This window comes from Carcharodon carcharias, chromosome 15, assembly GCF_017639515.1.
Source record: "Carcharodon carcharias isolate sCarCar2 chromosome 15, sCarCar2.pri, whole genome shotgun sequence".
Classification (NCBI taxonomy): Eukaryota; Metazoa; Chordata; class Chondrichthyes; order Lamniformes; family Lamnidae; genus Carcharodon; species Carcharodon carcharias.
This window is the reverse complement of record NC_054481.1, coordinates 130,226,982-130,296,372: the sequence shown is the minus strand read 5'-3', so window position 1 is coordinate 130,296,372 and position 69,391 is coordinate 130,226,982. Positions and strand designations below refer to the sequence as shown.

At 43.6% G+C, this 69,391-nt stretch overlaps 2 protein-coding genes across 2 annotated transcripts; one reads left to right on the top strand and one right to left on the bottom strand.

Annotated features, from left to right (window-relative positions):
* The first annotated feature begins 27,535 nt into the window (after positions 1–27,535).
* LOC121287830 (transmembrane protein 52-like) lies at positions 27,536–34,103 on the top strand. The gene is made up of 5 exons (XM_041205787.1): positions 27,536–27,693; positions 27,825–27,871; positions 29,115–29,150; positions 31,278–31,444; positions 32,934–34,103. Exons 1-5 carry the CDS (start codon positions 27,616–27,618, stop codon positions 33,185–33,187), a joined length of 582 nt encoding a protein of 193 aa, XP_041061721.1. The 5' UTR covers positions 27,536–27,615; the 3' UTR covers positions 33,188–34,103.
* A 5,884-nt stretch (positions 34,104–39,987) lies between these two features.
* On the bottom strand, positions 39,988–55,184 carry LOC121288478 (calglandulin-like). The gene is made up of 6 exons (XM_041207019.1): positions 55,074–55,184; positions 53,400–53,507; positions 50,485–50,653; positions 45,047–45,191; positions 40,190–40,290; positions 39,988–40,078 (listed from the first exon to the last, which is right to left on the bottom strand). Exons 1-6 carry the CDS (start codon positions 55,182–55,184, stop codon positions 40,032–40,034), a joined length of 681 nt encoding a protein of 226 aa, XP_041062953.1. The 3' UTR covers positions 39,988–40,031.
* Positions 55,185–69,391: the final 14,207 nt, after the last annotated feature.

Here is a 69,391-nt window from a genome sequence, read left to right as displayed (position 1 = left end):
TGCTGCCGGTAATGCACCCACCCAAGGCCCAGGGTTATGGAGGGACCCAGGCTACAGAACAAAGAAAAGTACAGCACAGGAACAGGCCCTTCGGCCCTCCAAGCCTGCGCCGATCATATTGCCCGTCAACTAAAACATTTTGCACTTCCAGAGTCCGTATCCCTCCATTCCCATCCTATTCATGTATTTGTCAAGCTGCCACTATCGTACCTGCTTCCACCACCTCCTCTGGCAGCAAATTCCAGACACTCGCTACCCTCTGAGTGAAAAAATTGCCCCGCACATCTCCTCTATAGTTTTCTCCTCTCACCTTAAATCCATGACCCCTAGTAATTGACTCTTCCACCCTGGGAAAAAGCTTCTGACTATCTGCTCTGTCCATGCCACTCATAATTTTGTAAACTTCTATCAAGTCGCCCCTCAATCTCCAGGTGAGTGATGGTGGGGGAAAGTGCGGGTCACTGGGGAGTAGGGAGCGGGGTCAGCAGCAAGGGAAGGGACCTGCTCTCGGTGGACCTGCCTTCCAGCTTCAGGGTCCCTTGATCAGGCACTGAGTGCCTGACAATGAGGGATTCTCCCTGGCAGCCTGCAACACAAAAGAGTTTGCCTTTTGGGCTCTTTGCATTAATTGCCCACTTGAGGGCCTCAATCAGCAGCAGGACAAGAAGGCCATCGAGCCTTCCAGCCTCGGACTTAACTGGGGCAGAGCAGGAAGCTGGCCGTGTCCACAGCTGCCCCCCTCCCACATGATTAAATGCCCCACCACCACCAAGTCCACCTTGGCAGGGCATTAAATTCCACCCAATGTTTGTAACAGCTCAAGTTAAATGCTTCTTTACACCATGCATCAAAAAATTGGATGACTATACTTATTCTAGGCCCCTTATATACAGTAGTAATTTAGAAAAAGAATGTCCTCTTTCATATTTACACCCTTGTGTGACTGTTGCTTGTAGCATTAAGTCTGAGACCAACTGTCCCTCCTGTTCCAGGAAGAACCATATTTGGAAGTTCCTGGTACCGTCCATTGTGTGGAAAATTGCATTGATGCATGACTGCCTTGGTGGAGTAGAACACACAAGAAGCAAAGCAGGAGAGATTGTCTATCAGATCTAATATAGAGGAAGTATAATGATACCCTTATGTAAGTTAAAAACCACAAAGGTGGTTTTATTTTAGGTAAATGAACTGGAGCAAATCAGGCAGAGTGAAAGCATATAGGGGCACATATCAAGGAATGAGCTGGACCAGCAACAGACCACAGGTGAATGAAGCTGCGATGGATAAACTGCCTTGGGGCAGAGCTAAACAGATAAAACTTATTTATGCAGGTTCTCTGTTCAACATTCTCTTCAACTGAGACAATGGTCAAAACTGTCCTTTGATTAAAACTGCAGCAACTGTAGTGAGTGTCCCAATGGGCATTGCCAACTGTGGAGATAATAATTGAAAATTACTGGGGGACTGTTGATATTTTTTGTTTTAGCTCCAGGAAGCTGGGAGCAATAAAGTGCTCAGTGCATCCCATCACCGGGAAGCCGGGAACAGCAACACCCCTCAGGTGGAATGGATGGAGCAGTCCAAAACTGGGGGTCAATGTCAAGGACGATCTCCAAGGGGTGAAAAGCCAGCAAGCCTCGCTCTTTGCCTCCAGGACCTCCAGGATCACCTTCTGGTCCAGAGTCCGCTCCGTGGAGCAGGAGGAGACGTGCTCACATTTCTCCTTCCAAAAGGTACACAGAGAGAGCTCTGTGATCAGCAGCCTGAAGGAAGAAGATGGCTCAGTAAGGTCATCGCTGTCCGACATTTTGAGGATCGGCAAATCCTTTTATGCGTGATTGTATGAAGTGAAGCCCACAGACAGCACGGCCTCCCAGTCCTTCCTCTATCACGGAGGTTCCAGATAACAGTACCCCCAACCCTAATTGTCCTTGAGAAGGTGGTGGTGGTGAGTCCCCTTCTTGAACTGCAGCACTCCATGAGGTACTGAAGGAAATGGCCACAGCTGATGCCCTGTTCATTGACAGTTAACATGTAACGTGGATCCTATACAAGTGTTTGGGATCTGATTTGTATATCTTTGTAAGTTCCCCATTTTATAACACATTAGGACCTCACATTGCAGCTCTCAGTCAGTCACTCCTGAATATTAATCTGGTGCCCATCACTTCCAATCCTGGCAAGTCATGTCTGGTGTAAGTAAGGCACTGTTGAATGCAACTGCTAAAGTAGAAGGTAATTACCAATAATTCAGAGGCTCAGCGACCTTCAGAGGACTACATCAAAATTACAATACAGACCGGGCTTTTCAGGCCAATGAGGTGGGGTTGGTGTTCATCTTTCACATGAGTTTAGTCCTAATCCTCTTTCTCTATTCTCATTCCTTGTCTGTTTCTTATGTTGCCCTTTCCATATTTTAAAAAGCAAAACAAACTGTAATCTCCTCTGTTGTAATTACAGCCGCAATTATTTCAGGATTTCTTCATCTTTGTGTTGCATCACACCTGACAAACTCAGGGCCCACGCTATTGATGCAATATCCTTCCTGTTGTGTGCTGTGTAAATCCTATGCAGAATTCCAACAATGGTCTTAACAAAGTTTTAGATTAGTGGGGCACTTTAACTTCCTCCATCCAGCAGAAACCAGGGAGTATGGCAATTAAAGTCAAATTGCTGGTTTTCCCCTGCTCTCACAAGTAGATGTAAAAGACGTTTTGGCACTTTTCCACAAAGAGCAGGGAGCTCTCTCCGATGCCTGGGCCAATATTTCTTCCTCAACCAAAATCACTAACATTTTCTCAGTGTCGCAGTGGAACAACAGCCTAAATTTCGTGCTGCAGTCCAGGAAAAGGAATCTATTGCCGCTTGATCCGTGGGAGAAACTTAACTGACATCCTGAATTCTGGAACTCTCATTCAGAGAGACCACAAGAAGGAATGAAGTGGAAAAAGGAAGTGTTACATTGGATTAGAAGAAGCTGCTCTTCAAAGGAGTTACTGAGACATAGTAAAGAGTGTTTTACCCTGTACTCTATCCAGAATATAACTGACTTGGGACTGGTACAAGCTGTTGAAAAAAGCAGTGTCACATTCTTCAACACTTGGCAGATCTCACATTGAAGATAAAACACAAGTTTAAAGGTTAAAATTGGATACAAAGATAGTACTAGTTTGTCTACACTGCACCACCCAATAGGAATGTATTCATAGTATTTCAATGATCCGGCATTAGTCTAGAATGTTCTTAGTTTAGGCATCAGTGAATTTTCAATTTGGCCATTAAAAACCAGTTTAATTACTTCGAAACCAATACAAATGACAATATAATTCCTTTGTGCTACACTTGTGATATTATCTCTCTTGATTCTCTTCCTGTATGTTCATATCCTTAAAAGTATAAACTACTTCATTCTCAGTTACGTAACATTTCCAATGTGTAAGATATACAGTATTATCAAAATGCATGGTGATTTATTTTTTATTCAGTCACAGGATGTGGGCTTCGCTGGCTGGGCCAGCATTTATAGCCCATCCCTAATTGCCCTTGAGAAGGTGGTGGTGAGCTGCCTTCTTGAACCGCTGCAATCCATGTGGTGTAGATCTACCTAGAGTGCTGTTAGGGAGGGAGTTCCAGAATTTTGACCCAGTGACAGTGAAGGAACGGTGATATATTTCCAAGTCAGGATGGTGAGTGACTTGGAGGAGAACTTCCAGGTGGTGGTGTTCCCATCTATCTGCTGCCCTTGTCCTTTGAGGCAGTAGAGGTTGTGGGTTTGCAAGGTGCTGTCACATTAGCCTTGGTGAATTGCTGTGCATCTTGTAGATGGTGCACACTGCTGCCACTGTGTGCCGATGATGGAGGAAGTGAATGTTTAATGTGCTGGATGGGGTGTCAATCATGCGGGCTGCTTTGTCCTGGATGGTGTCGAGTTTCTTAAGTGTTGTTGGAGCTGTACTCATCCAGGCAAGTGGAGAGTCTTCCATCACACTCCTGATTTGTGACTTGTAGATGGTGGACAGGCTTTGAGGAGCCAGGAAGTGATTGAGGCTCTAGGACTGATCCTTGTGGCACTCCACTAGACCCATTAATCTCAACTGTCTGTCTTCTGTGTGTTAACCAACGCTCTATCCATGCTAACACATTACCCCCAATACTGTGAGCTTCTATCTTGTGCAATAACCTTTTATGTGGTGCCTTAGCGAATGCCTTCCAAAAATTCAAATACACTGCATCTACCGGTTCCCCTTTATCAACTCTGCTTGTAATATCCTGAAAGAACTCTAGCAAATTTGTCAAACATAATTTTCCTTTCACAAAACTATGTTGACTCTGTTTGATTGCATTAAGCTTATCTAAATGTCCTGCTATTTCTTCCTTAATAATGGACTCTAGCATTTTCCCAACAACAGATGTTAGGCTGACTGGCCTATAGTTTCCTGCTTTTTGTCTCCCTCCCTCCTTGAACAGGGGTGTCACATTAATGGTTTTCCAATCCACTGTCCCACTCCTAGAATCCAGTGAGTTCTAGAATATTTTGACCAATGCCTCCACTATCTCTGCAGCCACTTCCTTTAAAACCCTGGAGGCCAGCAATGTGCTCCAGTGTACAAGGGTTGAATGGAAAAGTGGCTGCACTGGTAGAAAGGTGGAGAGTAGAATTTGCAATGAGAGTGCAGCACAGTTAGACATGGTTAGAATTGACCTCCAGCCTAACAACAATCTTCAGTTAAAGTTGTATAACAAATATAAAAATCCTTCAGCTGAGAACAAGATTGTTCAGAGGCAGATGAGAAATAGAGACAGAGATGCTCTCACTGACGTGATGCCCTGGCAGAAAATAGGAACATAGGAGCAGGAGAAGGCCATTCAGCCTGTCGAACCTGCTCCACCATTCAATGTGATCATGGCTGATCGAACACTTCAATGCCTTTTACCCTCACTATCTTCATAATCCTTTACGTTATTGTTATCAGAAATCTATCAATCTCTACCTTAAACATACTCAATGATTGATACCACAGCCCCCTGGGGTAGAGAATTCTAAAGATTCAAAACCCACTGAGTAAAGAACTTTCTCCTCATCTCGGCCCTAAGCGGCTTCCCCCTTATTTTGAAATTGTGTCTCCTGGTTCTAGGCTCCCCAACCAGGGGAAACATCTTACCTGCATCTATCCTGTCTATTCCTTTAAGTATTTTGTGGGCTTCGATGAGATCACCTCTCATTCTTCGAAACTCTAGAGAATACAGGCCCAGTTTCCCCAATCTCACTTCATAAGACATCCATCCTTAGAACAAGCCTGGTGAACCTTCGTTGCACTCCCTCTATGGCAATAATATCCTTTCTGAGGTAAGGGGACCAAAACTGCACACAGTACTCCAGGTGCGATCTAACCAAGCTTCTATACAATTGAAGCAAGACTTCACTACCCCTGTACTCAAATCCTCTTGCGATAAAGGCTAACATTCTATTAGCCTTCCTAATAGCCTGCCACACCTGCATGTTAGCTTTCAGTGACTTATGGACAAGGACACCCAGGTCCCTTTGTACATCTATACTTTCCAATCTCTTACCCGTTAGGAAATACTCTGCACATTTGTTCCTTCTACCATAGTGGATAACCTCACATTTTTCCACATTATATTCCATCTGCCATGTTCTTGCCCACTCACTAAGTCTGTCCAAGTCCTTCTGTAGCTGCTTTACATCTTCCTTACAACACACATTCCTGCCTAGCTTTGTATCATCTGCAAACATGGAAATATTACATTTGGTGCCCACATCTAAATCATTGATGTATATTGAGAACAGCTGGGGCCCAAGTACTGATCTCTGTGGTACCCCACTAGTCACAGCCTGCCAATGTGAGAATGACCCATTTATTCCTACGCTCTGTTTTCTGCCAGTTAGCCAATCCTTAATCTATGTCAGTATATTATCTCCTATCCCATGTGCTTTTATTTTGCTAAACAACCTCCTGTGGGGGACTTTATCAAAAGCCTTCTGAAAATCCAAGTATACTACATCCCTTTTATTAATTTTGTTAGGAACATCCTCATAAACCTCCAACAAGTTTGTCAAACATGATTTCTCATTCGCAAATCCATCCTGACTATGCCCAATCAGATCATAATTATCCAAGAATCCATTTATCACATCCTTTATAATATATTCCAGCAATTTCCCTGCTACTGATGTCAGGCTGACAGGTCTGTAGTTCCGCGTTTTCTGTCTCCCTCCCTTCTTAAATAGTGGGGTGACATTTGCTACCTTCTAATCTTCAGGGACCATTCCAGATTCTATAGAATTCTGGAAAATGATCACCAATTCATCCACTATCTCTATAGCAACCTCTTTCAATGCTCTGGGATGCAGAATATCAGGTCCCGGGGACTTATCAACTTTCAGTCCCATTAATTTCTCCAATACAACCTTCTTACTTATACTAATTTCCTTCAACTCCTCATTCTCCCGAGTCCCTTGGATCTCTAAGTATGGGAGATTTCCCATATCTTCCTCAATGAAAACAGACACAAAGTAATCATGTAGCTTCACTGCAATTTCTCTATTCCCCATTATGAATTCTCCTGACTCTGCCTGTAATGGACCCACATTTGTCTTATCCAAACGCTTCCTTTTTACATACCTATAGAAGCTTTTACAGTCTGTTTTTATGTTTTTGCTAGATTGCATTTATATTCTATTCTCTCTTTCTTTACCAGTTTCTTGGTCTTTCTTTGCTGTTTCTAAAAACCTCCCAATCCTCAGGTTTGCTACTATTACTGACAACTTTATAATCATTTTCTTTCAATCTTATACAATCGTTAACTTCCTTTGTCAGCCACAATTGACTGAATTTTTGGGTTTTTGCACCTTGAAGGAATGTAGAGGTGCTGTAAGCTATGTAATAATTATTTGAAGACTATCCATTGCCTATGTACAGTCATACCTTTTAATGTATTTCCCAATCCACCTCAGCCAATTTGTCCCTCATGTCTTCATGATTTCCTTTATTCAACTTTAACACCCTGGCTTCAGAGTGAATTACCTCACTTTCAAACAATATGTAAAATTCTATTATATTGTGGTCACTCATCCCTAAAGGTTCTTCTACAACAAGATTATTAATTAGCTCCTTTTCCTTACATAATAATAGATCTAAAATAGCCTGCCGTCTAGTCAGCTCCTCAACATTCTGCTCTAGAAAACCATCCCCAACACACTCCAGAAACTTGTCTTCCACATCATTAGTGCTCGTTTGGTTTACCCAGTCTATATGCAGATTGAAGTTGCCCATGATTACTGTATTGCCCATGATACATGCTTCTCTCATCTCCTGATTAATAACATGATCCCATCCCTTATTAACAGAGTGACTCCACCTCCATTCCCTTCTTGCCTGTCCTTCCTAAACGTCTAAACTAACAGCTGGAGGAAGCGGTGTTAGACTGGCGGAGCCGGGGAACAGTGATGGGAAGCAGCTGAAGAGGAAGCCAATCTGTAACATGTCACAAAATGTTCCCTGAGACCAGCAGCCGGGACTGACACATGAGGATCCACTAAAGGTTGAAACCATATGTGTGCTAGCTCTGTACGGAGGCTTTCACCAGCTAAATATACACATCAGGACCCATATAGGTAACTAAATATAGCAAACAAATGTGATTTTAGTATATTATCTAGCATCAAACTGGAAAACTGGTTAGCGAGCAGGATAGACTCAGAACTCGTCCACTAGCTGCCTGATTCGCCTAGGTTTTCTGGTAGTCACCCACGACCTCTCTGCCCGCATGCTCCTAACCTGTGTTGTGACCACCATGCCAAACTTGCTATCCACGTAGTCCTCAACATTGAGGATGCGCCACAGTGACTCCAGCCATCGATCAAGCTCTAAAACCCGGAGCCCCCCCCAAGTTCCTGCAACCGGTGACACTTCCTGGACATAGGCTTATCCGGGCCATGTGAAGTGTCCACCACCCACCATGTGCCACAGGATGGGCATTACCGTGTGGCTGAGCTGCCCAGCCATACTGAGGTGTGTGTGTGCCTTAAACCAGCTTATATTTCAGCTCTTTCCTGGACTCGAACTCAAGTTCTGTCGAAGGGTCATGAGGACTCGAAACGTCAACTCTTTTCTTCTCCGCCGATGCTGCCAGACCTGCTGAGTTTTTCCAGGTAATTCTGTTTTTGTTTTACTCACCAAACAGCTCCTTCTCCTTTGCCTATAGGTTAGATTCTCAAGGGTTATATAAAACTTTTACATTTTTTCTATAGTCCACTAATTAATTACTTTTTCAATTAATTAATTTAAATTAATAAATCCTACTACTCCCAATAAGCTTTACTACTGCTCCAACAAATACCTGACCACGGATAAAACCTTCCAGTTACCAATAATTTGTACCAGCTCTTAAAAATAAACAAGCAGCATGAGCAAAATACTCACCAACCAATCACTTACCTGGTTCCCTGTGATGTCACACTTGATTTTCTCTGAATCTGGTCAATCCACAGAATGAGACCCACCACCTTCACTGCCATTGCCACCACCGTCACCACCATCACCACTACCATCACCATCACCGTCACCACCATCATCACCACCATCACCATCGCCACCGTCACCAACATCACCACCAACCTCACCACCATCACCACCATCACCACCACCATCACCACCACCATCACCATCACCGTCACCACCATCAACATCACCACCATCTCCACCATCATCACCATCACCTTCACCACCATCATTACCTTCACCACCATCACCACCATCATCGTCATCACCACCCTCACCACCATCACCATCACCACCATGACCACCGTCACCACCATCACCACCGTCACCACCATCATCACCACCATCACCCTCATCACCACCATCACCATCACCACCATCATCACCACCATCACCCTCACCACCATAACCATCACCATCACCATCACCACCATGACCACCGGCACCACCATGACCACCATCACCCTCACCACCATCACCATCACCACCACCATCACCATCACCACCATGACCACCGTCAACACCATCATCACCACCATCACCATCACCACCATCATCACCATCAACATCACCACCATCTCCACCATCATCACCATCACCTTCACCACCATCATCACCATCACCACCACCGTCACCACCATCACCACCACCATCACCATCAACATCACCACCATCTCCACCATCATCACCATCACCTTCACCACCATCATCACCACCATCACCATCACCACCACCATCGCCACCGTCACCAACATCACCACCACCCTCACCACCATCACCACCACCATCACCACCACCATCACCACCACTGTCACCACCACTGTCACCACCACTGTCACCACCATCATCACCACCATCATCACCACAACCACCCTCACCACCATCACCATCATCACCATCACCACCTTCATCATCATCACCATCATCACCATCACCATCATCACCACCATCATCACCACCATCACCATCATCACCATCACCACCATCACCATCACCACCATTATCATCATCACCATTATCATCATCACCACCATCATCATCATCACCACCATCATCATCACCACCATCATCATCACCACCATCATCACCATCACCACCGTCACCACCATCACCACCATCACCATCATCACCATCACCACCATTATCATCATCACCACCATCATCATCATCACCACCATCATCATCATCACCACCATCATCATCACCACCATCATCATCATCACCACCATCATCACCATTAGCACCCTCACCACCCTCACCATCATCACCATCACCATCATCATCATCACCACCATCAACATCAGCATCATCATCACCATCACCTTCACCACCATCATCACCACCATCACAACCACCAGCAGCACCACCACCACCGCCACCATCACCATCATCACCAACCCCACCACCATTACCACCAGCAGCAGCAGCACCACCATCACCATCACCATCACCATCACCACCACCACCAGCAGCTAGCCTCTGGGTCCGCTGGAAGTCTTGTCCCCTCTCGTGCTTTTTGAAGCCTCTGGGCCCCATTAGTTTTTCTTGTACTTTTTCTCTAGCAAGTGAGTCATTTTAAGTTCCTCCCTCCCTTTTGCCTCTCATTTTTCTACAATTCTTGGGATGCTTTGTGTCTTAAGTACAGCAAGTGATTAGGAAGGCAAATAGAATGTTGGCATTTATTGCAAGAAGAATGGAATCAAAAGTGGGAAGGTTTTACTGCTCTGTACAGGGCCTTAATGAGACCACATCTAGAATTATGTGTACAATTTTGGTCTGCTTATTTGAAAAAAAATTACTTTAGAGGCAGTTCAGAGGTGGTTCACCCGACACATTGACAGGATGAGGAGTTTATCTTATAAAGAAAAGTTGAACAGGTTGGGCATATACCCATTGGAATTTAGAAGAATGAGAGGAGATCTTATTGAAATGTATAAGATCCTGAGGGGACTGGATTGGGTGGACACCCGGAAGATGTTTCCACTTGTGGGGGAGACTTGAACTTGGGGACATAGTTTAAGAATAAGAGGTCTCCCTTTTAAGAGAGATGAGGAGAATTTTTTTTCTCTCAGTGGGTCATTAGAGTGTGGAATTCTCTTCCCCAGAAGGTAGTGGAGGCTGGCTCTTTAAATTTATTCAAGGCTCAGTTAGACATTTTTGTTACACAGGGAAGTCAAGGGTCATGGGGTTGGGTGGGGGGAGCAGTGTAGAAAGTGGAGTTGAGACCACAACCAGATCAGGAGGTATGATCAGTAAGTTCACAGATGACACAAAAATTGGTGGTGTGGTAAATAGCAATGAGGAAAACCTTAGACTACAGGATGATATAGATGGGCTGGTCAGATGGGCATAACAGTGGCAAATGGAATTTAACCCGGAAAAGTGTAAGCTGATGCATTTTGAGAGGATTAACAAGGCAAGGAATGCACAATGAATGGTAGGACTCTAGGAAGTACAGAGGATCAGAGGGACCTTGGTGTGCATGTCCATAGATCCTTGAAGACCTCAGGACAGGTAGATAAGGTGGTTAAGAAGGCATTGAATACAAGAGCAGGGAGGTTTTGATGGAGCTGTATAAAACATTAGTTAGGCCACCTCTGGAATACTGTGTTCAGTTCTGGTCGCCACACTATAGGAAGGATGTGATTGCACTGGAGAGGGTGCAGAGGAGATTCACCAGGATGTTGCCTGGGTTGGAATATTTCAACTATGAAGAGAAACTAGATAGGCTGGGGTTGTTTTCCTTAGGGCAGAGAAGACTGAGGGGGGACCTGATAGAGATATACAAAATTATGAAGGGCATAGATAGGAAGAAACTTTTCCCCTTAGTGGAGGGGTCAATAACCAGGGGCATATATTTAAGGTTGGGGGCAGGAGGTTTAGAGGGGATTTGAGGAAAATGTTTTCAACCAGAGGGTGGTTGGAATGTGGAACTCATTGCCTGAACGGGTGGTAGAGGCAGGAACCCTCACAACATTTAAGAAGTATAAAGATGAGCACTTGAAACACCATAGCATACAAGGGTACAGGCCAAGTGCCAGAGAATGGAATTAGTGTAGATAGGGGCTTGATGACCGGCGTGGACACGATGGGCTGAAGGGCCTCTTTCTGTACTGTAAAACTCTATGACTCCATATCAGCCATGACCTTATTGAATAGCAAAGCAGGCTCGAAGGGCCATATGTCCTCCTCCTGCTCCTAAGTCCTATGTTACTATGTTCCTATGTTAAGGACAGGATTCTAGAAGTTAGTTAAGCTGAAGGAGAACAAAGTGTGGGGACCTATTGGGATATATCCAAGAATCCCAAGGAAAATATGAAAAGAAGTGGGTAAGTCTCTATTAAGATTAGATATGAGGTGGAATTTGGAGAGTGGTCGATGTAACATTTATTTGCAAATGGGAAGATGGAGCTAACTTGAGTATTTACAGCCCAGTTATATTAATAGTTGTGTTAGGGAAAACTTTAGCATGTTTAACTTTAGATGGCATTACTAGCTTTCTGGATAGAGAGAAAAATAATTAGAAGCAGCCACTACAGATTTCAGAATCAAAAATGATGCTTGACAAATCTGATTGAGTTCTATAAGGAGGTGACTACATAGTGAATGTGCAAGAAAAAGCCTCCGGAATTATCACAAGACACCCCAAATCATTGCACGGTCAATAAAGTATTTCTGACATGTAGCCATTGTTGTAATATAGAAAACATAATAGCCAATTTGCACACAGCAAGATCGCACAGGCAGCAACAATATAATAACCAGGTCACCTGTTTTTAGTGATGTTGGGTAAGGGATAAGTATTGGCCAGGACACCAGGGAGAACTCCCCTGCTCGTTTTCTAATAGTGCTACACGATCATGAGGGCACATGGAGCCTCAGTTTAACATCTCAATAAAAGACAGTTACCCCCTGCCAGTGCAACACTCCTTCATTACTTCACTGACTCTCAGCATTAAGAGTGGGGCTTGAATCCATAATCTACTGACTCAGATAAGCATGCTTGGACTGGACCATGAGCGACTCATAATAATATTTAATTCAGCATTACAGTGTGAGCTGAAGGCTTATAAAACTGGTTAGCCCTGAAAGTCAAGTAAGTCTGATGGTAGCTTAAGACTTGAGGCATATTTCCAAAAGGTTAAAACAGCTCACCAACCATCCAACAACTCACCAAATCTGACTTTGGATTATAGCCGTGACAGATATGACACCACCACTTTAAATCTGAACTAGTGTACTTTCCACTTATCCGAAAGGTATTTCTTACCCACAATGACTAAGTATATTAGTGATCCAGATTCAATGAGATAAGCAGCCAAAGATTGGAAGGCTGCTCTATTACAAAATTAATGCCAAGGACATGACTCAGCACTGCCTGCAAGGGCTGATGCAGTAGGATTGGAAATGAAAATACCAGTAAAAGTTAAAAGCTCACTCGTGAAATTAAGCATTCGTATTGAACCATCGCCTCCCATTGTCTGGCCAGCTGATAAACCATGAAGGGTGATGGAAAGAATCCACACTGTCATGAGCTTGTTTTGTGTATCGTGCTCCACCCACTGACTATCCCAATGTTGATGCTGATTGTAGTCTTTGCCACATCACAGGAATCTTTGCTTCAGCTAACAGTCGGAATCGAGAGTCTGCAATTACACAAAGGATGCTTCTAATGTGGAGGTTCTGAGGGAGATCAGGTTGGGGGGGGGGGGGTGGTAGGGTGGAGTAGGAGTGAGTCCCCTGGGGGTTTGAGGGTGTGGTGGGTGATTGGTGTGGATTTGTGCAATGGTTATCCAGAAGTTACAAGAGGTTTTAATTCTTCTAACTTTTTCTGAGTAACTAGTGGTGTAACCCAGTCAAAACCATCCAAAGTTTGTGACATAGACCACATTTTCAGATATTTCCCAGTGCAGGACAATTGTCCAGAGGCAGTTTGCACTTCTGGTCAATTGCCGCGCAAACTTTATCTGGGAACTTCTAAAGGAGATTGGCCAGCACATATTGGGGCACACCCTCAACCCCCACACCCACCCCAATACAACATTGGGGAGCTCGGAAGTTTTGGCTCCATATATAAGCACAGAGGGTTTGAACCAGCACAGAGAAAGGGGTGCACAGACAGGAGACCATCTCATAGTGAGACGTAGATCGAGTGGGGAGCTGGGAATTTGGTTCAGATGGGAACTTGGTGCAGAGGGCCAAAGAAGTGCTCCTTCTTCTACTTTTTTTCAGCCTCCTGTAGTTGGTGAGTTTTCTTCCTTGTCTCCAAACTAGGTGAGAGTAACTTCCTAATACTTCATCTGTGTAAATTATTAACTAAGTGGTTAATTAAATAAATAAGGTTGGACTGAAACGACAGGGCTGGTGACGTGTCATGACTGCAGCATGTGGGAATCTGTGGAATGCACTGTAATCCCAGACAACCATATCTGCAGCAAGAGTCTGCAGCTTAGGCAACTTTGGCTCCAAGTTGCGGAGCTGGAGTCTGAGTTGCCGACATTGTAGGGCATGTGGGAGGGGGAGGGTTAACTGGAAACTTTGTTTCAGAAGGAAGTCACTCCCCCTAGGTTAGGCAGAGCTTTAGAGTTGGTCAGTGGTCAGGGACAGGAGGGTGTGACTGTGAATCAGGCAGGGAAGGGGAGTCGGCAGATAGTGAAGAGGGAGCCTCAGACCCTGGCTTTGTTCAACAGGCACAGGCGATTGTTACATGTGTGGATGAGGAGAAAAACTGCAAGGAGGATGAGTGGACTAGCCATGGTACCATGGTGAAGGGAGCAAAGAAGAATGTGGTAGTGATAGGAGACAGTATAGTCAGGGGGATAGATACTGTTCTCTTCAGCTGTGACAGGAAGGTCTGAAGGTTGTGTTGCCTGCCCAGCACCAGGATTAAGGACATCTGCTCACAGCTGGAGAGGAACTTGGAGTAGGAGGGGGAGGATCCAGTTGTCATTTTCTACGTGGGTTCCAACGACATAGGTAGAATCAGGAATGATGTTCTGCTAAGAGAATTTGAGGAGTTAGGGTCCAAGTTAACATGCAGAACATCAAAGGTAATCATCCCTGGACTGTTATTTGAGCCAGGTGTATATTGACACAGGGTCAAGTAGATTAAAGAATTAAACGTGTGGCTCAAGGAATGGTGTGGGAAGAAGGGGATTCATGGGTCACAGGCATCAATACTTGGGGAAGAGTGAGCTATTCCACTGGGATGAGTTCCACTTGAACTGAATGGGACAAGTATCCTGGCCAATCGTATAACTAGGGCTGTGGATAGGGCTTTAAACTAACAGAGTAGGAGTGCTGGGGGTGCGAAGGGAGACTTAGAAATCCAAAGAGAAAGGCCGAGGCATCAGAACAGTATAGTGACATGGGTGAAGACGGGCAGAGTGGGTCAAGAAGAGACAGAGAATTTAACAAAAATTGTACATCAGCGAATAAGGATCTTGCAGGGAAAAGTCAAACATTGAAATTAAATGTTTTTATCTGAATGCATGAAGCATCCACAATAAGATAGATAAATTAATTGCACAAATAGAGATAAATGATTTAGGCCAGAATTTTACATCCCTATTGTGGCAGTGATGGGGCCATAAAATGCGGCGAGCCACTCTAAACACCATTGACTTCAATAGCAATGTAAAATCCCACTGCCATAAAATTACACCCCTAGATCTAACCACCATTACAGAAACATGGTTACAAGGTGATCAGGGGTTGGGAAATAAATATTCCAGGGTACACAATATTTCAAAAAGACAAACAGAATGGCAAAGGAGGAGGGGTGGATCTGATAGTAAATGATGACATAAGGACATTAATGAGGAAGGATTTGGCTTCAGAAAATCATGAAGTAGAATTAGTACGGGTGGAAATTAGGAATAGCAAGAGTTATACCGTTGGGCAGAGCATTAAACAGGAAATTATTGCAGCTTGCGACAAAGGCAATGTAATAATTGCAGTTGGCTTTAATCTTTATACAGACTGGGACAATCAAATTGGCAAGAGTGATTTAGAAGATGAGTTTGTAGAATGTTTTTCTGACAGTTTGTTGGAGCAATATATTGTGGAACTGACTAAAAATAAAACTACCTTAGATCTAATATTGTGCAATGAAGCAGGGTTAATTAGTAATGTCGTAGTAAAAGATCCTCTAGGAAATAGTGATCATAATACTATCGAATTCCATGTTAAGTTTGAAAGTGACATAGTCCAACTATAAACAAGAATCTTAAACAAAGCCAATTACATAGGTATGAGGGAAGAACTGGCTAAGGTAAATTGGGTAAATAGACTTAAAGGTATGGCAGCAAATGAACAGTGGGAAACATTTAAAAAAACAATTCAAAATCTTCAACAAAAAATACATTCCATTGAAAAACAAAAACTCAGCAATAAAATCCCATCTGTGGCTCGATCAAGAAGTTAAGGATAGTATTAAAAGAAGAGGCTAATAAGGTTGCAAATCAGTAGAAGGTCTGAGGATTGGGAGTGTTTTAGAAACCAGCAAACGGCTGCCAAAAAGACCATAAAAAGGGAAAAATAGAATATGAGAGCAAAGTAACCAGAAATATGAAAACAGATTGTAAGCAATTTTATAAGTATATAAAGAGGACGAGGGTAGCTAAAGTTAACTTTGGCCCCTTAGAAACCGAGACAGGAGAAAATATCATGGGGAATCAGGAAATGGCAGAGGCATTAAAGAAATATTCACATCTGACTTCACAGTAGAAGACACAAGTTTAATCCAGAAGTAGGTGATAATCTAGACACTAAAAAGAGTGAGGGAATTAAAGAAATTGACATCAGCAGAGAAAAGGCAGTGGCCGAAACTGGAGGGATGTCTGGAAGATATAATAATTTTCATAATGTTATTGGAATTTATTGTATAGTAGGGTAATAGTGGGGTCTGTGTGTGTGTGTGACTTAATTGAATTAAAGGCAGCTGGTCCAAAGGCTTTGATGTAACAGAAGGTAAACTAGGTTTGAAATGTAAGGTAGGTAAACATAAGTGTAAAGGAAACATTTGCATTTTAAGATAAACCAGACTAGACTGATTTAAAAGGTGTGGTGAAATGTTTCACCTATCCAGAAGAAACAGTATGTTTATTTTTCACAAAGATTACTGGTAAAATTGGCAGTATTAGAGATTTTTATTATTAGAGAGGTAAAGTCCAAAGACATAGTGAAACAATGGGAACTTGCATTCAAAGGGGAAAATGTGGTTAAAGGAGAGAAGGCTGTGTGCAAGGGAACGCATTCTAAGATCTAAGAAGTGTGAAAAATCCTCCAGTATCTAAGCTCAAGCTGCAATCTACAAAGAACTGGAGTTAATTTGAATTCGACTGTTTCTTTGTTACTTTGCCTCGGTCTTTAAAAATCTATGGGCAGAATTTTCTGACTCAATCCCCGGCGTGCGGGGAGCCGATCCCCACCAGAGAAGCGGGCCCCGCCACTATTTTAAGTGGCCCACCCAGCATGACGTCCGCCGGGGAGTGCTATGCGCTTCCTGTGCGAGTGGTGGGGGGGGGATTCCCCAAATGCGAGAGCGCGCTCTTTCATGCATGCGAATGACAGAGTGCACATCTCCCTGAGGCTAAGTGCTGCCTCAGGGAGATCACTGAAAGTTTTTCAAACTTTAAAAATAGAAAAATTAAAAAATCAATAATATGTCCCCCTCATGTGACAGTGTCACACGAGATGGGATATGTTAATAAATTTCACTCAAACTTTTTTAAACCCTACTTGAAACCACATCCCGCCAGTGGATGAGGTTTTATGTTTTCTCTATTTGCCGCTGGGACTCCTGGCTGACCCGCTAACCTTAAGGTTGGACGGGCGGGTCCTTTAATTGTTTAAATGATCCTGTCAGTGGCCTCAATTGGCCATTGACAGGTCGGCGAGCCCACAGCTGATTTGGCTGCACCCCCGCCTCCCTGAAGATTTAAATGGGGCGGGATGACATCGGGGGTTCCTCCCAACGTCATCCCACATCATTTTGCCATCGGCGAGCAGGCCCCACCCCCTGATCACCAACAGAAAAATTCAGTCCTATGTGTCTTAGAGTTGCCTTAACAAAAGTGTAACTGGGAGTTAGACTGATTAAGGGATTTAGGTATTATCATAGTAGTAATTTGTAGGTCCTTGTGTGTGCTTAAAATAACTTCTTCTATTAATAAAGGTTTCATTTAGTTTTGTAAGAAACCTGTAAGCTTCAGTGGTCTTATTACTACTGAATTCAAGGCACACATCTCAAAATTTATACAAATTGCACAACAGTTGTGGCAGCTGTTTCAAGTTTCCCTTTGGGATCTGAGCAGCTCAGCATTTACCATCGGCTGTGCTATAACAAGGGACTAAAATCTGACAAATCCCTGGGACCTGATGACCTACACCCTGGTGTTCTAGAAGAGATAGCTACAGAGGTGGTGGATGTGCTGGCTGTGATTTTCCAAAGTTCCTTAGATTCGGGAACAATCCCATCAGATTGGAAGTTGGCAAATGTTACACTGTTTTTCAAGAAAGGAGAGAGAGAGAAGAGAGGGAACTACAGGGAAGTGAGCCTAACACCAGTTGTTGGGAAAATGTTGGAATCTATTATTAAGGAAGTCTTAACAATGCACTTAGAAAAGCACAGCATGATTAGAACAAGTCAACATGGTTTGACTAAAGGGAAATCCTGTTTGACAAATATATTAGTGTTTTTTGAGGATGTAACTAGTACGGTAGATAAAGGGTCAATAGGCAACATAAGGACTCACGGAGTTGAGGGTAGCATTCTAGCATGGATAGAGGATTGGTTAACAGATAGAAAACAGAGACTGAGCGTAAACGGGGCTTCGTCAAGTTGTCAGACAGTGAATAGTGGAGTGCTGCAAGGATCAGAGCTGGAGCCTCAGCTATTAACAATCCACATTAATGACTTAGCTGAAGAGATGGAGAGGTGGGGAATCTGTAGGAGGTGGAGAGGCTAGTGGTCAGGCAGGGGAAGTCAGGAGTTTGGGGCTAGGCTGCTATAATTGTATATTTATTGAGTTTTTAATTGAATTCAGGTTTAACTGAGGTGTGAGAATGGATTTTTTTTTAATTTTGGGAAATATGTTATTCTGTAAAGGAGAAGGGTGTGTGTGAGAGAGAGAGAGAGAGAGGGAGAGAGAGAGATTTAATTAAGCTGGGCAAGAGTTTGATAGGAGTCAGGTTGTCTGGGGTTTTGGAAACATGAAAGGGTAAAGGTGTTAAGTTGAGGCATAAATAAATAGGTTAGAACTAATATTTGCATTCTTAGATAAGTTGAGAGGTTGTTTGAGTTTCAAAGGGGAGTCAGAAGTGACAAGGAAACCACATGCATCTCAGAGGAGCCCATAGGTATATAGTGGTGGGGATATATTTTTTATTGACCCAAAAGTAAAGACAAGATGGAAGCATGAAAGATCTTATATTTGGAAGGGTTTGAGTTTCAAAGGGGTGTGAGAACATTGGGACTGAGATGAAAGGGAAAAGGGTATATAGAGTTTCTGTGGAAAGCTGGTTTATGGCTATTGAGCTGGACAGGTGGCAGTATAACTGTTGATCTAGAGATGGCTGGAGATAGCTGGAGATGCCTGAGCTGTTGAGAAGTCTTCGGCTGCAGCAAGCAGTTTTATTCTGAAGTGGATTCCACACCATAAAGTGGAAGAGGGTAAAGGTCATGCGGTACACCTCTATTGAAGCTACAGCAGTTTGCCTCGTGATATTACTGGATTTTTCACATTTAAATATCTATAAGGGAATCTCTGAAAGGTGTTTCCTTGTGGGATTGACCAAGTAGAGTTTTGGGGAAATGTTTGGCAAGACTAAGCTTAATTGAGTAACTGTAATCTTGTGTGCTTAAGTTTTCTTTTCTTGTTAATAAAACTTTTATTTTTAATTCTTAAAAACCCAAGAGTGTTACTGGACCTCTTACTGCTGAGGTCACTATGTCCTCTTCCCATTAGCAAAATACAAAAAAAAAGGTTGTGGTCCGTAAGCCAAGTTTCCCTCTAGGATTTGATTTGTGCAGCAATTAACACTGGCTGTGGTCATAACTTGTACTCCTTTATATAGGAGCAGACTGAAACTGTGGGTTAATTATGCATTTAATATTTATCCCTTCATCTTGTTGAAGTTCAGGGTATATAGTGAGATGGTCAGCAAGTTGAACCAGATTTGAATTAAGAACTGGGATGGAGTTAAGGTAAGAGTGCTCAGGTAGCAGAGGGTAAGTGAGAGTAGCAGTAATCTTAATGGCTAGACAGGCAGACAGACAGGTAGACTGCATAATTTGCACATGTACCAATAGCTTGAATATATAGACATGTGAACCCCGCCCAATAATTCAACCGCTAGGTTCAGGATCTAACTAAAAGTCGAGGATCTCTCTGTAGAACAATCACAATTTTCCATTCATTTGCTTCTTCAATGGCAGGGTCTGAACTTCAAGAACACAGTAACAATGAAAACATTCTCATGCTTCAGTTCCTCTACAGGTTCCTGCACAAAGTTTAGCTCAGCACTTTGCCAAATTCTGACTTGCTTCAGTGCAGGAATGCTGGAGGTGCAGGTGGTGCTGTGGGTTCGGACTGGAGACCCCCCTCATCTCAATGCCTCAGTGAAGCTCTTCGAACAACACACATTCCCCCATTTCAAAATCACATGATTGTACCAGGCAGAGTCAAGCGGGAGAATTCTAACACTCCTATGATTTTAACCCTACCCTCCCAGCAGAAACAAAGCCAGACGGCCGTTAAAATTGCCTGGATTATCTACCTCCTGCAAAGCCCACAGGAGTCTGACATGTTGAGTGAAAGTCATTGATTCCCACCCAGAGTGTCATCGGGATCTGATAGTAATTTTACCTGAAGCCTGACTGGAGTAAACCATCAATGCTTCCCCATCAGCTGGTGGCTTGGCAATGCCAGCCTGGCAGTTGGGTCCTTTTGTTTATTGTCTTCTGCTGCCTGTAGCTGCCAATGTCATAATCTCTAGAATTCCCTCTCTAAACCTCTCCAACCTCATTCCTCTCCCTAGGAGACTATGCAGACATCAGGCATTATCTCCCAACTTGGCATTCCTCTATTCTTTCTGTTTTTTCTCTATATCTTCCTGTTTATATATTAGTGGGGAGACACCAGCAAAGAGTAAAAATATGAAACTTCATATTTTTCTTTCGTCACATTGGCTCCTTGAGACTATTTATCTCAGTGAGTTTCATGGGCTTTTTTATTCATTCATGAGATGTGGGTATCATTGGCTGATCCAACGTTTATTGCCCATCCCTAATTGCCCTTGAGAAGGTGGTGGTGAGCTGCCTTCTTGATCCTCTGCACTCCATGTGGTGTAGGTACACCCACAGTGCTGTTAGGGATGGAGTTCCAGGATTTTGACCCAGCGACAGTGAAGGAACGGCGATATATTTCTAAGTCGATGGTGAGTGACTTGGAGGGGAACTTCCAGGTGGTGGTGTTCCCATGTATCTGCTGCCCTTGTCCTTCTAGATGGCAGTGGTCGTGGGTTTAGAAGATGCTGTCAAAGGAGCCTTGCTGAGTTGCTGCAATGCATCTTGTAGATGGTACACACTGCTGCTACTGTGCGTCAGTGGTGGAGGGAGTGAATGTTTGTGGATGGAGTGCCAATCAGGCGGGCTGCTCTGTCCCGGTTAAGGGTTCTAGTCCCTACCCATCAGACCATGAGTGTATAATCCAGCCTGGCACACCGGTACAGCAATCAGTGTGCTGCGTTGCCAGAGATGGTGTATTTCGGGTGACATTTAAACCCCCGTTCAAGTGATGTAAAAAAATTCCTGAAGAACAGCAGGAATATTTCCCAGGCCTTGTGCCAGTGTTTATTCCTCAATCAAACAAATTAACTGATCTATCTCGTTACTACTCGTGGAACATGCTGTACACAAATTGGTTGCCATATTTGCTGATAAAGCAGCAGTGATAATAGCACTTCGAAAGTGAGAGTTGCCTGTGAAGCACATTGGGACAGCTTGAAATGTGAAAGGTGATACATAAATGCAAACCCTTTCTTCCTTCAAACAATATTAATTGCTACTCTTCCCCCTTTCCTTCTCAGTCTTGTTACTTCCTCACAAATTTTCTTTCCTAACTTATTTTAACATCTTATGGTTTCAGTATTTCTCTATCCTTGTGGCTCCTATGTTGCTTATTTTTGTTCCTTTCTTGCACCTGTAATGTAGTCCTTCATAGGCAGCAAAATGAGAGGAGTGACCGCACCGAACAGAACAAGAGAGAGAGCCAAGAGAACATATGCAGATTAGCACTTCTGTTGCTGAACTACTTCTTAAAGTCACTGGGTTAAAGTTTTCAATGGCTGTCAGGAACTTGGCCTCGTGGCCAGTCACTGTTTCAACACATGCTGTCTATTTCCCAATCTGCAATTTTTCATCCCATCCTTACTAATTTGCCAAAAGCCCGGACCGTGAGTGTGGGACTGCCACAAGCAGCTGCATCCCCACTGGCCCTCAGCAATGGGTCCCCTCAAGAGAGCTACGCTGCACATGGATGAAGAGAGATTCTGGAGGAGGGTTGAGGTTTGGTATGACATTTTGTCCGGTACGCTGGCGCTTTACTTGCGTTGGGAAATCTGCCAGTTTTGCATTTTGGGCCATTCTCTCCTGCCAGTTCTCTCCTTCAGTAATCCGGTTTGCTGCGGGTTTTTAAACTGCGCAGTAGAAAGTGATGAGCAGCAGCATTCCTTGCCAATCCCAAACATGCTGGTTGAGGAAGAGGAGTCATGAGGGGCCATCAGTTCAACCAAAGTAATAATGCGTGAAAGATTACACAAAGCAGCACTTTTTAAAAAGAAAGCTCTGGAAGAATAAAAGATATTAATGCAGGTATTATGAAAATGAAGATAATGATATCTGACCCTCTGCATGGTTTTTTTTATTGCCCTGCTATCATTGTAATAGTGGTACCACAGTAACATAAGCAAGGTGGCACAGAAATCATAGCAGTATCCCAAAAAGCAGAACAGACTGCAGCTTTCTCATTGTTAGCCCATGTGGACTCCACAGCTGCAAAATTTAAATTGATTGTTGATTTGCTGGGAAATCCACTCATTTCCTGTAAATAGAGGGAATTTCACAACACTGGAACCCCCAGCTTATTAAAAAAACTTCCCTCTATTTGCAAGGGCACTGCAGTTTCAGCAGGCCCGTAACTGGAAATTGGTGAAATGCTTTAATGTGGCTCATTATTCAAGTCATTCAGGTAAGAGCAATTGAAACAAAAGCTGTTTTATGTTCATGTAGTAACTAATGGTATGGCACTTACAGTTAAATAACTAACTAAACTCATTAAGTAAACTGAATAATTACAAATTGAGTATCAAAGGGGAGTTGTCCTCATATCATAGAATTGTTACAGTGTAGGAGGAGGCCATTCAGCCCATCGTGTCTACACCAGCTCTGAGCATTTTAACTTGGTGTCAATCTCCTGCTTTTTCCCTGTAATCCTTCACATTGTTTCTATTTAAATAATCATCCACTGCCCCTTTGAATGTCTCAATTGAGCCTGCCTCCACCACACTTCTAGGCAGCGCATTCCAAACCCTAACTACTCGCTGTGTTAAAAAGCTTTTTTCTCACCTCACATCTGCATCTTTTGCCATTCACTTTAAAACTGTACCTTCTGGTTCTCAATCTGTTTACAAGTGGGAAACAAAGTATTTGTTAGATTTTTTTTTTATTGAGGATGGGAATGGGCCCTGATCATTTTGACACAGGGATACATTTCAATACGTTTCAACGTTAGCTGCATGATGGCATTTGGAAAAGTACCAAACACAAAGGAGCTGGTGAATATTCTCCACTTTCAATAACAGAGATAACCAACCTGTCACTTTCCTGTCTGAGGGGAGAATCTTGGTACATTCTCGGAGTCCTGTAAATATAGAATGTGTCGCCACTACTCACCTTTCTTCCAAATGGGATAGTTTTAAGACACATCAGCTTGTTAAAGGACAGTTAAGTTGGTGTGTCTCCACACACAGGATTTTGTCATGGGCTGTACTCTGTAGCAAGCATCCTCCTCACTTCAAGGGACTACCAGAAGTTGCTGCATTGCCCTGTTCCAAAGGGAAATCATCAGTGGAATTCAAGCAATGCATGTGTCCATTGCCAAAACAGCTGGCTTCAGTCTAAGCTTTTGAAAGCAGCCCCCACACTCCACAGAATCGTAGAATGATTACAAACAGAAGGAAACCATTTGACCCATCACGTCCGTGCTAAGAAACTGCAGCATCTTACTATTGGATCAGAGGCAATAATGCTATTTGGCTTCTAGTGGACTGTGACGCTGAAATGTTTACAGCCTGTCATTTGTATATTCACTGGATGTTTAATAGTATTCAGGTTGTGGGCATTAATTAGGGATTCACTTGTGCTCCGACATGTAGAAACAGACAGAAAACTGTGACTGGGTTTGGAGGCGTATGTTTACATTGTGTATCTCTATAAATAACAGTTTCTAAGTGTCTAAAGATTAGGTCCAAATCTATTATTTTTAGGCTACTATGTTCTACACCAGATAGTATTGAAGTATAGAACTGTAGCCATTCTATAAAGCACTGAAGCAGGTTTGTTTTTGCTGTTCTCTATGGACCATTCACACCAGTGAATAATTCAGCAACCTCCGGAAAATGCTAAGCTAACTACAATCTTACAACAGCTGAATAAGTTGCTGTTCAAGGGGCTTGAATGGCCCCCTGTTCCTATCTGTTTACATACTGAATTGTTTCTGAAAGACTGATTGAAACAAAGGTTACTTTTCACAAAATTATTAATACCTCCACTAACACTTAAGCAGAGAAAAATTATCCTCATGAAATAATATTCAATAAGTTGTCACTTATTGTGATAGCCATCCAATTAGTATTGCTCCCACTGCTCTTTCGCCACTGTCCTAGCAATTTTTTTTTTAAAAGAATACTTAGTTAATTCCCTTTTGAAAGTTACTATCAAATCCGATTCTACCACCCTTACATTCCAGGTCATAACAATTCACAAAATTTAAAACAATTCTACTCTTCTCTCGCTTGATTTTTTTGCCAGCCTGAAAACAATCATTCACCATCATTTATGTTTTCTGTTCCTTAACCAATATTGTATCCACTGTCACTGCCCTGTTAATTTCCATGGGCTTTAACTTTGATAATTTCCTGCCATGTAGCATTTTATCAAACTCCTTTTTTTCAAGCCCACATTCACAACATCAACTGCATTACCCTGACACACCCTCTCCATTGTTTTATCAAAGAACTCAATCAGCTTAATAAGGTACAATTTCACAGAATCACAATTTTAATGGCACAGAAGGAGGCCATTCAGTCCATCACATCTGCACCTACTCTCCAAGTGAACATTATGACCTAGTCCCATTGCCCTGCCTTTTCCCCGTAACCCTGCACATTGTTTCTATTCAAATAATCATCTAATACCCTCTTGAAAGCCTCAGTTGAACCTGCCTCCACCACACTTCCAGGCAATGCATTCCAGACCCGAACCACTCGCTGTGTGAAAAAGCTTTTTCCTCACACCACATTTGCTTCTTTTGCAAATCACTTTAAATCTGTGCCCTCTCATTCTTGATCCTTTTATGAGCAGGAACAGCTTTTCCCTATCTACTTTGTCCAGCCTCCTCAGGGTTTTGAACATCTCTATCAAATCTCCTCTTGGCCTTTTTCTCTCCAAGGAGAACAGTCCCAACCTCTCAAATTTAATCTCATAGTTGAAGTTTCTCATCCCTGGAACCATTCTTGTAAACCTCTTCTGCACTTTCTCCAATGCGTTCACATCCTTCCTATAATATGGTACCCAGAACTGCACACAATACTCCAGCTAAGGTCTAACAAGTGTCTTATATAAATTCAGCACAATCTCCTGCTCTTGTACTCTATACTCTATTTAACAAATTAGGTTAATAAAGGGCAGCCAATGTTTTTCCAAGTGGCAATTAATTTGTCTTGGATTATTGTCTCTAGTACTTCCCCCACCACTGTTAGTGCCTCAGTCACACCCTTTGCCTTCACAAGAAGTTTTCCTTTTAGCTCCCTAATCAGCACCACCTTTTCTTTGATTATTCATTTACTCTGTGTCCTTTACCTCAAAGTGCTGGACTCCAGATGGAAGGAATTATTCTTGTACAGAGCCTTGGTCATATCACATTTGTTGCATTCAGTTCTGGGCACCACACCTGAGGAAGGATAGATTAACCCTGGGTGGGGGATACTGGTATCAAGAGAAATGGATAAAGTGGTAAATGGAATTGAGATACAGATGGCGGCTATATGGAAGCTGCAAGACAGCCAATAGGGAAATGTGACCATGATGATCATTACCAGCCCCTTAGTCTAAATGCTGCAGAAACTCAAAATGTAAGTTGACTGCAAATTCTACCCAGGTTAGGTCCTTCCAGCTCAGACTCATGGGAGTTTATGTGGACCGTACAATCGGGTTTTCCATTCTGGCTCTATTAGCTTTTTAAATAGTTCTTTTCGTGTATGTGGTAGGGAATTAGGTCACTCTGAACAAAGAAACAACCCATTACACAATAGGCAATCCTTTCACTTCCTGTGAAGATGCTTATTTACTAATGGTCACACTAGTTAATAGGCAACATTTGGCGTTAGGCAGTACTTTTTACTGTTGATGTACATTTGTGAACAATTCAGTATAACTCCCCCCTCCCCTCCCATTGCCACTGTCCACACAAAAATAAATATGAATGAAATTCAGAAGGAATACACTATTCCACAGATAGAGCGAGTACGAGACTGTCCAATACTCCACTTTATAAAACTCGTAAATAGCATAAAATGATGGAGAATTTAATGAACTCGGTGTAACAACGAACTTGAATACAAAATACAGGGTGTAGTAGACCTTTCATTTTTATCCTGTAAGATAAGGAGACATACGTTTTGCATTCGTATTGTGACTGTACACTGAAATGCTGCTTATTGTGCAATCCTTTTGTGATTTCATACTTTATTTTTATGTTCATAATTGTCTATAACTATGTCAGGAATCATGATCGCTACTTTTATTTAGGGCGTCATCACAATCCAGCACCTGCCGTCATGATTGATTTCACCAATAACTTATCTCCTTCCAATCAGCATTTCCCCCTCTTTCAATCCCGTTCGGAAAGGCGGAAATGACTTGCAATCCTTTGTGTTAAGTCAATTTGTTAACGAAGGAGTCACGAAGGCGAGGCTGACGAGAGCAGTTTGTGTAAAACTGTTTAATGCTGTACTCTCGCCTGTCAGCGTGAGGCGTGTTTACCCGAGAGCTGGGCCACACAGTGATTAATTAAACTGCCTTCCCATTTAGCGGGACATTCATTCCTGTCCTTCCCATTAACACATCGCCGGGATTAGGATTTTGTCTGGACAAACATTTTAAATAAAATAACTTGAGTTTCTCAAAAAAAATATCTGAGCTTCTTGAAGTTTGTCTAGTGGATTAACTGTTACAGGTTTACGAACAGGACTCGATGAAAGTTAAGTTTTCAACTTGGAATGTATGGTGCTTTAAAATGGTTACAACTGCTCTCAACACAGAGCAGTAAATCCCGAGTTAGTCTGGCATCAACATGTGTGTGTCCAGGATGCGTTACTGACACTCGAGGTGTTGCAGCTTTAAACCTTGCTTCACCCCCCACATTGTCCTTAAATACATTTAACAGGGAAGTGGTTTGATCCTAACGGACAGGCATTGAAACGGTAGATTCTTGAGGAAAGGGACGGGACAAAATGCAGTGCGACTCCCCAAAACAAGTCCACCTCTCTCTCTCTCTCTCTCACACACACACACACACACACACACACCTCCCGCACCTCCCTCAGGTGATCAGCCTGTCTCCAATCCCCAGTTAATGATCACCCAGCTTGTGTGGCAGTGCCTGTCTGACTGGAGGGAGGGTTGCTCTGTCTGTCTGTCTGTCTGTGTGAGGGGGAGGGACAGGTGATTATAAAAGGCAGCGACCGTGACTCGGGAGTACAACACCTGAAGCTGACAGTCAGTCGGTTTCAGTGACTGGGGAGCAACAACATGTGTTTCTGGGGAAGAGAGATGGAGAAATCAGTGATCACCCTGAGGACAGTCATCCTCGCCCTGTGCATCTTTGAGGTTTGTTTCCCTGCTTAACAAGTTTAAATTATTTGTTGCAGTGATTCGCGTCTCCTGTTCTGGGATTGGGAAGAGTTCGCTCTGAAATCCGGCTCTTGTGGTAAAACATTTTTCCTGCTTTTGTTCAATAGGCGCCTGTTGGAGCTGATTGTGGCACTGAACTGGGAGAAAGCAGCGGGTGAGTCCGGTTTGAAATCTCACGTTTACAATGAGCTCATCGTCAGGGCAGGGAGGACAGCAGGAGGCCATTCGGCCCGTTCTGCCTATGCCGGATTTGAGGAGAAGGATTTCAGCCTCGGTCAGAATAGTCCGTGTGTTCGAGTCAATAACAAAAATACATCTCGAACATTCTTATTATTTGGCGTTTACTTTTCTGGTGTTTATTTTTTTTCTTTTACTTTTTTCTTGTGTTTGAACTTTGGGTTTTGTTTAATTCCACAACTTTCATTGGCCCATTTGCCAGGGTGTTTACATCGGGCTGGTTATCTGATGGACATGGTCTGTATTCCATCAAAATAGGCAAAGGCGATTGGAAATGGAGACAATAAACGAAACCCAATAAAACTCCGCTGGTCACATTGTTAAAAAGATACTAGAGACGGCGAAGGAGGTGCAAATAAAAGATTTAAGCGGAAGATACCAGAATGTGGGCTATAGCTATGCGGAGAGAACGAAAATGTTGCATCTCTTGCCACGAGAAGGTCGAGGGGTAACCCTGGGGCCTTTCCAATTCTCAAAGGCTTTGGTAGAACCCACACAGAATATTTCCCCTCCGTGAGGAAGAGCAAAACTAGAGGTCATCAAAAAATCTAATCGGAAATGCAGGAGAAACTTCTTTAACCAGAATGTGGATCTCACTATCACAGGGAGTAGCTGGGGTTTATTTTAAGGGGAAGCTAGAGGAGGGAGAAGGAAATAAAGGGTTACACTGATCAACTTAGATGAGGAAAGACCAGAGGAGACTCGGGTGGAGCATAAACACCAGCATGGACTGGGCGGGCCGAATGGCCCTGTTTCTGAGCTGGATATCCTATATGATGGATAAACCCTCCCTGCTCTTCACTCCTTCTCCCCTCTGGCACACTCCTACAGGCGGAAGTCCTTCTGATTTCATTTCACAAGGTATAATATTTAAGGGGGATGGGGAGGGGGCTGATTAGTTCAGATGGTTAGCACGTGGATCAGATTATCAATATCGGACATTTTGCCATCACAAAGGGTCCAATCTCCCTTGCAGTTGAGGTAGACTCGAGGCCTGTCTCCTCACTCTACCCAGAGCAAAAAAAAATCACAGCACGTGTCAATTATTTACTGAACCCATGGCCAAGGACTTGCCTCCAATTAGAGATCTCAAGAAGAATATTTAAGAGATTGATTAGTTATGATGAATCTTCCTAAACCATTTATCTTGTTCATTGCAGATGTCCATCGAGCTGGACCAGTCTGTGGTACGTATGGTAAGTACCAGTCCAGCTCTCTGTAGAATCACAGTATTTAGTTTTGCCACTTGATTTCTGCAGAAGCCCATGTTGGAAGGTTAGAAATGTTAAGAGTTTGTGAAAACTGGTTTCACAACTCCAGGCGCAAAATTTCAAAGGGTTACATTGTGAATTCAATTAAGAGCTGAAGATTAGTTTGTGCAAAGACTTTTAAAACATTGAGCTTTTTTTTTTTGAAGGAATATTCCTGTAATCATGCATTTAAAAATTCCTTCCTATTTACTGAGGGGTATGTTCCACCTCCCTCATGGGGCTCCCTCCTGATCCAGCTTTAATGAGAGACTTGCATTTTTTTGGGAACTTTACAGCCAAGTGTAGTCTCTCGTAATGTAGGAAACACAGCAGCCAATTTATGCACAGCAAGCTCCCATAAACAGTAATGTGATAATGACCCGGTAATCTATTTCAGTGATGTTGATTTAAGGGACACCAGGAAAAATTCCTGCTCTTTGGCCATGGGATCTTTAACATCCACTTGAGGGGGAAGATGGGGCCTTTTGTTTAACATCTCATCCAAAAGACAGCACCTCCAATGCTTCTGTACACCCTCAGTACCGTACTGGTCAGCCTAGGTTTTTGTCCTCCAGTTTTGGGATTTGAACCCACAGACTTTTGACTGTGTTATCCATTGAGCCACATTGATGCTGCAGTTCGCCAGAAAAAACCTTACCATTGAAAGGTGTCTTGGAGACTAGTGGTATCACAAAGGGTCCACAAAATACCCACACCATCACGGAGGCCACCTATTTCCACCTCCATAATGTTTCTTGATTCTGCCCTTGCCTCAGCTCACCTGCTGTTGAAATCCTGGCCCATACTTTGTTACCTTTGGACTTGACTGTTCAAACTCAGTACTGGCCAGCCTTCTGTGTCCTACCCTCCATTAACTTGAGCTCATCCAAAACTCTACTGTCTGTGTCCTTTCTCACGCCAAGTCCCGTTTACCCATTGTCCTTTCCTCACTGACCTACATTGGCTCCCAGTTAATCAATGCTTCAGTTTTAAGATTCTAAATCTTGTTTTCAAATCCCTATATGCTACCCTCCCCTCCCTATCTCTGTAACCTCCTCCAGCCCCACAACCCTCTGAGATATGTTTTTCTAATTCTGGCTTTTTGACCACTCCCGATTTTAATTGATGGCCAGGCCTTCAGCTGCTGAGACACTAAGCTCTGGAATTCCCTCCCTAACCCTCACCACCTCCCCACTTCTCTTTCCCACTTTAAGTCGTTCCTTAAAACCTACCACTTTGACCAGGTTTTTTTGCACCTGCCTTTTATCTTGTGGCTCAATGTCAAATTTCACTTTGTTGCTCCTGTGAAGCACCTTGGGACATTTTAATACATTAAAATGCTCAAGAAATGACAACAACATGTATTTATTATTGACTCAACCAGTAGACCATGATGATTTTTGTTCTATAAAACATCAATTGCACATCCTTTCACAGTAAAAATCCATTAAAAGGGTTTCATAGAAATTAATAAAACAAGATTAAGATTTTCCAAATAAATGTTCTATTTTAGAGGATTAGACTCTGTCTCCTGTCTGGAAGCCAGATCATTGCAAGCTGAATGAAACCCATTACAACCAGTTTGCAAAGGTGTAAATCTATATTCCTAAATACACCGACAGCTAGATCATTGTCGTTAGTCTCTACACATTTTGTACCAAGTGCCAGCAACATGACAAGTGTTTGTTTGATATTTAAAGTGTAATCTTCTGCACCAATAATGGTGGGCTAGGCAACCAGCTTAAACAGTAAAGGAAAACCCTGAAAACAGAGGATTAGGCAACCAGTTAGGAAAGGTAATTTTGAAAGTAAATAGATGGCAGATTAATCAACTATCTAAACAACATTGAAAAATAACACAATAGAGAATTAAACAACATTCATCAAACACAAAATGGAAGCCATACACCTATATCATGATTATCCTGTGGGTATTAAGCTTATATCGTTAATTCTCCAATAGCTTTATATGGGTTTTATTGTTTTGAGGGTTTCATAAACTATAGACTATTAATAATGATTGAACTGATATTTATAGATCTTGAAAGTAATTATTTTCCTCTTATCTTTCAGGTTGATTTTGTTGACCATCTTTCTGCTGTTGGTATGTGGAGTAATGGCCAGTTGTGTGAAATGCTGCAGAAGAACTAAACCCCAGGTCCCCACTTTCACAACTAGACCTTATGAAGTTACAGTGATAGCCATTGATAATGATAGTACCATTCACAGCACTGTATCACGTAAGTAACAAACTATTTCAGTCCAGTCCTTAACTAATCTGTTTCATAGAACCATAAAATGAAACAGCATCAAAAGCCCATCATATCTATGCCAACTCTTTGAAAACTTTCCAATTAGCCTTATGTCTCTTCTCTTTCCCCATAGCCTGCAAATAATTCTCCTTCAAATATTTATCCAATTGCCTTTTGAAGGCTACTATTGACCCTGCTTCCACAGTACTTTCAGGCAGTGCATTCCAGATCATAGCTTGTGTTTATATTAACAATTCCTTCTGTTGCCCCTGGTCTTTTTGTCAATTACCTTTTGTCTCGTGTGATTGCAAATCTTTGTATAAACATGATTCAGGAAAATAGGTTTTATATTTCCTTTTTTTCTGCTTTCCTCAAGCCACTTATGACTGTAGCTGAGAAAACAGACATTCCTTGTGGTCAAAAATACTCGAGCACTTGGAAATGGGCAGATAAGAGTGGATGGGTAGTGGCTCTCACACTGATTATTCCCCTCTCATGAGGCTGAGTTAAGCTTCTGGTTATCCTATTTGATGGAACAGCTAAAAGTCAGGTGCTCACCAACATGGCACACCATTGATGTGACCCAAAATTCCATTGTTCCACACATTGGCCCACTATTACGTTGTATGACTGTGCTGCCCCTCATTGAATGTTGCTGATGTTTGACTTTTGGTTAAGTGTGTATGAATGTACTTAACTTTGGCTGGATCAGCATGTTTTATATAGAGAGTATTGGCAATGACCAGGACAACAGCAATCTTGAAGTAAACTGAGCTTAGAGATGTCAGACGCTAGTGTTAATGCAGTTGGCTATAGACTCTCAGACTGCCCAGCTATATTATTATTCATCAACCCCAATTGGAAAGTGTGCATGGCTAGACACTGAGTAAGGACATCAGATTCGCTGTAATACCACATCTGTGTCCCCAGAATTTGCTATGTCCCCAGCCAACACTGTAAAAGGTAGCGACAAATGGGCGCCTGAGTGAAATTTTTCACCCCAGCAAGCAGCCATGGAAACCCTTCCCCTAACCTATTATTTTCCTCTTACCTCGAGCAGGTAATTGGCAAGATTTTAAAAAAAAAAAAATTGTCCCAGCAACATGAGCGCTGGAGGACATTAGTTAATTTGAAGGCATTTTCATAAGTTATCTGAAAAGTACTGTGGTTAAAATAATTATCTTCTCAGGATATTTGAGGTAAATTCACCAGTCCTCCATCTTTTAGTGAGGAGTTGTAATCTGTGAGCATAGCCCAGAGACAGCATTGATCCTGCAAGAACAATTCATGCTTGGAGCCTGGAATCAATGAATCTGCCATTATTTTTTAAAAATAATAACTAGCTTTCTAAGCTGTTATTGTCTGCTTCCAATTACATAAAGTAAGAGAGTACAATGAACAAAGATTTTTTTTAATCTTTTATACAGTGTGCCAGTGAACCTATTTAACACAATATTTTTCTCTCTTTCTTCAATAGCAAACAGTCCATTGCAGTACATCTCCACCAATAGGAATGGCAACACCTTCCAGGAGGCCAGCAGCATCATTTTGCCACCTCCACCCTACAGTCTATATGCTATTGAAACGCCTCCACCCTATGAAATGGCCCTAAAAATGGCCAAACCTGTTGAGACCCAGAACCCAAAGATCCTGGAAGAGAACTTGGAAAGGAACGATGAGTCCAGTCCTACAGCGGAAACATCCACGGCCACTTCATCAGTGTTATCATAGCAATCAACACCTTTTTACTAATTGACTCAAAACTTCTTCAGAATTTTTTTTTGTTTTTTTTAAAAATATTTTTCGGAGCTATCTGAGACCGACAGAGCAAATGTCTTCCTCTGGTTCCAAAGAGAACTGTTTATAGTGACCGCATCTTGCTTTAAGCGAGTGAAACATTTTTAGCAAATTGCTGCAGAACCAACTCCATTACCAAGTAATGACCTTTGTTCAATGTGATTTGGGTATTTCGCTGTTAATGATATTCTATGGCAATAGGATTACATCAATCTGAATGTCTCAAAGTTAAGAAAACATGACCTTGACAAAAGATATTTTGAACATTCTAATGTGTGTCTGACTCCAGGAGAAAGGGTTTTGAAAAGTTCCCTTTGTACCATCGAGTGGTCTGGTGGATAGTTCTGGATTTCAAAAGGCAAAGGCAGTAAACCATGCTTTTTCAGTGAAACCTTTAGTATTCATTAAACCTTATACTGTCAACTTCATTGGGAATTGGACCTCTTCAAATCAAAAAATATTCTTTGTACTGTTAATATCATCCACAAATGGACCTTATGCTCATGTTCTGTAGTCCAGATATGACTTGGTTGTTAATTGTTGCAAAGTGCATTGCAAAGGCAACTAACCCATGAATGAGTTAAATTTACAACCTACCTAATCTACTGATGATTTATACATTAGTGAAATAATTTGGAATCAAATTAAATCCATGTTTCTGGTTTAAAACTGCTTTTGCCTAGAAGGGTGAACTATACCCTACTGTTACCAACATTTGGAGAAGTTATGAAATCTTGTTTACATAAGTATGCAAATAATCAGTTTCCACTTTAATGTAATGAATTCTGTACAGTTTTGTTATGAAATACCTGTGGGTTTAGTATTTTATGAAATAAATGTGCTTTAAAAATGTTTTTGGTATTATTTGCTATCTTAGGCATGTGAAAATAGCTGAGTGACATGAATGCTAACTTACTTGAAGCATTCAAAGTAAATTGATAATTTCCATACTTAATTCTGCAATGATCAAATCCTGACATCACAAACTTTAAGGGATAACTCTCGGATAATTTTCCATAAGAACTAGCAGCTTGTTTATTTGTCATCTAAGCTGGAGAAAGTGCCCATAGGCTTTACATCCCATGGAAGGAAATTTCAGCTAAACTCAATCCAGATATCCATGTGTGTACTTTCAGCAAACAGTAATGGGAACCCTGGTGCCTATTCCAATACCCTCCCTGCCTTCAGCCCCTAGACACTGGGAGCCATCACCATGCCCCCATTTCTGTACAGTACTAAGGGAATAAAAACAGAAAATGCTGGAAAACCTCAGCAGGTCTGGCAGCATCTGTGGGGAGAGAAAGAGTTAATGTTTTGAGTCTGTATGACTCTTCAGAGCTAAAGAGAGGTAGAAATGTGATGAAATTTATACTTTTTAAGAGGGGTGCAGCAGGTGAAGCTGGATAGAAGGCCAGTGATAGGTGGGGGCAAAGGAGAGATTGACAAAAATGTCATGAACTAAAGGACAAAGGGAGTGTTAATGGCAGTGATACTGGCTAAAGGAGGTGCTGATAGTGACATAAAGGTAAGAAAGAAGAATGTGATAATAGAACAAGGGTAAGCACTCTGTGAAAGAACAAATACACAGGAATGAATCAAGTAACAGCTGGCCCTTTTCGAAGTGGGGTGGAAATTGGGGGGGAAAGGATAGAAAATGGGACAAAAGGGATTTAAAAAGTGGATAAAACAATGAATAAAAATAAGTAAATTATAAAAGGGGATTAAAAAAGGGGTGAAGATAGAGGAGAGAGTTCATGGTCTGAAGTTGCTGAACTCACTTTAGTCTTTCAGATTTAACATTGCCTAGTTGGGGGGGTGACTAAGGGAAGTACTAAGGGAATGCTGGACTCCAGGCGGTGAGTCCTTTGGCTGAGATACTCTTTGTGCCCTCATGCACAAAAAGGATCTCGAGGCTACTAATGGAAAAAGAACAGTGGCATTCTCAACAGTGTCCTGCCCACCATTTTTACCTCAATCAACACCTAAAATAAACTAGCCATTATCACATTGCTGTTTGTGGGAGCTTGCTGTGCACAAATTGCTGCGTTTCCTACATTATGGCAGTGATTATACTTCAAAAACACCTTGGGACATCCTGAGGTCATGAAAGGCGCTATCTAAATGCAAGTGTTTCTTTTTTTCTCATCTCGAAATAGACCATAAACTGAACCTAGGCACCTCCTGGTCTATATGACTCTACATTTGACTGCAAAAAGGACAGCTACTGTTTGCAGTTTGGAATTTCCTGTGTATTTGTGCCCATGTTGCTGCAATTGGGGCACAAAATTAGTAAACACTGAAAAGGTTGTGGAATTTTGGCCATAAATTAGCTACTTGTGTTAGTGCAATGCACCTTAATCTCCTTAACCTTATCTGTGCTGATAATAATGGCCCTGGCCCCAAGATACACGTGCATTAGCCTCTCATTCAAAAACACTTCAAACTATGACCAGATTTTCAGGTGCAGCAGGAAATAAATTCATTTTTCTGGTGTTTTATTGTAATTGTTTGAGGCTTTTTTAAAAATTGTCAATAAGACTTGCTCTGTATTTTCTGTTTCTTTGTAAACAATTCTATGGAATCGCTATAATCATGATAAAGAGTGAGAAGCTTCCCTGATCACAAGTTCTTAAACATGTTGTACCTGGTGTGTATGAACGGTGATTAAATGAGTTCAAGCTTTAACTTTCCTGTTGAAGGAATAGATTGTGAGTATCCTTGAGTTGCTGATTAATGCCCATTTATACATTGGGATGTATTTGAATTAGTCGGGCAAGAAATCTGAGCATAGGAATTCTTCAAGGCTCCTTAGACAGCACCTTCCAAACCCATGACCTCTAACATCTAGAAGGACAAGAGCAGCAGATAGACGGGAACACCACCGCCTGCAAGTTGCCTTTCATCCTGACTTGGAAATATATCGCCGTTCCTTCACTGTCGCTGGGTCAAAATCCTGGAACTCCCTTCCTAACAACGCTGTGGGTGTACCTACACCACATGGACTGCAGCAGTTCAAGAAGGCAGCTCACCCCCACCTTCTCAAGATTGGGGATGGGCAATAAATGCTGACCCAGCCAGCGAAGCTCACATCCCGTGAATGAACTTTTTAAAAAGCTTGAGGTTAGTAGAATGGTTGCATGATTGAGTCCTTGACGTGTATGCTTGGAGGAATTTCCAGCCCATAGTACTGGGTGTGCTCGGTTATGTTGAGTTGGTCTTAGACAGTGGTGCAAGATCCACTTATTCCAGTGCTTCTAGTGCTCAGCACACAATGGCCTAGGAGCACATTAGAGGTTGGGGTTTGGAATATTGGAGAGAAGCAGCTTTAAAGAGCCTTTATTCTGTTTGAATGATCTAAGGCACAATGATCTCCTCAATGCCTTGCCCCTTGGGAACTGAAGAAGTGAGGAACAGAGGTAAAGATGACCGTGTTTTAGAAACAAGAGGGCCACCCGGGAAGAGCCAAGCCATTTTTAATTATAGGCTTCCTCTGAGCTGCCCATCCCATTTAAAAGATTTTCAGCCATTCCAGCAGTATTAAGAAAGGAGCTCTAAGTTGCACAAAAATTCTGGCTACAACGAACTTTGTGAGTATTCTCTGCAAAGGCACCGAGTCCCTGGAACACTTCAGGGAAACCTTTTGGCATCCATTGCACATCAGGTGCTTAACTGACCTCATGCCAGTGTGACCAGTAATAGGGGATAACTGGTGCCCAGTGCATATCAACAACACCTGCATCATATTCTCAGCGTCAGCACAAAAGCTCAGGTCATTGGTTTTTATTGATATGCCTCGCTTCAGTCGCTCATTCTTTTGAGCTCTTTCATTATGGTGCCAAATCTTTTGATTTCAGCAGCTTAGTTTAGAGTTCATGTAAGTGCACCAACCTAATGGGAAGAAGCCTTTTAGTAAGGTGAAAATAATTTATTCCCTTTTAATCTTGAACATTTTTTTTGAAAAAAGAACAATTTCTATATTGGTGAATTGGTGTGTGTGTGGGCCATTTGGAGGAAGTCCAGAGAATCGGACCTTTCTCCGCATTGGGAAGCCAGTGTCAACATCATGTACTCCCACCCCAGGAATGAGGTAGAAAGTGGAAAGGGCAGAACCCATTCCTTAATACAACTGGAGGGTTTTTCTTTGAATTTCACACACCAACTGTCCTTATGGCTTGTGGGTGAGACCCAGCAATTTCCAGATCTTACCCCACTCAGAACTGGGTGACAAGCAAAGTCATTTCATCACTCTGAGCGGGGTGTGGACCCAGTTATCATGAGGAAAGAATACTGTATTGACTAAGCATTCCAATACGTACAGAACACATTGACATAATCCCACATAATTCTGTTATAAAGAACTTAACAGTGAAATCGTAGTAGTTACTAAATAATACACTGCCTTTCATGTCTCTCAATTAATTGTGACTAGCATTCTCTTCTAGATGTTTTCCCTTGTTTCAGTCATAGCCCTTTTTTCTCAGGGTCATAGAATTGTGCATTCAAGGTTCTCACTGGAGACTTGGGTATATAATCCAAACCAACACTTCAGTACCTTAGTGTATTACTGAGGGACTGCTGAATGGTCAGAGATGTTGCCCCAGAATTTCCTCAGTTTCCCTGCTGTTGCCCCAGCAGCAGAAAGTCAGAGGAAATTCAGGGCCGCTGTCTCTGCGATCAGGATTTAAACTGAGCTCTGCCCTTTCAGGTGGACATTTAAATTCTGGTGGCACGATTGAAAGAACAGGGGTGTTCTCATCCCACCCTGGTCAATATTAATCCTTCAACCAACATCACTAAAAACATTATCTGATCATTTATTCTTATTGCTGTTTGTGGGAGCTTGCTGTGTGCAAACTAGCTACCAGGCTGACCTCACAGCAGTCACGATTACTCTTCATACACACAGGGTAACAAGTGTTAGACCCAGGAGTGGGCTGTTTGATTCCTTGAGCCTGCTGCATTATTTGATAAGATCATGGCTGATCTGATTGTGGCCTCCAGTCCACTTTCCTGACCATAAGTTCCCCAAGGGCTGTGAAGTGGGGAGGCAGTAGCATAGTGGTATTGTCACTGGACTATTGTTCCAGAGACCCAAGGTAATGCTCTGGGGAAATTTGAACTCAATAAAAATCTGGAATTAAAAGCCTGATGACCACGTAACCATTGCCGATTGTCATAAAAACCCATCTGGTTCACTAATGCCCTTTAGGGAAGGAAATCTGCTGTCCTTACCTGGTCTGGCCTACATGTGACTTCAAACCCACAGCAATGTGGTTGACTCTTAAATGCCCACTGAATAAGGGCAATTAGAGATGGGCAATAAATGCTGGGTGATGCCCAAATTACTTGGTGATGCCACATCTCATGAACAAATTTTTAAAAAGTGCTTTAGGGACATTACAGGTGCTATATAAATGTACGGAGAGTGTATATTCCAAAAGAAGCAAATGTCAACTAACATCTCCAAATAAAAGCTGTACACCACAAAATATCAGGAGGCATATTGTATAATACTAACAATAATATATATAAGTATATGAAAAGTAGAAAAACACTTGGGACGGACCAAACTCAGTGAGTTAACTAAAACTTCTTTAACCAGATGGAACGAGGTTCATTCTCATGATGGATCTGTTTAGCCAATGGCTGATTTTTTTTTGTATGTGAATTATAAACAAGTAAAGGGATGCACCTCAGTGGATGGACTGTCTGGGGTTTATGGATACCCACATACCCACAAAGAATATTAACAATTGATTTTCTTCTGGCACAATCAAAGTTAAATTTAATGACATTTTTGAGGAAACAAGTAGTGATTTATACACTCCCATCAGGATGTGCAGCATCAAACAGTTTCACTATCCTGGAAATTGACGTTTTAACTTTAAAATGTACAGCATTTGTCAATGTGGCGTGAAGGCAACATAATTATATCGAGTCATTCAGGGTGTTTTAGGCAGGATTGGTTCCTGTAACACCTCTCCCCTGGAACTGATGTGATTTAAATGCTACTGCATAAATATGTCTAACATGGATTTTTAGAAGATGAAGCTAATTATTCTTTTTTATTTTTTCAGTGGAGACACAGTCGGTGAACCAAGAAACGTGACTACCACAATTCATTGGAGTCTCGCTCCCTCACACACACACACTCTCTCTTTCTCTCATACACACACATACACTCTCTCCCTCACACACACACACTCTCTCTTTCTCTCATACACACACATGCACTCTCTCCCTCACACACACACTCTCTCTCTCTCTCTCACACACACACTTTCTCTCTCTCACACACACACTTACACACATGCACACACTTTCCCTCACACACACACACACACACACATACACACACACACACACTCGCACGCACATATACACAAAATTGACAAGGTTTATCCTTTGTTTTTTTAGTGCCAACAATGCCTGCTTTGATGTTGCCTACCTCACCATAACTAACAATGTGTTTTTTGTGTGTTAGAAACGTGAGAGCAGATACTCAACAATTACAAATACTGAAGAATCAAATCCCAATTTGAGACAGTCTGGACACAAGGTAGCAGAATCTTTCTGGACTGATCTTCATGACTTTCAAAACTGAAATGACAGCTGTGTGACACTTTAAGACAGAACAAGACAAGGTCTCAAAAATTAATAAGTATCTATTTGTCATCATGTAAATGGTCTTGATATAAATGCTGACCATTGTGCAGTTATCTGCTCGATATGGCACCAGTGATTCACTGTCCAGGTGGAAACCTTCCTTCAGGTGTGTTTACTTGATTAGCTTAAAGGATTCACCAGTCATCATGTCGACAAATTCTAGAAAAGAAATGGGATTTTTGTGTCAGTTCAGCTGGATTGTAGCCTTACAATGCCAGCCTGGCTCCAACAGCAATTTCTAACCACCACACATTTGTGATTTTAACCAACCTTGATAGTCAATTGTTCCATCACCATCTTTATCAGCTTCTTTCATCATGTGTTCTGCTTCTTCTTCATTGAGAGGCTCTCCTGCGTTCATCAGGACGTATCTTATATAAAAAACAAGCAAATGTGAGGTTATCACAAAAAAGAAATCATCTTAGATGTAAGTCATTAAAAATAATGACTCAGTTGCTAAATAGATCACTTGAATCATACAGGCTGCAGGAGCTCAATGTTTGTGCCAAGTCAATGGAGCTGGACACAGTGGAGGTGGGAATGTTACAAATGAACCCTACACCTTTGGATATAACTGCTTATTGGAAAATGGCCACCCATGAATAATATTGAGCGAGGGTGAGGCACTCTCCCCCAACGTAATGGTGATCTGCACTCAGCTATGTTGCCTCATGGCCAGAGAGACCACTGGCCTTCACAGTCTAGATTCACATGCTGGACAGGATCCCAAAGGATAGCTTATCCGGTAAAGTTATTCCTCAGCAATGGTCAGTGCCCTCAGGAGGGAAGAGAAGAAAATTGGATGTGAAACTTTTCATTTTTGAATGAAGGACAGAGTAAAAATAGTTATTAAATCATAGAGAATTAGTTGAAATATTATTAGATCCATGGTTTGTCTATCGACCACATTCACAGTTAAATATTAGCTACATTTTTTTCTAAATCAATAGTTTCAACAGTGCTAATTATATTAGGGACAAATATTAAATAAGCATGAAGCTTGGTCAGAAATTAAAATATTCCACAATGCATACGAATGATAAAGATTGCACACTGCTCTTTGTGTTCTGATATATGATGGGAAGTTGGCTGCAGCTCCCCAGTACAGATATGGTAAAGTGCTGCAGAACTCAGTGTCGGGCATAAGAGAGTCCTGAGCTATTACAGGGAGCTGATCATCATTATAGTTCAATGAAACTCATGCTATTTTCAGAGAAAATGTATTTACTAGAACTGTTCAGACAGAATTTGGAGTGGAACGTTTCTATTTTGGTGGAAAGATGTTCCCCTTCCTCCTCCATTCCCAACCCCCAATCCAAGGAAAACTTTGGGTGAATTTTATGGCCTTGTCACGGTGGGGCCGGGGGGCCTGGAAAATACAACGAGCCGGTCAGAAGTCCATTGACTTCGGAAGGGCCGGAAAATCCCGCCGGCCGGAGGGTGCATAAAATTCCCCCCTTTGTCACAGTTCCTATCATGGAAAGCCATTTGGAGATGTCAGGTTGCCCTCTGCTGGCTTTAAACTGGAAATAATATCTGTCCTTACAAATTAACGGTGATTTTGGAACATTTTATTGTCACGTTAGGGCTGGAATTCTGTTCCTGTTGTAGGGCTGCTGAGACCGGAGCACTCCTCCCATTCTGACCTCCACAGCATCACCCCAGCAATGGTTTCTATGATGTCACCTGGCAAGCTCTGGAATTCCCTCCCTAAACCTACTTCTTTGTTCAACCATTGGATCATCAGCTCCAATATCACCTTATGTTGCTTAATGTTAAATTTTATTTGATTACTCTCCTGTGAGGCACTTTGGGATATTAAAGGCACTGTGTAAGAAGTGAGATGAGGAAATGTTTCTTCTCACAAAAGTTGGTAGAAGTATGGAACTCTCCTCTGCAAATGCCAATTGATGCTAGATCCATTGTTAATTTTAAATCTGAGATTGATAGATTTCCTGTTCTTCTCTTTGAGTTCTCTGCTCCACCAGCACCACAGGTAGGGCCCAAATCCACCCCAGCCAGAACAGGGATCAAACCCCATGCTGTTGGCACCAACCAGGCCCCCCAAGGACTTTGGGTTGCTGTGGCAACATCCACTTCCATATGCTGGAGCTATGAATAGTGATGATAGAGGCTCCAACATTCTTTCCATCACATGGTTGACAAAGAATCTCTTCTCACTCTTACACCTGCCATCAGTGTATGTTGGAAGGATTTACAAGTTGATAACCAACCTGTTTGGCCATGTTACGAACACACCTTCCATGGCCATCAAGTCCTGGAGTGGGACTTGAACCCAGATTTTCTGGATCAGAGGCAGTGATGCTACCCAATGTGCCACAAGACCACTGGGATTGCTATTAACCAGGGATAATAAAGGATATGGGTCAATAGGGGGAGGCATTGTCACTGGACTGGTAATCCAGGGAACTCTAGGGACCCAGGTTCAAATCCCACCAGATGGTGATGGTGGAATTTGAATTTGATATCTGGAATTAAAAGTCTAATAATGACCCATGAAACCATTGCCGATTGTCATAAAAACCCATCTGGTTTGCTAATGCCCTTTAGGGAAGGAAATCTGCTGTCCTTACCTGGTCTGACTCTTAAAAAAGGGCAATTGGGGATGGGCAATAAATGCTGGCTTAGTCAGTGATGCCCACATCCCATGAATGATTTTTTTAAATATCGTAGTTATATGGAGTTAGGTCATAGGTCAGCCATAACGTCATTGAAGGTGAACAGGCTGAAGGCACTATAAATGACCTCCTCCTGTTCCTCTGTAAAAGGGCCAGTAGACTCCACTACTTTTAATCAGCATCAGGGTTAAGGCTAAGCTGAGGCTAAGACCTCAGATTCTAATTTTTTATAAGATGTATATGAATTTCTATAATTTTAAAAACTGGACAATGACCTTTTAAAGTGTCTGTGGCTAAGTCTGCCCATGACCCTGAACAAAAAGAGTTACAATGGCAAGAAACTTGCACCTGATTACCTCTGAAGGGACCCGAATGACCCCCTGTGGGCTGCAGAGACCATATTCAAAGGGAACTATACAGAGACCATCTCCATTTCATAAGCCAGGCCTGGCTAATGGAGCTGATTTCTTTGTTAGGACAAAGGACCCCGCAGTCTCCCTTTAAGACTTAATGGTTGGAATATTAACAGTCTCAATAACCTAGACAAAGGGGAGAGGTGGGAGTCACGTGTCATGAGCCCCTCTAGATGGTGGAACCTGTAATATTGCCTTGCGGAGCTGCAAAGCTCAGTCTGCTATCCTTCCATCTACCAAGCAGCAGCACAGAAAAGGGGCTCTGCCCAGGCCCCATCTACACTGTTCCTGATGGAACCTCTGTTCCCCTGCCCATAAGTGAGCCTTGGAACAAGATTTTAGTATAACCCAACCATTTTCACGTTAAAATTATATTCATTGTAATAAGCTAACAAGGTTAGATGCCATTTGAAAGCATGGAACTGTAGAGTTTCATTGATAAGTATATTTACCTCTGTTGATTAGTTGATAAGCTTCTAAAACTTGCTAATAATCTATAAACTTTGATACTATTTACTGTTGTGGTGTCTGAGTCTTTACCTGATGGTTACATGTCTGCCAAATTCAAACAGTTTAAAAAGGCGGCTGGATTCCAGCATTAGGCAGTACACAGCTAAATCGGAATGGTCTAAAATAACAAACACCCACTTTTATATTTGTAACATGCCTACAAGACTAATTCATCTCTGCATGCCTATCTCACCATGGAACCCTACTGGAAAAGTGAATTATCCAGCATCAGTTTTGAGCCTGCCAACCTCTGTGAAGGAATGCACCATTTGACTTTGATTCTGGACTCTAAGTCTCTGTGGTCTGTGTCCTATGAATCTTTCTTTCTCCATCCCTCTTTATTGCATGAATGCACAGGGGGCTACATAGCAAACTGACCACCCCCCACCCCCCGCTGGCATTTTCAGTGTGTGCAAATAAACTAACCCTCTGAGTTCATCCTAACTTGAGTTAGGGATTATTAGTGGGAAATTAGAATCACACCAAAACCAAGGGGTTGGGTAGCACGCCACCACTTATGGAGGGGAAAGCAAATCAAAACACCTTTCTGTTTATGGATGGGTGGTAAAAGAAAATCAGGGCTGTTTAAATTAAATCTCCTAACAACAGCTTTGCACCTGAGAATGGTGCACAGTCTGGGTGCAAACGCAGTGGAAAATTTTTCCCATGATGTTTTGGAGATGCTGGAAGTCTATCACAGACTTTGTCCCACTTGCTTAATCATTTAAGAGAAACCTTCACGAAATTTCTGCTGCTCTCCAGCGAGAGTCAAACAAAACTCCAAAATCTTCATTCACACCATCAATAATATATGATTGGTCATTGCCAGCATGGACTCAATGGGCTGAATCTCCTTCTTCTGTGCATTAATGCCTCTATAACTCACCTCATGTTTGTTGGTGGGATCTTGCAAATGACAAAATTGATCAATCTAACTAAATGACAAGAGTTGCTGTACTTTAACACTAATGCACTGTATGTGAAGCACTTTGAAATCTTTCCGAGAGGTTTGAGAAGCTGCTACGTTAATGTAAGGACTTTTTTCCATTGCTTTTAGCATTTGTATCTCCGTTATTCAAACCATTATTCACCCTATAAATTACAGTGTCCCCAGACCAATAGCACATTAAAGATATTGTTCTACAGAATATTTGACCATCTCTGAATGCTCTTATTGCTACAACTTCCAATCATAATTTAAATTCCAAGGTGTTTTTGCTAAACTGCTCCAAAATGCCAACACCAAGAAAAGCAACACTGATTGAGGTGTGGTTTAAGGGATGCTTTGTAGCAAAGAGTAAACATTTGACCCTGTTTTGTGGAACTGCAGAGTGAGGTAACAGTTTGATATTTAATGGGAGGAGCCATTTTGTGAGAATAGATTTACAAGTGCGATCGATATTTAAAATTGATGAGAAGCAAGAAGAACAGATTATACAAAACACAAGGAGCACAAGTAAAAAGCTACAAGTATAGATTCTAAACACCTTCAGGATGAATCTTAAATCTTACAGCAGAAAGTGCTTGTTCTACTGTAATTATTTGCGGACAATGAAACTACTCACTTTAAGGTGTTCCAGTCAATGTAACCCTTTCTGTCAGGGTCAAACACCAGGAAGGCCTCCTTGAGTTCTTTATCCTGATTCTTCGCTTTTTCATGGTAATCTCCCATCAAGGCCAGGAAATTTTCACAGTTAAATGCACCTTTCCCTGTCACATAAATACCAGAACAATTGTGAACTTCTTTCCCTGTACAACTGTACATTTGACAAGAGATTTCTATTTTATCTTTCCTTGTTACCATTTCAATTTAAGGTCAGTTGACTGTTGCTGAAAAAAGAGACTTTTTTTTAAGCTTTTTGTCTTGCACTCATCAGGACAATTTGCAAGAAAATACCAAATTAGGGGAAACAACATAAGACCATCAGACATAGGAGCAGAAATTAGGCCATTCAGCCCATTGAGTCTGCTCCACCATTCAATCATGGCTGATAAGTTTCTCAACCCCATTCTCCCGACTTCTCCCCGTAACCTTTGATCCCCTTACCAATCAAGAACCTATCTATCTCAGTCTTAAATACACTCAATGACCTGGCCTCCACAGCCTTCTGTGGCAATGAACTCCATAGATTCACCACTCTCTAGCTAAAGAAGTTTCTCTTCATCTCTGTTCTAAAAGGTCTTCCTTTTACTCTGAGGCTTGCCCTCGGGTCCTAGTCTCTCCTACTAATGGAAACATCTTCCCCATGTCCACTCTATCCAGGCCTTTCAGTTTTCTGTAAGTTTCAATCAGATCCCCCCCTCATCCTTCCAAACTCCATTCAGTATAGACGCAGAAACCTCAAACGTTCCTCATATGTTAAGACTTTCGTTCCTGGGATCATTCTCATGAACCTCCTCTGGACCCTCTCCAGGGCCAGAACATCCTTCCTGAGATACGGGTCCCAAAATTGCTCACAATAATCTAAATGTGGTCTGACCAGAGCCTTATAAAGCCTCAGCAGCACATCACTGCTTTTATATTCCAGTCCTCTCGAAATAAATGCCAACATTGCATTTGCCTTCCTAACTACCGACTCAACCTGCAAGTTAACCTTAAGAGAATCCTGGACTAGGACTCCCAAGTCCCTTTGCACTCCAGATTTCTGAATTCTCTCCCCATTTAGAAAAAAGTCTATACCTCTATTCTTCCTACCAAAGTGCATGACCTCACACTTCACCACATTGTATTCCATCTGCCACTTCTTTGCCCATTCTCCTAATGTATCTAAATCCTTCTTCAGCCTCCCCGCCTCCTCAATACTACCTGTCCCTTCACTTATCTTTGTATCATCTGCAAACTTAGCCAGAATGCCCTCAGTTCCTTCATCCAGGTCATTAATGTATAAAGTGAAAATTTTAAAACATATTTATACTGTATGAGAAGAGAGTGGCAATTGGTTGGCGAGTGGACTCTGATTGGTAGAGGTATTGCCATGGAGAATACACCAGTTGATGGTGACTGACAGACAACTGCCAAACATTGTTTGAAATTTAAACCAGGTAGCTGGTCTTTGGGACATATAGCCTACATACCTAGCATCACACTGGCACTGAAATTCATATATCACATTACTCATTTGTGTGATAGGCAGAAAGTCTTTTTGGCTTGACAGCAGCATCCTGTTAATTGTGAATACCACTTGTGTTGCTACTGCATAGTAGCAGCATGAAACAGTTAACTTCACCTGTTGCTCAAAGTTTTGAAATACCTTGCCCTTCTAGGGTAATCTGAGGTAGACTGGGTACTTTTCAGGGTTGGAAGTGATAGCCTTTTATGAGTTTGCATGATATATAGCGCAAAATGATCTTATCAGGGTAGCCATTATCCTGCAGGATGTCTTTGATGCCCCTATTTCAACAGTAAGTTTGCATGGTGAGCAAATGGCTCGGGCCTTATTTGTTGCCGATAAGGCCAATCTTATAGCACGTGGAATTGTAAGAATCCCAACAAGTTGTTGACCAGTGAAGGTAGGCTTGCGGTGGACTGTGGTAGACAACCCCCAGGCAGACTTCTCAACTAGTACGTCAAGGGAAAGGGAGTTGATTTGACTGTTCCATTTTAAAGATGAATTTGAGCACAGGATGGAGCACATTAAGACATGAAAGGAAATTATTACATGCAGCTGCGGATTTAAATATAGCAAACGTACCATCCACATATCAGAAATATGCGAGGGGTAGGAGCTTAGGTGTCATTCCATTAAAGACATATTTTTCATGGAACCCAACAAAGATGTTTGTGGGAATTGGGCCTAGAGGGGTTCCCATGGCAGCACCACCTATTTGTGCATACATGGTGTCATTTAAACTGAACTCAACTGTGCAAGTTGCCGAGTTCATAAGCTCAATGATTCATGCAATGGTGGCAGATCTAGGTCTCCATGAGATAATGCTGCAGTGCATGGCAATCTAGACCTGCCACCATTGTGTGAATCAGTATTCACTGAGCTTATGAACTCAGCATCTCCTGCAGTTGAGTTCAGTTTTAATGACACCATGTATACCCAAATAGGTGGTGTTGCCATGGGATCCCCTCCAGGCCCAGCTCTCACAAACATCTTTGTTGGGCTCCATGAGAAATGTGTCTTCAATGGAATGACACCTAACAACCTACACTTTGCATATTTCCGATATGTGGATGATACGTTTGCTGTATTTAAATCCACAGCAGCAGGTAATAATTTTCTGGATGTCTTAATGGGTTCCATCTTGTGCTCAAATTCTCCTTTGAAATGGAGCAGTCAAATGCTTTTCTGACATACTAGTTGAGAAATCAGCCAATGGGTTCTCTACCATGATCTACCGCAAGCCTATCCTCACTGGTCAATATACACTTTGGAATTCTTACAGTTCCACGCGCTATAAGATTGGTCTTATTGGCAGCCTTGTAAACGGGGCCCGAACCATTTGCTCACCATGCAAGCTTGATGCTGAAATAGGGGCATCAAAGACATCCTGCAGGATAATGGCCACCCAGTTCAGATCGTTTCGCGCTGTATTTCACGCAGACTCATGAACGGGCCTAAAGACATCACTTTTGGCCCTGCAAAGTACCCAGGCTACTTCAGATCACCCTGGAAGAGCAAAGTATCTCAAAAATTTTAGCAACAGGTGAAGCTAGCTGCTTCACGCTGCTACTATGCAGCAGCAACAAGAGTGGTATTCGCCACAAACAGGAAGCTGCCGTCAAGTCAAAAAAACGTTTTGCCTATCACACAAATGAGTAATGGGTATATGAATTTCAGTGCCAGCGTGATGCTAGGTATGCAGGCCGTATGTCACAAAGACTGGCAGATCGTATCAAACAGCATGTCCCAGCCACTGTTTGCAATGGGCAGGGTACAGACTGCATCCAACCAGCCCTTGCTTGTAAAACTCAAAACGCAGGATCCAACATTAAATGTGATTCTGCAATTGGACAACAGTTGCTAAATAATCCTCAGTGCTAAAAATCATGCTGACAAGCAATTTAAGATTGTCAGTCGAGCTTGTAGTGTGGCACAATTGCCTTTACTGAAAGCTACATGTATTAATACACGGGGCCCTGTTCTTTGCAGACAGAAAGAACATGTACACACATTGCACCTGTTTCAGCTAAACAAAATAAGTGACAGCCATTCGCTGGTTCATTCACCAGGGCAAAATCTTGTCCAAACAAAGTCAAACTGCCTGGTTTAAATTTCAAACAATGTTTGGCAGTTAACTGCCAGTCACCATCAACTGGTGCATTCTCCTTGACAACACCTCTACCAATCAGAGTCCATTTGCCATCTAATCAGCAGTCTCTTCTCATGCAATGTAACTATGTTGTTTCCCCTTAATTTACATTTTCATGCGAATTGTCCTGATGAGTGCATGATGAAAAGCTTCAACAAAAATTGTCTCTTTTTTCCAGCAATTCTCATGTTCTGTTCTACCAAACAACTGTTAAGGCCAGTTCATGGTCTTTGCTAAGAACAATCATTATTGAACAGCAGAATATCAGGCTATCATGGAAGGAAATTAACCTGCATTTTGAACCGTGTATCTGTTTCTATTTTATGCAGCATTTCCTCTTTTAGAAGGTGCTGACTCATGCTCCAGTATACTTCCACTGGTGAATTGCTTACCTCGCCCAAGTATTACTCTATTTCACCATTTGAGACTGATCCTCCTGGTCAAATGATGTTCATATCTAGTCAAAATGCTGGAACTCCCTCCCTAACAGCACTGTGGGTGTACCTACACCACATGGACTGCAGCGGTTCAAGAAGGCGGCTCACCACCACCTTCTCCAGGACAATTAGGGATGGGGAATCAGTGCTGGCCTGGCCAGTGACACCCACATGAATGAATAAATTTTTAAAAACCGAGTCACAGACTCTCTCACAGCCACTCACATACTCATGCACACATCCATGTACACTTGGTTTCCAAGCGAGTGTACTCGCTTGGTTTCGCACAGGGATCATTTGGTAGCAGTGGGGAGCTAACTGTGACGTTGATACACTGACTGAGATCACTGAACACAGGATGGACCAGGAACTGAACCTGGAGCCTTCCCAATCTGCAGCTCAGTGACAGCCAATACAGGGTAGTGACCCTGAGCCACCACATACACCCAAGCGATGTCTACCTGACTTAAATAAAGGATTCAGGGTGTGCATCTCCAAAGTCCATGACACTTGAGGGAGCTGATCTGGAAGAAACCTGTCCTGCCGATGAGGTGGTGGGTCAATGTATCATCTGTCCTGACGGAATTTGTAGGTTATAGAGTTATCTCAGTCCCACTCTTTCCAGCTTTAATGTAAGCAGTTTATACTGCACCTCCTCTCCTGAAATACTCACGTTGGATACACATCTATGACTGCCTGCAGTCCTCTGCTGTCATGTTCCGGGGGCTGCTTTTCATATGTGAGTATAATTAATGAGTGTCAGCAGGAATGTAACAGTTGGAGGCGGCTGATTCTTTTCTCACTCGATATCTGAACACAGGCGCACACCCTGCATGGAATGCCATTGGACAGCGCTGAGGGGAAAAATCCATGTCTCATTTTTGTTCCATCCATAACTTGGTACCAATTGTAACCTTCCTAACGTCACGGAGCCAGGCTGAGTTAGCATAACTCGAGCTGTAGCTTAGCCCTAGAATCCTCCTGGGTTACAATACCTCAGCACCACTGCAGGTAACTCATTTACTTACTGAGCCACTGGGAAGGTGTTAAAAACCTCCCAGCTAAACTAACAATTGGAATGAAATGGTGCACAAGTAGGTCATTTGGCCCATCACCTCTGTGTTAGCTCTCCGGAAATAGTTATCCTCTTATCCCCAATATACTGCCTGTTCTCCATGGATTATTAATATTGTTTTTATTTTACTGAGCGGTAGTGTTTCCGATATTAATGTTATTTCATTAATGAACCAACCTTTCTATCCATTAGTAAAGACATCTCAGCAGGAAAGCAGAAAATGTTTTCTCACCATCTTTATCCACATCTTTGGCCATTTGTGCCAAATCCCGTTTGGTGAGGTTGATGCCCAATAGACTCATGAGTTTGGCCAAATCAGCTGTTTTCACTAATCCATTCCCTTCTTCATCGAACATTTCAAACACTCCCTTGTACTCGGAAAGTAGCTCAGCGGTCAATGGCTGTAAATGTCATAGATGAATGAGAAACAATTAAAAACAAAGAAGAGTGCATCATTTTTTCTCTTCATTCTTTCATGGGGTGTGGGTGTAGCAAGGCCAGCATTTGTTGCCTATTCCCTAATTGCCCTTGAACTGAGTGGTTTGCTCAGCCATTTCAGAAGGTGGTTAAAAATCAACCACCTTGCTGTGGGTCACATGTAGGCCAGACCGGGTAACAGCAGCAGATTTCCTTCCCTAATTGACATGTGTGAGCAAAACACTCAGCAGCTGCTCAAAATCTCGAAGCCCAGGTTTTTAATGTTAGAGATTCTTACCCCTTTTTCACACACAAGCCCCATATTCAATATTCTGGCCGTAAGGGAGAGAAACTGACTCGTCTTCAGGATAATGGCACCTCAGTGTTAATCAGTAGCGGGGCCTGAATTATCCTCCGCATTCCCCCTTATTTACTATGGTGAAGGAGTTAGTTCTACTCAGGAATTCTCAACGTGGAAGATCCAGTCATGAACCAGCAACTTAGCATTCTACGGGCTTTGTGTTCAATTATCAAACCACAGTATATCTGTTAGGCCCAGAGGTGCCGACCAGGGCTGTTCTGGAGTGGGGTGGAATCCCTGACAATTATGGCAGTATTTGCATAAATAAGGCCAGTTCAGATCAGTGCTCTTATTTCCCAGTTTTTACCACTTTTTCCAGCTAACAAAAATCAGCACGACATCTGCTTCATACTCCAGCTGTGCTCACAATCTCTCACTTCCCCCCCACCCACCCTTTCGCGCCCCCTCCAGTCTGGCACCTTCTAATTCTATTGGTCCCCACCACAGTATGTGGGGTTGGCGATGTCAGCTGTCCCTGCTGGGACATGCTAGGAAAGGAAGAAGGACTTAGTTAGGATTTTAGCCAGGTGACAACTAAACAGCTAGGCAAGGGAAAGGGAGAGGAGAGGAAATGCAGGTGACCAGAGAAGAAGGAATGGGAGGGTAGAGGAGGACATGAAGAGACAAGGAGGGGGTGAAAGAAAGGGGAGGCAGGGGAAGAGTAGAGAAAGAATGGATGATGAGAGAGTGGAGATGTCGCATGGGTGGGTTGGGGGGGCTTTGGAAATGGATGTCAAGGAAAGGGACAGAATGCATAGTGAGGGGAGGAAATAAATTCTGGCAAAATGGCTGGATGGTAAAGGACAGACAATTCGCTTTTAGAAACTCCAGGGCCTGTGTGCAGTGTTATATGGGAATAATCCCATCAAATTTGATGCTTACCTGCAATTCCATTATATCTTCCCAGCAGTTCCACTTATTACTTTTTAAAATTAATGATTACATGCAACTCTTGTTATGTGGATCGATTGGAGAGGTTGGGACTGTTTTCCTCAAAGAAGCAAAGGTTGAGAGGAGATTTGAACAAGGTATTCAAATCATGAGGGGTCTGAGCAGAGTAGTTAGGGAGAAACTGCTCCCATTGATGGAAGGACTGAGAACCAGAGGGCACAGATTTAAGGTAATTGGCAAAAAAAGCAATGATGACATGAGGAGAAACTTTTTCACGCAGCGAGTGGTTAGGACCTGGAATGCACTGCCTGAGAGTGTGGTGGGGGCAGAGTCAGTTGAGGCTTTTAAAGATGAATTGGGTTGTTGTCTGAAAAGGAAGAATGTGCCGGGCTACAGGGAGAAGGCAAGGGAGTGGATTGAGGTAAATTGTTCCTTCATAGAGCCAGTACAGGCACAATGGGCTGAATGGCCTCCTTCTGTGCTGTAACCATTCTACGATTCTGTGATAATCATTGATGACAATTTCCTCTGATTAGCTTGTTGCACATATTAACGTCAACTCGCCAAACTGATTCTAACTGCTCTCAACCTCATAATTTGTTCTGGAAATCACAAATAAATCATTTTAATTCAGAAGGTCATTTAACTCTTACAATTCATTTTTATTTGAATTATTATATTCAAAGTATTAGTTTTGATCTTAGAAGTGCATTCATAAAATTAATCATTTCCAACAGTTTTTAAACATGCAAAGCTTGTAAATAAAAAGCCGGAGCAAGATAGATACTAAAAATAGGAGGAAGTGTTTGCAACACCTTTCTGATTAATCATCTACAAGGATTCTGTCACTTGGCAGCGGATCCCACCATTTCCCTAGTCCACTGCTGCAAAAATCACTTGTAGTGAGAGACTGTTGCTCTGGCTATGATCTATTCAATAAAGCCAGGCCTTGCTTGGTTGCACAGCTCATTAGAAGGTGCAGCAGAGACAATGGATTCATCAGTCATGCTGGTAGGAAGTCGGAAGCCAAATTCTACCTTTTAACTGTGTTGTTTAGATGTGTTTCTACAAAATACTGAAAACCCTCGACATTGCATTTGTTAACTCAACAAAAATGCTAATACGTTAAAACATTTTCTAGTTGTCAGTCACGCTTATGGTCGACCAATTTTGTCCATCATTTCACTATGTCCTCGCACCTACACATTTTAAAACCTTCTATATTTGCGTGTGGTGCAATGGCTGATTAAACTACTTGGCTGGGAACAGGGTCAATAATTTCATTTCAAAACAATGGAAACGCAGAAGAAACATGGACCCCTATCTTAAAATTATATTTATAACTACGTTACACAGGTTTCGTCATTGAGCCTACATTCTGATAGTCCGTTTCAATCCATTTTTTAACATAAGGAAACAATCTCTAATTGTCCACCTGCATTCACACAAAAATACCAGTCTGCTCCAGTGTTACTTACCATGTTGTTGGAACTACAAGACCAGTGATAGAGATCAACCTTGTCCTTCCAGCGATTGAGCCCAGTCGGAAAACCAACACATCTTTCACTTTCTTCAAGAGAGTAGGTCTATGGAAAGCCCAGTGGATTTGACAGTTAAAGTTGCCTTTTATGGTTTGACTGAGAGTCTTCTTGGATCCTATTTCTGGCTGGTGCATATTCATTTCCTTATGTGAGTTTTCAAGTACTAATTTCGTAGTGATAAAAGATTAAATAAAATCACACTGAAGTCTGAATATCTTCAAAACTATCATTTCTTTGAGGTAAAAGCAGCATTTTTTATTTAGACTAAATACTTCTTTGGAGTCCACATTATCATCTCTATCTGTTAATGTTGATTAGCAATAGGAAATTGTCTCCTTTCTCTAACTGTTGTTTTCCCAGACGTGTTCGGTTCATTCACACTTCTCTTTCTTTAGATCTCCTTTTTGAGAATTCCCTATTAAAACAAACTCAGGACTATCTCCTGCTGGGATTTATTTGGGCTGGATTTAATGCAGCCCCTTGTGGGAGTAAGATGGTGGCCAGGCCCACGGGGAGTAAGGTGGTAGCCAGGCCCACGGGGAGAAGCCCTGCATCAGTCTCCCAGCAGCAGCAAAACCTCCCCCGATGAAGTTAGGGGGCGGAAGGGGCTGATGTGGGGTTCGCGGCCACTGGCTGGGAATTAATGAACCAATTGACACTAATTATCCCTGAGCCCGCTTCAATTTTGTGGTGGCTCAGGGATTAAATGAGAGTCACATGGCAGACAGTAAAAGAGTGCGAGAGTTTCCTGGTCGGCCGCACTGCAGAAGGTAACAGCAAACCACAGCAGCACTTTGCCAAGCATCATCATGACCAATCCAATGGAAGTCCATGGTCGCCAATGCTCTCTTAGGGCCTGGTACCTGAAGGAGGGGGAGGAGAAATAGCAAGGATTGTAAGTTAGAAAAGAAAGACTTGCATTTATATTGTGTCTTTCACAGCTGACTTTTTACAGCCAATGAAGTACATTTGCAGTGTGCTCACTGTCATAATGTAGCAAACATAGCAACCAATTCGTACACAGCAAGCTCCCACAAACAGCAATGTGTTAATGACCAGTTAAACTGTTTTTAGTGATGTTGACATAGGGATAAATATTGACCAGTACATGAGGGAGAGCATCTGCTCCTCTTCAAAGTTGAGTCCTGGGATCTTTTACATCACCCCGAGGAGGCAGAAGGGGAAGAGGGGCCTCAGTTTAACATCTCATCCAAACAAATGGGGCGGGCGAGTGTGTGGGGTGGTGGGGGGGGGAGTTGAATTGGCAACTTTAGGATCCATAGGAACTTTAGGATCCACAATCCTAATCCTACGACTACAGCACCCAGTCCTTGAGATGATGTTGGGACGTCATAGTGCTAGATTTCTGTGTGTACATAGTAGCAAGCCAAGCGAATGTTCAGAATAAAGTGTTTTTCACAGGAGGACTAAACTAGTAACTTGGGCACCTGTCTTTTCAATGATGACTCAAACAGGTAGGGGGAGAGAAGCTCTTTCATCAATACACATCATACAAGATTGCAGCATACCATAAGGCCCAGACGAAGTCCACTTCTGCTGATTTCATAAGGCTTTAGCTCACTGAGCCTATCACTTTAAAAAAAAAAGTACCAAGGCAAAGTTCTCCATGGCCACTGCTTTCATCAACAGCGAGTTGGATGAGCGCAGAATTTTCCAACCTTGCAAATCCCCAATAAGCAGGAGTTTCATCGACCCCGGCATTCACCCCTGATCTCAGCTGTTTTGATGGGGTCAACTTGCTCTGTGGATGTGGGCGAGGGTGATGCAGTATTAACATCAGCAGTGGCTTCCAGTTTGCCTGAAAAAATACGAATGAAATGGCACTTAGCACACACTTGATCACCTAGACGGATACATAGTTGGGTGACTTATTTTCTGTTATTTGCGTAGCGTTATAATGCAGCCAATCACATAGGAGTGGATGTAAAACACATCCCATATCGCTGTCAGCAGCAAATCACAAGAGGCAGGAAGCTTGTGATGAACAACACAATGCACTTCCCAAGATGCTACTCACTAAAGTGTAACATCTAGACTGGAGGGTTAATTTCACTTTTGCATGCAGATATTGTATAGTATGAAACTATTAAAATAAGAACAGTTAATGATGATCAAATCCACACATCAAAATAGAGTGTAACCCATTGATGGAGAGCGTGGAACCTTTTTTTATTGATTGATGGGATGTGGGTGTTGCTGTCTGGGCCAGCATTTATTACCCATCCCTAATTGCATTTGAGAAGGTGGTGGTGAGCTGCCTCCTTGAACCGCTGCAGTCCATGTGGTGTAGGTACACCCACAGTGCTGATAGGGAGGGAGTTCCAGGATTTTAACCCAGCAACAGTGAAGGAACGGTGATATATTTCCAAGTCAGGACGGTGAGTGACTTGGAGGGGAACTTCCAGGTGGTGGTGTTCCCTTGTATCTGCTGCGCATGTCCTTCTAGATGGTAGTGGTCACAGGTTTGGAAGGTGCTGTTGAAGGAGCCTTGGTGAGTTCCTGCAGTGCATCTTGTAGATGGTACACACACTGCTGCTACTGTGCATCGGTGGTGGAGGGAGTGAATGTTTGTGGATGAGGTGCCAATCAAGCAGGCTGCTTTGTCCTGGATGGTGTCGAGCTTCTTGAGTGTTGTGGAGCTGCACTCATCCAGGCAAGTGGGGAGTATTCCATCACACTCCTGGCTTGTGCCTTGTAGATGGTGGACAGGCTTGATCCAAATTGCCTGTTTCTGTGCTACAGTTACTATGCGGGCAGTTCTAGAATCTGCATTATAGGGAGGATGTGATTGCACTAGAGGCAGTGCAGAGGAGATTTACCAGGGTGTTGTCTGGGCTGGAGAGTTTTAGTTATGAGGGGAAATCGGATAGACTGGGGTTATTTTCCCTAGAGCAGAGGAGATTGAGGGGGGACATGATTGAGGTGTATAAAACTATGAGGGGCATAGATAGGGTAGACAGGAAGGAACTTTTCCCCTTGGTGGAGGGATCAATAACCAGGGAACATAGATTTAAGTTAAGGGGCAGGAAGGAGGTTTAGAGGGGATGTGAGGAAGAATGTTTTCACCCAGAGGGTGGTGGGAATCTGGAACTCACTGCCTGAAAGGGTGGTAGAGGCAGAAACCCTCATAACAGTTAAGAAGTATTTGGATGTGCACTTGCGATGCCATGACATACACGGCTATGGGCCTAATGCTGGAAAATGGGATTAGAATAGTTAGTTTGTTTGAGCGGCGCAGACTCGATGGGCCGAAGGGCCTTTTTATGTGCTATAGACCTATATGACTCTATGTAAAATGCAATCATATGCACCATTCAATCACCCCTTTCCTGTACGTTTAATATCTTCCACTCCTGATCTCAAGCAATGGGTTATATGGTGGAATATGATGCTGAATGTCTTCCTGTTCCTTATTTTGGTTCTACATTATGAATCAGACCCTGGTTGAATAACATACTTACACTCACAGTTAAGGCCCACAGCTGAAGAAAGGAACAGAGAGAGAGAGAGAGGATAATTGAGGTTTTCAAAATGTGAGAGGTTTTGATAGGGTAAATAATGGAAGTTTATTTGTAATGGTTTATAAAGAACTTATCAACAAGGCACAAATTCAAATAAATCTTTTAACATATGGAGTGTTATTAGGATATGGAAAGCTTTACCACAAGTGGCTATTGTGACAGAGACTATTACCTCAAGTAAATTGTATTTGAAAACAAGGAATATAAAACAATTGAGGAAATGAGCAGGTAAATGGGACTAGAATAGATACCACACTGTTGCAGCAATGGCACAAGGACTATAGACCAAGTAGCCTCCTGTGCTGTAACTGCAATGATTCAATAAATGATTAATGGTCTTTAAGGCTCTCCTCCCTTCCCAAGAAAAGTTTTTACCTTCCTATTCCTTTTTTATGTTCCTACTTAAATGATGTGCATCTGGAATTTCATCCAGTGTTGATGTAGAGTCTACACTAAAATATTAACCCATCTGCTCTCTCCGTGCATGTTGGACTGAACCATTGAGCTTTTCCAGCACTTTCTGAATTTTGGTCAATCTTTCCACATCCACAGCTTTTTTGCTTATTCCACCATAAAGACTATTCACTTTGAGGGAAGCTTAGGTGCATTTGTTTATCTCTACTAGAAGGCATGTTCCAATTTGAATACTGTTCCTCACCATTCATGAAAGCCAGTCTTTTAATGAGCTGGATAAAATTACTTGTTGGACTGGGAGCACTGGAGGATGATTATTGTTGTATCACATCCAGGGCCCCGTGTTTCCTTTAATCTCAGAGTCCGTTTTCATCTCTCCTGGGAGTCACTCTGACAGTCGGTGAGGAGCTTAGAAAACAATGATGCATGGAGAAGTTCTGACTGGAACAAAGCTTGGCATAAAGTACATCGGCTGCCCCTCCTTCCCTACCAAGCACCCAGGCAGCACTCACACTGTATGTAAATTACGGGGCCCTGCTCTGATACTCCAGGAGTGGAGGTCACCAGCTGGCAGTGTGAGGCTGAGGGTCTTTGAGTGTCACCAGGATGTCTGGTCACATGGAGGCATCACAACCAAAGTGTTGTCCCCACCAAAGGGTTATCCCCACCTGCCGTCTACTTTGCAGCACAGCGCGCTGATAACAAGTGGAAGCCCAGGCTGACATTTTTTGCTCCCCAGGACCAAGGTCCTGGGATTAAATGGTGCACCCTTCCAGCTTCCCGGGGAGCAGCTAACTCAGCAAACACTGGTGATGATTCGTCAGATCTTCATGCTCAGTGTATTGCTCAGCACCCAGGTAGATAGTGCATTGATCAATAGTAACACGAGCAGAACAAGCATTAATGGTCAAGCACTGCTTGCCTCCTGTGTATCACTAAGCTATTAGATTTAAAAGCTGCTGACAGAAGAGTTAACTAGTGTGAAAATGCTTGCTGTGCCAATGTGAGGTGAAATTCCAAAACTCCCCAGGCCTAATCCAAAAGCAAAACACTTCCATGTTTGTCTATTGGTGCTGAGGCATTTCTCAGGCTGATAGCTTCAGTTACATTGCTGATATTCTCAGTCACTGTCTAAAGTGTTCGCATCTCTCACCAGCCATCACCTGTTTTCATTTTGTTCAGTCCCTGCCACAAATGAGAACTGAGCATTTAAAATGTGAATGTTTGGGTTTTATTGGCTGTTAAAAGTTTGGCCATTGCCTGAATTGTCCATTATTGTTCGTTTTGTGTGAATAATTCAGAGCAGCTTTAATAAAACCCCATTGTAGTATCAGGGGAAATTATAGCCAATCTGGACATTGCTCTGTTCAGGCCATATATTGATATTTTGTCAACATCTGCACACTAAGACACAATGGAGGAAGTGTAGAGGATAATGACACAACCCAGCTAGTGAAAGGTAACAATAGAACTTGATATCATGAAGGGGTTTGCAGGAAGATCTTAATTCTCTTAGCAGGCGGGTCAATAGCCAGGCAGCATAGATTTAAAGTGATCGGTAGAAGGATTAGATGGGCGTTGAGGAAAGATTTTTCACCCAGAGGGTGGTGGGAGTCTGGAACTCTCTGCCTGAAATAGTGACAGAGACAGAAACCCCCATCACATTTAAAAGGTTCTCAGCCATGCATTTGAAGTGGATTAATCTACAGACCAAGAACTGGAAAGAGGGTTTTAGGCTGGACAACTCATTCTGGTCATTTGTAGTAAGGCATTGTGGATCCAGGGGTGATAAACACATTGACTGTACCATTCATGCCCCTGTGCACAGTGCTGCACTGCACATGAACCAGGAGTGTTTTTAATCAGCTGTGCCCATCACTGCAGAATGAACCAACGGGAGGAGAAACGCAGGGATCAAACAGGAAGCAAAACGGTCAGAAAGAACATTTACCCCCTTGTCTCAAAAGAAAAATCAGTGTTTTCATTTGTTACATTGATCACCTGGTATCATTTGCCCTTATTCCCCTCCAGTAGCAAAATCCAAATAAACTGGATTAGAATAAAATTGTCAGCATGTTAATCCTATCAGCTCGCTTCAGAACAGGTGTCTGTTGGTCCCAAGGGCGCAGTTTGAGATCAGCACACCAAATAAAGCAAATGATTAGGGAAGATTTATTTAAATCATCTGCAGAGATCCAGAGGGTATTCCACAGTCTGGGTATTTATAAACCTGCTCTGCACAGTTTACTTTTAATGCTGATTCTGTGCTTATTTAAATTCTTTATCAGTACAAAGGTATTGACTCAATGATTAATTTTAGCGTATAGCACAGCTGCACTAATGGATGATCTTGTAACCCGTCCTCTGAAGTGCCTCACAAACCATTCATTTGTACCAAATTGTTCACCACATGGGCTGCAGCAATTCAAGAAGGTGGCTCACCACCACTTCCTCAAGGACAATTAAGGATGGGTAATAAATGGACTACCTTGTGAGGTCTACACCTACGCATGAAAATAAAAATTCTATGAATAAACACCGCATTCTGCCCAGAACTGGCGATAAATTACATCAACATCAGTAATCTGGACAATACCACTAAAGGAGGAGCAGTAAGTCGAAAAGGCCCAACCAGGGGCAAGTTAATTCTCTAGGGCAAGTTGACTCTGTTGAGGACAAGGTAGAAACTGGAGATCTACTCTCTCCAGAGATTATTTATTAAATCCCTGCAATGTTTGCTAAAAATTCCCAGAAACTTGGCACATAACTCAGAACTGTAATTATTAATGCTAATGAAGATTGGTATCTAGAGTTTTGATCAGTCTTCCATGTAGAACGCCCAGGGATTAATTAAAGCTACCAACTGTGAATTAACACAGTATGTCTTTAAAGGTCTGAATTGGCTTATCTCAGCTGGAGGCCTGCTCAGCTCCAGGTGCAACAATAATGCTCCGAGTTCTTAGTCTTCAATCAACTCAAAACAATCATCTACTCATCTCGGGCAGAATCTTCCGGTCCTGCCAGCAGCAGGAAGCTTGGCAGGGGTTGGGGGGGAGCTTAATTTGGCTGAAGGCCAAAAATCAGTTTCCCGTCGGCGGGATGAACTTCAGGAATAAAGTTCTCGGGACTTTAAAGGTGAATTAAAGGCAGGTGGAGCTTCCTGCCGATCAATGTTGGGAATCCCTTTTGCATGCATTAGCATGTCATGCACACTCATTAAAAGGCCACCTCGCCGGAATTAAGTTCCCCGCCAGTCAGAAACGAGAATGTTCACATTTACAACTGTATGTAAGTGGCGTGCACAGGGTGAGCTTGGCCACTTACATAACTTTGAGGTGAGTAGACGCTGCTTTGGCCTTCCTGGAGACCACTCAAATCTTGATTCATATCATTGCTGGTGGGCCAAGCCGAAAGATGGCTAGACACGGGAGTAATGTACAAGAATGCTCCACTCCGGTTAATTAACGTCTATGTCCTGTCACAAGGGGCTGAGCGGCTGGAGGTTTTTCAGGCCGGTCATTCTGGGCGGTGACTTCAACTGCATCATCGATGCGGCTGGACAATCCGGCAGGGCCGAAAGCAGATTGGATGCTACATCCAGATCCCTGATGGAAACAGTAAAGGATGCCAAGCTGCACGATGTCTTCAGCAACCCTGCAGACGGAGCGCAGCGTAGATACACCTGGTCGCGGCCTGACGGGTCCGTCTGTTCCAGGATAGATTTCCTGTTTGTGTCCCGTGCATTCACAGTCAGATCCACCGACGTCAAGCCGGTGTTCTTCTCTGACCACTGCCTCCTACTGGCTGACTGTCACTTAGAGAAGGACCAGAGGGTTGGCAGGGGGGGCATGGAAGTTAAACGTGAAACTGCTGACCCCAGAGAACATTGAGGAGCTCAAGAGGGATTACAAAGGTTGAAGAACCATGAAACCCCAATTTGAGTCACTGACACACTGGTGGGAAGCGATCAAGGGAAACATCAAGAGGTTTTTCATCCTCAAAGCCACCCAGAAAGCTAGAAAGGAACAGAGGGAAATGTCCCGACTCCAGAAAAACATGCAGAATCTGCTCTGGCTGCGGTCGATGGGGGTCGATGTCAAGGGGGAACTCCAAGAGGTGAAGAGCCAGCAAGCCTCGCTCTTTGCCTCGGAGGCCTCCAAGATCATCTTCCGTTCCAGAGTCCGCTCCGTGGAGCAGGACGAGACGTGCTCACGTTTCTTCTTCCAAAAGGTACACAGAGAGAGCTCTGTGATCAGCAGCCTGAAGGAAGAAGATGGCTCAGTAAAGTCATCGCAGTCCGACATTTTGAGGATTAGCAAATCCTTTTATGCTGGATTATATGACGTGAAGCCCACAGACAGCACGGCCTCCCAGTCCTTCCTGTCCTCTATCCCGGAGGTCTTAGACGACAGTACACGGGAGAGTCTGGACAAAGCGCTAACTCCTGACGAACTGACTGAGGCCCTTGAGTCCTTCGAGAAAAGTAAAACTCCCGGAAGCGACGGCTTGCCCGCGAAGTTGTTTTCGGCTCTGTGGGACTGGATCGGCCCGGACCTGCTAAAAGTGTACGAGAATATGCTCCTGGCCGGCAGTATGTCACAATCCATGAGGAAAGGCATTATCACCCTCATCTACAAGCACAAGGGGGAAAGGGAGGAAATTAGAAATTGGCGACCCATTTCACTGTTGAATGTGGACTATAAGATTCTGTCCAAGGTCATCGCCAATCGGGTCAAACCGCTCTGGAGTTGGTGATCCACCCTGACCAGACCTGCACTGTGCCAGGCAGGAAGATCTCTGACAGCCTCGTGCTGCTCAGGGATACGATTGCCTATGTACAGGACAGGGGTGTGGACACCTGCCTCATCAGCCTGGATCAGGAGAAGGCCTTTGACAGAATATCGCACACCTACATGGTGGATGTGCTCTCCAAATGGGGTTTGGGGATGGAATTCGCAATTGGATCCAACTGCTCTACACTAACATCAGTAGTGCAGTCTCTATCAATGGGTGGGAATCAGATAGCTTTCCGATTAAATCTGGAGTCAGGCAGGGCTGCTCTCTCTCGCCTGTTCTTTTCGTGTGTTGCATAGAACCCTTTGCTGAGTCCATCAGGAAGGATCCGGGCATAAGAGGAGTTACGATCCCAGGTAGTGGAGGCACTCAGATCAAAGTCTCCCTGTACATGGACGATGTCGCCGTCTTCTGCTCGGATCCGCTGTCGGTGCACAGACTGATCCACGTCTGCGACCAGTTCGAACTGGCCTCGGGAGCCAAGGTAAATCGTGGGAAGAGCGAGGCCATGTTCTTTGGGAAATGGGCTGACCGATCCTTTGTCCCCTTCACTGTCAGGGCTGATGGCCTGAAGGTGCTGGGGATATGGTTCGGAGGGACCAGGACATGTGTTGGAAACTGGAAGGAGCGAGTGTCTATGGTGAAAAGAAAACTGGGCATGTGGGAGCGACGCTCCCTCTCCATCGCGGGTAAGAACCTGGTCATCAGGTGTGAGGCACTCTCGCTGTTGCTGTACGTGGCGCAGGTCTGGCCCATTCCACACTCCTGTGTGGTGGCGATCACCCGAGCCATCTTCTGCTTTATCTGGAGGTCGAAAATGGATCGTGTCCGCAGGGACGCGATGTACAAGCCTCTAGATAAAGGGGGAAAAACGTGCCCCACATCGCCCTCATACTGATGGCCACCTTTGTGTGCGGCTGCATCAAGCGGTGCATCGACCCTCAGTATGCAAACACCAAGTGTCACTACATGCTGAGGTTCTACCTGTCCCCGGTGTTGCGAAGGATGGTCTGGCCACGCTGCCGCGGAACGCTCCCAGTAGTTGCCGTACCACCTGTCCCTCGTGGGAAAATTTATGCAGAGAAACACCTTTGACCACAAGTCCATCAGGCAGTGGTCAGCACGTAACGTCTTAAAGGCCCTGAGGGAAAAGGAGAGGGTGGATCCTGTGGGATGGTTCCCTGAGCAGACTGTCAAAGTCATTTGGCAGAATGCCTCATCACCAGAACTTTCCAACAAGCACCATGATATAACTTGGCTGGTGGTGAGAAAGGCCCTCCCTGTAAGATCCTTCCTACACGCCAGGAGTCTCACCCCCTCTGCACGTTGCCTTCGAGGTGGCTGTGGTGGGGACGAGACCATTGTTCACCTCCTTCTGGATTGTGCCTTTGCAAAGAAGGTCTGGAGAGAGATGCAGTGGTTTCTGTCGAGGTTCATCCCAAGCAGTTCTGTGACACAGGACTCTGTGCTCTACGGGCTGTTCCCAGAGACACACACCGAGACAAACATCAACTGCAGCTGGAGGATCATCAACTCGGTGAAAGACTCTCTTTGGTCTGCCCGAAACTTGTTGGTCTTCCAGCGTAAAGAGTTGTCCCCAACCGAGTGTTGCAGACTGGCACATTCCAAGGTGCAGGACTATGTGCTGAGGGACACAGTTAAGCTTGGGGCAGCTGCCGCAAAGGCGCAATGGGGAAGGGTCGCAGTCTAAGACCTTTCTGCCACAGTGCACTGAGGGACTGGGAACTGTAAAGAGCCCCTCCGGCTGTACAGCATAAAATGAATGTCTGCCAATGATTGTAATATTCAGTTTGTTCTGATACACCTCGTGATACATGTCATATAAGTTGAACCTGATTGTATTTTTGTGATGGTGATTTTGAAATGGTTTGGAATGTTCTTCCAGATATTTTATGAATAAAGTATATTTTTACAAAAAAAAAAGCTAGACACGGGAGCCAGGGGAAGTGGGGGAAAGGCAGAGCGAATGCTGGACACAGGAGGGTAGGCTAAGGGTGGAAATGGGAGTGGATGTCCAGGGAAGGAAGACAGACTGTCTGGGCCAGGGAGGGTGGCAGTGAGTGTACAGAGACATGGGATAGAAGGAAGGGCCTTGTGTCTTAGGGTCCTGTGATTGGGTTGGGAGGGGGTTTCTGGGCAGGAATGGTGGTAGAAGGATGGGCCTTAGATGACAGGGTTGGTGCTGTTTGGCGGGGTCCTGGGGGTTGAAGTGAGGGTACTGGGCAGTGAAGGGAACAGTCACAGTGAACAAAGAACAAAGAAAAGTACAGCACAGGAACAGGCCCTTCGGCCCTCCAAGCCTGCGCCGATCATATTGCCCGTCAACTAAAACATTTTGCACTTCCGGGGTACGTATCCCTCTATTCCCATCCTATTCGTGTATTTGTCAAGCTGCCTCTTAAACACCACTATCATACCTGCTTCCACCACCTCCTCTGGCAGCGAATTCCAGACACTCACTACCCTCTGCGTAAAAAACTTACCCCGCACATCTCCTCTATAGTTTTCTCCTCTCACCTTAAATCTATGTCCCCTAGTAATTGATTCTTCCACCCTGGGAAAAAGCTTCTGACTATCTACTCTGTCCATGCCACTCATAATTTTGTAAACTTCTATCAAGTCGCCCCTCAATCTCCGTCGCTCTAGTGAGAACAATCCAAGTTTCTCCAACCTCTCCTCATAGCTAATAACCTCCAGACCAGGCAGCATCCTGGTAAACCTCCTCTGCACCCTCTCCAACACCTCCATATCCTTCTGGTAATGTGGTGACCAGAATTGCACGCAATATTCCAAGTGTAGCCTAACCAAGGTTCTATACAGCTGCAGCATGACTTCCCAGCTTTTATACTCAATACCCCTGCCGATGAAGGCAAGCATGCCATATGCCTTCCTGACTACCTTATCCACCTGCATTGCCACTTTCAGTGACCTGTGGACCTGTACACCCAGATCCCTCTGTCCGTCGATGCACTTCAGGGTTCTGCCATTTACTGTATAATTCCTGCCTGTATTAGACCTTCCAAAATGCATTACCTCGCATTTGTCCAGATTAAACTCCATCTGCCATTTCTCCGCCCAAGACTCCAACCGATCTATATCCCGTTGTATCCTTTGACAATCTTCTTCACTATCTGCAACTCCTCCAACTTAGTGTCGTCTGCAAACTTACTAATTAGCCCAGTTACATTTTCCTCCAAATCATTTATGTATACTACAAACAGCAAAGGTCCCAGCACTGTTCCCTGTGGAACTCCACTAGTCACAGCTCTCCATTCAGAAAAGCACCCTTCCATTGCTACCCTCTGTCTTCTATGACCAAGCCAATTCTGTATCCATCCTGCCAGCTCACCTCTGATCCTGTGCGACTTTACCTTCTGTACCAATCTGTCAGTGAGAGGGGAGTTGGATGGGATAGGGTGGCACGTCCAGAGTGACAGTCTGTAGGTTTCATGGGAGGGTCACAGAAACAGACGAAACAGGTGGCTCAGATAATGGGGGAGGCCAGGGTGGCATGGGGGTGGTAATAGGTGTTGGCTCAGAGGCGAGAGAAGGCATGTGGAGGGTGATGGTTATAGGTGCAAGGGTAACGGTGGGCGGGGGGAGGTTCAAGAGTGACAGAGAGGAGAGGAATGATTATATTGGATGGGTCAAAAGTGGTGGGGACAAGTTGGTGGGTAACAGGGGGAGGGTAGAAGGTGGTGGAGTGAGTCTTGAATGTCATGTACACCATTTTGGGATCCTCACCTATGTAACACTGTCACTGTAAAACTGCGATGCCTCAGAGTGGGAGCAGGCGAGTGGAGTTCATGATTAGCACAATAGGTCAACTAAAGGGACACCCTAATAATCATGGAACAACAGGATGAGAACCATGTTCAGTTGTGTTCTCCTCCCTATGGTGAAACCCACATTGTAGCAGGTTTATTCCTGACTCATGGATCTCATGACATTGAGATCCCAGCAAGATGTGGATCTGCCGTTCATTCTGTGCAATTGGCCACCTCCTGCAGTCAGAGGCGGGGACGAAGGGAGGGAGGGGCACAGCCCACTCTCGATTCCAAATCTCCATCCTCCTGGGTGAATGGTCATGGCTGACAAGGGATCATGTGCTTCCTCTCTCTATGTTGCCAAGGCAATGGTCTCGAGAGTAATGCAGGCAAGTGGAATAGTGTCTGAGGGAGGCTTCTCACACCTGACTCTCATCACCCCGGTCAAAGAGCAATGTCTCCATGTTCAGTCAGGTATGAACAGCAGGAACACCCATCTCTGGTCCTCCAGAATGTCCTGCACCTGGAAGGGGTGGGGTGGGGATACCATGTCCAGACAGAGGCCAGACACAGGGCTTAGCGCTGGCTTGGTGGCTCTGCGATGGAGGGAAACCTGAATGAAATATGCTCAGTGGATTGATTACTGCAATTTGTTCACCGATCCACTGAGGCCTAGATGATGCAGGCTCAGGTAACCCCGCCTTTCTACTGGCTCTCATCCAGATGAGGAGGATGAGGGCCCAGTGCAGGTTGGCCAGGAGAAGGAACAGTCTGAACAGCAGGAGGCAGCGAGGCCTCGAGGTCAGGATGCTGGTGACCAGGGTCCACTGCAATGGGGAGCATTGGCCTGACCATGGGTGTATCACAGGTGGTGCAGCTATCTACAGATAAACGAAAGGCAATCCCAGAGGCGCCTTCATACATCCCAGGATGTGGCTGCGGACGTCTACCAGCTTCTCCACGATGAGCTGCAGCTGCAAGGACTTGGAGACAATCCCATTCTGATGGCATTAAAGGTCACCACCACCTTAAAATTCTTTACCAGGGCTCCATGGGGGGAGCTGTGCAGCATCTCCTAGCCAGCGATCCACAAGTGCATCTGAGAGGTGACAGGTTCCCTATTCAGGATAGCACACCAGTTTGTCTAATTCCATCTGGATACTGAAAGCCAAGCTGCAAGATCGTTGGGATTTGCAGCAATCTCAGGTATCCTGCAAGCGCAGGGTGCAATTGACTGCACACATGTGGCCTTGAGAGCTCCCTGGCAATAGCCAGTTACATTCATCAATAGGAAAGATGTCCACTCTTTGAACGTACAGCTGAAATGTGATCACAGAAGGTAAATCCTGCATGTTTGTGCTCAGTTCCCAGGGAGCTCTCACGAATCCTACATTCTGACCCACTCCCAGGTGCCCCAGGTTTTTGAAGGACCTCGGTGATTGCAGGGCTGGCTCCTTGGGAATAAGGTAATATCCCTAGAAGACTTGGTTGATGATGCCAGTTTGCCATCCACAGAATGCTTCTGAGGAGAGGTACAGTGCCGCACAAGCCCCCACCAGGTCCATGACTGAGCAGACGATTGGCCTCCTTTGATGAGGTTCAGAGGTTTGGAGCACTGAGGTGGGTCTGTCCAATACTCCCCACAGAGAGTGTCCTGGATCATTGTTGTCTGCTGCACCCTGCACAACCTGGTGCTATAAAGGCAGGTGTCTTGGCTGAGGGAGACATGGAGGAGCGAGATGTCTCCACCAACGATCAGGATGGTGAAGGGGATGGTGCTGACAGCTGCTAGAATGTCACCGAGCCACATGTAGAGGCCATTGCAAGGGTATGATGTGGCAGACTAGCCCGTAACAATCTGAGAGCTCTTTCAGGCAGAACCAGATAGATGGGTCCACAGGGAGGAGCAGCATGAGAATGTCATTGGGCCCCTCGAGATCGCTCCTCCATGCAGATTGTTCAGGGACGCTCGTGTTCCTGCTCCCACCACCCCCTCCCTGATCACAACTCGTCCAGAGTAAACACATATCCCTTGACATATTTATCATGCCAAAAAGTTTCAAAATTACTTTGGAGTCTTGGTCAAAATCCTGGAACTCCCTCCCTAACAGCACTGTGGGTGTACCTACACCACAGGGACTGCAGCAGTTGATGGTGGTGGCTCACCCCCACCTTCGCGAGGGGAAACTAGGGATGGGCAATAAATCCTGGCCTGGTCAGCAACGCCCACACGCCATGAATACATTTTTAAAAACCTCACTGCGAGAGCCTCAGCTGCACCCTGGGTTGCTGAGTAACAACCACTCCGGACCCTCCAATCACAGAGACTCCCAGAATTCTCAGTGCTCCATGGCATTAACATTAGTGTGAGACTGTGATCTGTCATTGTGGACACCCCGGCCAAGGTAAACATCTTTCCTGCATGGACCCTGTGGAACCCTGTTAGAGCAGCTGATTCTCCACATGGATAGTCTCACAGTCCTCAGTACGGTCCAGCGCACAGGCCTATTCTACTCTCTCTCCCTTCATGGACAAAGACTCTGGTGCTTCGATGATTTCCAATGTGCTTTGGTTGCAGCCCCTTTATGTGGGGTCTCCTGCCACCTGATAAGGGGACGAGCAGGACAAACAAATACCCATGTGACGTCTGACAAAGGCTTCAGCCCATTGCACACACACCTCTTTAATCCTACACTCAATCTCTCTTGGAGTCAAACTTAACTTGCCCGTTGCCTCCTTATTTGTAGCCTTCACCTGAATGTTAGCTCAAAATGAGAAATCACCAAGGAAGACCATTCACGATTGGATGTGCCCACCACAGCTTCCTCCACACGTGTAGCGCAGCCTCTGGTTTTCTACTGTTAAGAAGACAGTGTAGAGCTTGACTCTCTCAGCCCTGAAACTGCATCTACAGTGCTCCTTGTCACTCACATAGTGGATTTAACTCCCCTCGAGTATCCTGGCATCCACCCACATCTCACATCAGGGTAACAGCAGGGGCTGTAATGACGTTGCTGATCACATTTTCAGAGGTCAGAACATGGTGAGCAGCAGCTAATGGCTGGCACGATGTGTGCCCAGGCCGCATACTCACAAATGGTGCCAGTGCTTAATCATGTACATGTGGGATTATTGAGTAATCACGATGCTGATAATGTGAGAGAAATGAATCCATAGGAGTACATTCTTGGACTCTGATGGGGATCCACATTCCACACCCTTAAATGCCGGTGACCGTTGAATCAACTCACAGCAAGATGGGATCCAGGAGACTTCCAAACTGTGCAAGTGAACATTTATTTACAAGGATCTAAATTAAATACAATGGGTGTACACCTGTACCACCTGTGTGCCTTCAAAACGTCTTTATCTTCCTTTCTCTGTTACTACA

Bases quoted from the DNA above. Each gene is read 5' to 3' on its own strand.
- LOC121287830 (XM_041205787.1), top strand. From the start codon at position 27,616: ATGTGTTTCTGGGGAAGAGAGATGGAGAAATCAGTGATCACCCTGAGG. The intron at 29,151-31,277 runs GTAAGTACCAGT...CTTATCTTTCAG, and splicing joins ACCAGTCTGTGGTACGTATG to GTTGATTTTGTTGACCATCT. The intron at 31,445-32,933 runs GTAAGTAACAAA...TTTCTTCAATAG, and splicing joins CATTCACAGCACTGTATCAC to CAAACAGTCCATTGCAGTAC.
- LOC121288478 (XM_041207019.1), bottom strand. From the start codon at position 55,184: ATGCCGGGGTCGATGAAACTCCTGCTTATTGGGGATTTGCAAGGTTGG. The intron at 45,192-50,484 runs GTGAGAAAACAT...TTTATGTGACAG, and splicing joins CAAAGATGTGGATAAAGATG to GGAAAGGTGCATTTAACTGT. The intron at 40,079-40,189 runs GTTGGTTAAAAT...TTTCTTTTCTAG, and splicing joins TGGAACAATTGACTATCAAG to AATTTGTCGACATGATGACT.